Source organism: Bos taurus, chromosome 3 (assembly GCF_002263795.3).
Source record: "Bos taurus isolate L1 Dominette 01449 registration number 42190680 breed Hereford chromosome 3, ARS-UCD2.0, whole genome shotgun sequence".
Taxonomy (NCBI): domain Eukaryota; kingdom Metazoa; phylum Chordata; class Mammalia; order Artiodactyla; family Bovidae; genus Bos; species Bos taurus.
In genome coordinates, this window is record NC_037330.1 from 59,760,733 (window position 1) to 59,820,852 (window position 60,120).

At 40.7% G+C, this 60,120-nt stretch overlaps 2 protein-coding genes across 2 annotated transcripts; both read right to left on the reverse strand.

Moving 5' to 3' along the window:
• Positions 1–6,317: 6,317 nt before the first annotated feature.
• SAMD13 (sterile alpha motif domain containing 13) lies at positions 6,318–59,045 on the reverse strand. The gene is made up of 4 exons (NM_001434819.1): positions 58,971–59,045; positions 54,229–54,313; positions 26,256–26,367; positions 6,318–7,479 (listed from the first exon to the last, which is right to left on the reverse strand). The coding sequence occupies exons 2-4, from the start codon at positions 54,279–54,281 to the stop codon at positions 7,336–7,338; spliced, it is 309 nt and encodes a 102-aa protein (NP_001421748.1). The 5' UTR covers positions 54,282–54,313; positions 58,971–59,045; the 3' UTR covers positions 6,318–7,335.
• Positions 7,293–12,326, reverse strand: LOC780805 (sterile alpha motif domain containing 13). Its single transcript, NM_001079644.2, is given in 2 exon segments — positions 7,293–7,479; positions 11,503–12,326. A coding segment is annotated over 1 exon segment (588 nt). The 5' UTR covers positions 12,144–12,326; the 3' UTR covers positions 7,293–7,479; positions 11,503–11,555.
• Positions 59,046–60,120: the final 1,075 nt, after the last annotated feature.

Below are 60,120 nucleotides of genomic sequence, written 5' to 3' on the forward strand. Positions count from 1 at the left end.
ATTTTTTAATTCTGGGGCTGGGCTAAGCTTGAAAGGGAGTGAGATCATAGTAATAAAACAATATTTTAATGCACTTGTCATGTAATACTAATGATTGTACAAGTAATAAAACAATATTTTAATGCACTTGTCATGTAATACTAATGATTGTACAACATACTCTCATTCAATCCTCCGTCAATCTTATGAGATTGGTATTATGGAAGGATTGCTAGCTTTCTCCCATTATCCATCCTCTTGTCCTTGTTCAGCTGAATACTTGGCTGCTGGAAAGAAGACTAGAGTTCCCAGCTTTCTTTGCATCTCAGTTCAGTTCAGTCGCTCAGTCATGTCTGATTCTTTGTGACCCTACGGACTGCAGCACACCAGGCTTCCCTGTCCATCACCAACTCCCAGAGCTTGCTCAAACTCATGTCCATCAAGTCTAGATGCCTAGATTCCTTGCATCTAGGTATGGCCTAATGACTAAGTTTCAGATAAAGAGATGTAAGTGGAAATGCTATATGTAACTTCTCATAACAGGTACCCTTCTCTCCTCTTCTCCTTGGCTAGAATACAAATGTGATACTGAAGCTTAAGCAGCTACCTTGGACTGTACAGGAAGCTGTGTGTTAAGGATGGTGCAGCAAAATGCTAGGAGAAGACTGGGACCCAGTGATTATGCAGTGACCATACCAACTCTGATTTTACTCTGAGACTTTAGATATGTGTTAGTCACTCAGTCATGTCTGACTCTTTTCAACCCCATGGACTGTAGCCTACCAGTCTCCTCTGTCCATGGAATTCTCCAGGCAAAAACCTGGAGCAGGTTGTCATGCTCTTCTCCAGGGGATCTTCCCAACCCAGAGATTGAACCTGAGTCTCTTGTATTGCAGGGGCTAAGCCACCAGGGAAACCCCCACATATACTGTAGAGAAATTCTGTCTTGTCTAAGTCATTGTTATTTTGATTTTCAACTGAGGCTAATTCTAACTGATACACTTGAACTGTCTGTCCTGAGATGGGTGCTGTGGATTTTGAAGACATGAATAAAAGATTGTACAGTGCATAATTAATCATTTTATACTGATTACATATGGAAAATGGTAATATTTTGTATGTCGTGCTGTGCTAAGTCACTTCAGTCATGTCTGACTCTGTGAGAACTTCTGGACTGTGGCCTACCAGGCTCCTCTGTCCATGGGCTTCTCAAGGCAAGGATACAGGACTGGGTTGCTATGCCATTCTCCAGGGGATCTTCCTAACTGAGGGATCGAACCTGAGTCTTTTATGTCTCTTGTATTAGTAGGTGGGATCTTTACCACTAGTGCCACCTGGGAAGCCCAGTATTTTGGATATACTAAATCACTGCAGATGGTGATTGCAGCCATGAAATTAAAAGACGCTTACTCCTTGGAAGGAAAGTTATGACCAACCTAGATAGCATATTCAAAAGCAGAGACATTACTTTGCCAACAAAGGTCCGTCTAGTCAAGGCTATGGTTTTTCCAGTGGTCATGTATGGATGTGAGAGTTGGACTGTGAAGAAAGCTGAGTGCCGAAGAATTGATGCTTTTGAACTGTGGTGTTGGAGAAGACTCTTGAGAGTCCTTTGGATTGTAAGGAGATCCTACCAGTCCATTCTGAAGGAGATCAGTCCTGGGTGTTCTTTGGAAGGACTGATGCTGAGGCTGAAACTCCAGTACTTTGGCCACCTCATGCGAAGAGTTGACTCATTGGAAGAGGCTCTGATGCTGGGAGGGATTGGGGGCAGGAGGGGACGACAGAGGATGAGATGGCTGGATGGCATCACCGACTCGATAGACGTGAGTTTGAGTGAACTCTGGGAGTTGGTGATGGACAGGGAGGCCTGGCATGCTGCAGTCCATGGGGTCGCAAAGAGTTGGACATGACTGAGTGACTGAACTGAACTGAACTGAAATATATTCTTCTGTTTCCTTCCACTTTCAAAAATGTGACTACTAGAAAACTTTAAACTACATATGTGGCTCACATTATTGTACTGCTTTGTCTGTCTCTGTATTTGCATTGAAGAAAAGATGAGACATCTGAGGCTAAGAGGAGTCATTCAACTTGCCCAAGTTCCCAGGTCAAGTCAATGGCAGGGCTGGATCAAGCTCGTAAACACCTGGAGCAGCTCCAGGGCTTCCACCACGACACCACAGTACTTCTCAACCGGTGTCACTGGGTTCTGGCACAGGAGACAGGGTACTGTCCCAGACATTCACTTTTAAAGGCAGGAACTGCTGGCTTCTTGAAGAGTTTTACTGAGTTTTTCTCAAAGTGTATTTATAATCTAATAAATTTCAGTCTAATTTCAATTTTTTTTTATTTTCCAGTATATAAAAAGAGTAAAATTCACTGAAAAAGTGACTGAGACACAATTTACTGAATCATTCTGCTATCTTTAATTCAGAAAGAAGACAGTTAACTTGAAAACTTGGCCATAAATATGCTCCACGCATGACAGAGCTGGAGACCCCCATGGCAGATCTTTCCTTGACATTTCTGGAAGCTTAAGGCCTCTAAGTTCTGTGACCCAAGGTGCCCTGTGGGTTGATGCCTAGGTGATAGCATGTGCTGAATGTGGCACATGCGCTCTTATCTTGGCTGTCTGCAGATCTGGCTGCCCAGGCCATGGCCCAGCAAGTTCAGTATTATTTACAAATTTTCTCACTGACCTCTTGCCCACCTCTACTATGATAAAAGTGGTAGGCCTTCCCATGTACTTATTCTATGGAGGAGGGACATATTTTTTATTTGGAGATTGCCAGGCATTCCCAGCTTTTGTGATTTCTCCCTAAAGACAACTGTAAATGGGAACACCCAGCCCAACTACAGTAAAGAGACATCAACCTAGCTACCTACTGTGGGGACCCAAAGACTGTCCTTGCTTTGCTCAGAGGGCCTCCATTATTCTGCCTCCGTTTTAGAATAGACACAACTATTTTTTTTGAGGTTCACAAAGACACGGCAGCCACAGACGCCAAATGAGCCTGGATGTGATCATTTTAGTCTCTTTCCCTCTTTATAGCACTGCCACTACTAGCCAGGAATGATACACAAAATACTTAATTGCCTACAGAGCTACAGCATGAAGCTAACAAGCTGCTCATTAATGCACCCATTGAGTTCTCTCTCCTTCCTGTAGATTCTGTTCCTGGTTTAGAAACAGAATTAACAAGTTTTTTTCTAAAAGGCATATCAGTCCTATAGCAGTCAGCTGTTTGAACATTTAACTTCATCTTCCAAATCATTACAGAAAACACTTAATGGCTCTGCGCCCAGACCTGACCCCTGCAGATCCCATTTGTAATGACCGTCAAAGACAGATGGATCACCATCAGCAAGTACTTTTTTCATTCAGCTTCTAAATATGAGAGTGGTTGGGCAACTCTGGGTCATTAGACTTTTCCAAATTAAATTCCTTCAAAGATACATTTCACTAATGCAGTGGAAGAGCAGTATGCCCCTGACGGTATATGCTAAGCTCAGAGGGACAAAATTCATGCTCACATGGGATATTTGTCAAGGACTAAATGAAGAGACAGCTGCCAATTGGTTTCGTTTTCATTGTCATCCTGTCCACTATGCATCAAAAAATGATGCTTAAACTTGCTTCACATTCCAATGTAATATGCTGGCTTGTTTTCTTTTAAACTAAATCTACATGCAGTTTCTAGTTCCTGAGTTAACTTACTCTAAGCAGGCTCTCTCTATATGTTCTTTGCTTTAGATCAGGTTCTAAACAGTTAATGTAAAAGTGTGCAGCTGCTGGTTGCAAGATATTAGGGAATCAAAGAATCTGTAATAAATTGGAGTTTTCAGCATCACCTATAAGAACATAAATGTGGTTGTAAAAATATACACATACTGCAATGGCCAAAGGAAAACATGTCGGCTTAGACTCTACTGAAAAGCAACCAGTTTGTGACCTTGTCTTTAAATCAATTCATTAAATTTCCTTCATAGAGTCTGAATTCAAGGTTCAAACGTGGGGAGGGGAGGTGGAGTGGCAATTACTTTTTAAAATCTCCCATGATTCTGATATCTTGTCTGTCCCACTGATTGAGAATAGTCAAATTCAACATTAAACAGTTTTCACACAAAATGTATTGACATCAAGGCAAACTCATTCCCACTTATACTCATGAAGTGCTTCCTTATACTGCATGTGTATTTGCTGCTAGTTGCAGACCCAGATCACATTAATAGAAATCCAGTGTGATCTGAGAAGACATCAGACATCTCTGGTTTTACAGCTGTCTGGACACAAAGGCTGTCTACCTGCTGAATTTCTAGTACTTCCAGACTGTGTCTATGGCCTATTTAGGTCACACTGTTTTTTCCCTAGATGGGGTCGGGGAAGGAGTAGGGATGAAAGCACCTAACGATATTGCTAAGGCACTCAGGCCTGCCTGTCATAGGCCTTTATTCCGGGTATAAGAAAGGCAGACTACCTTTAATTTGCTAATTTTGTCTGAAAGCTATCAACAGAGACTGAGAAATAATTTTATTTTTTTCAGTTTGCTTTTCAATTAAGATATTTTCCTTATTTATTTATTTTTTTCCCTGACAAGCATTTATAGAGTAGTTAGGTCTAAAGCTTAGTTGAGTTAGGTTGGGGGTAGTGAACAAGGTTTCTAATAGCTGCGAAAGGAGACTGTGATAAAAATATCCAGAGACTGAAGGAAGTGTGAGTCCAAGTTAAAATCTAGAGAAAATATAATATATAGAAAATACATAGAGAAAAACACACACTTTCAGTGTCATTTATTCCCAGTGTTCAATGGCTTGCTGACAGTGGTAAAGGAAGTTGTCCCCTAATATCCCTTTCCCCTTGTCTACAGAATAATGGGACTTTTAGTTGGGCTCATTGGCTCTAAGAAAAAGAGATATTTCAAGCCCTGGTTGTAGCTTAGGTATGACTGAATTTTGGACAGAAAAATATGAGGAAGTAACACTACTAAATTTCTTAGAAGTGTTCTTAAAGGAAGGATGTATGTTCCTTTTTTCTTCTCCCCACTAGTTGGAATTCAAGTGGTGATGGTGACAGCTGAAGCAGCCGTCTTGGGCTGTAAAATGATTATGGGAATGAATAGCTGTGTGATAGAGCAAAAAGAGAAACTTAAGTCCCTAACAATCATGGAGGACCTTACCACTTAGTCCTTCTATCTGGACATTCCCATAAAGAGAAGCAAGCTTCTGTTTTGTTTACATGAATTAGAAGAAGGGTAGGATTGAGGGAGACAATATTTTTTATCATTCACAGTCAAATCTGTGAATCTATCAATTAGATAGATGCACAGAAGAGGGCTTGGATATCCTCATGCTATCCTTTTGAAGTAGAGAGAGTTTAAGCACCATCACTACTTCACTTGTGGAAAGCTCCTTCAGAGAGGTTAAGTTCTTCCTTCCATCTTCCTTCTATTTGATTTCCTGTCACTTCTTTCCAATGCAGGTTTCCAGCAGGTACAGTCCTCGTCTTTGAACACTATGGCACTTCACAGTACCTAACTATATTTTGCCTTTTGGTCTTATATGCTCTGTAGACTGTGAAAACTTCAGGATGGAGAATGTCTCTTTCTTAAACACTTCTCCCACTTACGCAAGACAAAGCATTACATTTCATGGAATTCCCTAGATGTCCAGTGGTTAGGACTCTGAACTTTCATTTCCAAGGGCCCAGGTTTAAGCCCTGGTTGGGGAACAAAGATTTTACAAGCCAAGCCACATGGTGAAGCGATGAAAAAAACAAAAACAACACGCCATAAACTCCATAATTGAATTAATCTGGAATACAGTTTTGAACCCCACTCATTTGGACATTCACTTCTTTAGAGAAAACATCTCCATAGGAGATTGAATTGTAACAGTCCTGAAATAAGGACTATTTAACTTGAGGAGGGAAAAGGGAATTTTGCAGAGTCCATCAACTCTGCAATGTTTTGTATGTGGGAATGTGAGCTTTCATCTGGAGGGAAGGTCCAAAGTTTTCATTGGAATTTAAAAAAATTCGTGACACCCCTTCCCCCACTGGCTTATAGCAAAAAATAGAAAAACACAGACAAACATTGGCTAAAATGATACCCTAAATGATAATAAAATTAGTTGTAGGATACAGGTAAGGAATAAGGCTAACTTAGACAATTCAGTTTATAAAGAAGATAAATCTACATATAGATCTATACGTTTTCTATATATATAATTAATTTCTTAAAGCAGGATTAACGTTCTCTCCATGGTTTCAAGGAGTGACCTTGAAGCCCAACCAAAGAAGCACGAAACTGAAAAGATAAAAAATACACGGAGAATAAACTTAAGCAATGCTTTATTGTGACCACAAAGCACCAGTTCAATATGGCGTTGACACACAGAGACTGAACAAATGTCTCTTTGAACAGAGATGTAGCAAGCCCACTTTTTCAAGTTCTTAAAAACAAGTACTCAAATAAGAAATCAAACAAAGCATTGGAGCAATTAAAAAAATATTACACCATCATGAAGGAATATATATATAGAAAAATATTCTGTACTGGTAACAAGGCTTTTTGATCTATAACTCTTGGCAAATTTCTTCAGAAACAAATTATTATAAATACAAACCATAATGTGAAAAAAAAAGTCTTCTTCAGAAACCAAGAATCAATTTAAAAGCAGATCTATGCAGAAAATACCATTAACCCCCATGAAAGCTAACTGAAGATAGATGGATATCCCCCAAACACAACAGAGTTTCTCTTTCCAGAGCCACAGTTCTGCTCCTCAAGGGGCCATGATGTACGTCCATCTCCAACACGGCAGCATATCCCAGTGAAACCTTAATAAGGTCAAGTGGAGGACCCTCTATAAAAAAGGGTGTTGGCAATTCCATCCAAATAACACAAGGTCTAAGGAGCAGAGGACTTCAAGGGAGGTGCAATCCCTTTCTCTTTTATCCCCCTCCCCAAGTTTTCTTGCTTTTGATCTTCCCTGTTACAGTCAGTTACACCTGTAACTGGAAGATGTTCATTCCATTCAGTTCTTTTTTCAAGGAATTTGGGAACGTAATCTATGAAGAAAACCCTCCTTGTGGGGAAGGGTACCTAATCTCATCAAAGACCACTCTATTTGACTAGGTCAACAAGGTAAACCATCCTGTTCGCATGTCCTCACTCCTCCTGGCTGAGTTCAGGTTAGCCGATGGATTGCCTAGTCTATCCCATAGGATAACGTTTCATTTGATTGAAATTCTTTACATATACACATGTATGTATTCTGTTTACAAAGTTTCATCACATGAAACCAAATTCTTTCATTATGTATTTTTTGAGGTCCAAGACCCCAATTTGACTACTAGGAAGAGTTGTGCTTTAAATGCTTTGTCTGAAGAGGTTTTACATGATACTCGTAGATTTTCAGAGCAGGCCCCAGTTTTAACTGAAGTCCTGTCAACACATCATTTCTTGTCATCAGTAGCAGGGATTTTCCATCAATTTCCTATAATGGAAGCAGAAGGTAAAGCCAACATGTAAGTCCAAAAGTTCAAGGATAATGAAGAAAAACGGAAGGTCAAAGGAAGAAGTTTTTGTCTCCACACTAAAAACATTACTATTTTTTAAAAACTAGTGCCCCAAATGTAATCTTCTATTTTTATCTTCCATCTTCACCATTTATTTTGGAGTTAAATACAATCTATAGCTGATCTTGTTTTCAGATCACATCATAAATGTCACATCTTAAAAAACTGACAGCAAGCCTGGAGTATGTACCCTGAAGGATCAAAGACGAAGCTTCTGAAAGGAAGAATGACACTTTGCATTTATAAAATATTATTGAAGTTTAAGAAGAATTTTTGTCTATTTAATTCCCAAAATCACTCCATAAATTAGGACAGGTGGGAATTATCAACTTAATTTTATAGGCAAACCAAGGATAAAGGCAAAAACTTAGCTTGCCCAGAAGTTACGAAAGAATGGTACAGAATTTGAATTCCCATCTGCCTACAGCCAAAGCCCATGTTCTCATAACTCACTTCTGTTTCTCTTGACACTTAGAAGCAAATATGTGTTGTCTCGATGGACCAATGGGGGCCAGAGTCAGGTTTTCTGAAACCTTTTCAATCAGAACAATGAGCACTGGAAAAATGACTCACTCTCTGAGAACTTCTTTCCTGCCCTTTAAAAGGAGAACCATCCTGCTTCAATCCGAAAATCAACTGTCATGCTACCTGCGTCGTCTTAGTGGAGCCTCAAGAATCCAGATAAAGCAGCGAGGGGCAGGGCTGTGCCCACCGGAAATTCCCTTCCAGATTCTCCTTACAGTCCATGGCCCCCCTCCTCTCAGGTACCCAACCCCTCGGACTTCTACCGTGGAGACTACAAAACTTTGAAATGACATAAAAGCAAGCTTCTTGTGAAAGAGATGAGGACCCGAAATATAGAAAGTAGTTTGAAACCTTTGGAAAAGAAGCACTGAGAAGAGCGCTGAATACAACCTTATCTTCGTTATTGTGAGGCCTCGCTAAGCTACTTCCAAGGAAACCTGGGTTCATGAGATGGACCAGCTGCGCATGCTCAGTAAACTCCACACAGCTGTACATGATTCTACCCGCTCCCGCCCGCCCTCCCCCCACCCCCCACTACTGGGCAGACACGGAGACACCTTGTGCCCCTGCGGCTACGTAAAGCTGTGACTCCCTCCCACACTGTCCCCAAGGATGCCATTCCTCCAAAGCCTCTCATGTATATCGCCAGCTGTGAGGAAGATGTGCTCTGAATGTGTGGGAGAAACAGCATTAAAGAAACACCCACTTTGTGACCTTAGGCAAGTCCATTGCTCTATCTCCTCAGCTGATAGTATGGAATATTGAGTTTTGAGAGGATTCATTTACAATTATTTAAGGACATAGGAACTGACTTTCCAGTCTTAATTATTTTCTATTTAGGCAGCTAGCAATCCCAAAGACTGTCCCTTCAGCAAAACCTACAAGCCTGAGAGTTGGCAGATGACCCCTGACTCCTGGACACCGCAGTAGCAGCTCTGGGCATTGTGAGGTCACAGGAATCTGAATCACAGGTTACAGCAAAACTCATGCTCTACCTCATGCCCTGAGATGAGTAGGGATTCACTGGGGATGCTTCACACAACAGCAAAGCCTTCCCTGCTCTCCATTTTTCCTTTGCTGCTGCTTGCCTGTACTTAACTTACCACATATTTGAAACAGGCACCAGGAAGAGATGACAGTGCTTTCATTTCTATACAAGAAAACTTCCTTGACTAACTGAAAATGAAAAATTTTATATCTTTGTTGGCAAAAAGTCCTACAACTCAGCATTTCTGTCAAAAGCCAAGTTCGTCTGTGAAAAATGCTGAAATTTGGATTTTATTTAAGACAAAATGGAAAATTATGTTTCACGCTCCAATTTGATTTTCCTTTGTCTGGTAGCCACACTGCAGTTCACCTCGGATGAGGGTTTGTAAAAGAAAACTCCATCTGGAATTCCTCATTTAAAAATTTTTGAAATGAACAGAATTCATATGTATAACAAAACTTAAACCATAACTATTACAGCTCAACTGAAAGGGAGTGAAGATGGCATAATGGAAATGGGATCTTTCAGGTCAAACAAACTGCAGACTGAACTCTGTCTCCACAACTTATTGTGTGGCTCTGGGTAAGGGACTTAAACTTCCCTGAGCCTCAGTTTCCAAGCTTGTAAAATGGAAATAAACCCCTGAAGGATTTGGGAGGTTAAAAAATGATTCATATAAGGCACCTAGCACAGTGTCTGACATACAGGATGTTCTCAATGATTACTAAGTGGAAAAGTATAAGCTTTGATAGAAATGGGATGTGTTCCCATTCCAAACCCATCTTCTGCTTCCTTCCTGGACGTGTTCTCCCTGCCTGAAAGCTACCCTTTGCCAATGGGATGCAGGCATATTCTTGTTCAAGTTCAGAAAATCCACTGAGATTTAAAAAGTTCAAAGACTACATAAAAATGTGTCTTATAAAAATCACAAACATAGGAAAGTTCCCTATTTTAGATTAGATTAAGAAAGTTAATCATTTGTTATATAACTTCTATAAAAGCTTGCAAGGCAAATGAAGCCCAAATTTTGCCAGTCAGCACAGTATACTAGAATGGCATGAGACTGGAAATCAGAAGACAGAGGTGTCTAATGCAGACTCCATCAGTAACTTTCCACAAGGAAATGATCCTCTGGAGTGTAGTTGTATTATATAAATAAAGGAGCTGCAGTCTGACCAGATCCAGTTAGACAAACAAAAACATCCCATGATTTTGTCTTAATCCAAAACAAAAATATAATTCACACCTTGGGATTTTGTTTATATTTCTGTGTTAAGTGGTAATCATTTGTTAGTTTCAGTGAAACTTTTTAAATTGCTTCTGTTTTCATGTTAGAATAACCAAGTGCCTGCTGGGCAATAAGACTCAAAATGCTTGCCTACTTAAGTTCCTGAAATATCCATGCATGGAAGTAAGATTTAGAGATGACAGGTGTAAATTTCCAATGAGGGCAAGAACCTAGATCTAAAAATAAATGAGTAGAATCAATAGATGTTACAGCTCAGTAGATAAGCCTGTATTTTAGAGTGAGACACTATCTTATTGCTTATTAGGTGGGGCCTGGGGCAAGTTACTTAATCTCTCTAAGCCTCATTTCCTTATTTGTATGATGGGGGAAAGCAGTACTTCACTGCTGAAAAGATTATTGAGATAACACATGTGAAGTGGAATTCCCGACTTCTACTGAGCATTTGATAAAATGCTGGCGAGTTTTTAAAGTATATTTAAGCAATCTTCACCCATTTACTTTTCACTCTAACAACATTATATATAGGTGACTCTTTCAACTAAGCCTAATTGATATAGTCCATTGGAAATGTATGGAGAGAAAGATGATGAGGTTGGAAGAGAATAGGGCCATCAAGACAGAGACAATGGCTAATAGCAAGGTAGGGTAGAAAAAAGAAGTCAGGAAGAGAAGTCAGGGGGATTTGTGATGGTAGGACTCTGTACACCAATCAGAAGGCCATATGTGTGGTGGTCTCTACTGTCCCAGATAGAGTACAGGGGGAAAGAGGTTCAGTTTAGAATCAGAAGACTTAGGCTGTAAGCCAGACTCTGTGGCTTCCTAGTTCCTCCTTGTGGAGCATTTGGCCCATCAGTCCCTTCTTCTGTGAAATGAAAAATTTGGACTAAGCAGACCCTGCCCTGCAATGCAGGAGACCCTAGTTTGAGTCCTGGGTCAGGAAGATCTGCTGGAGAAGGGAAAGGCTATTCACTCCAGTATTCTGGCCTGGAGAATTCCATGGAATATAGTCTATGGGGTCTCAAAAAGTCAGACACAACTGAGTGACTTTCACTCACTCACTCAGACCCTGTCCATTCCAATTCAGCACATTCTCAGATTCCAATTCTGTCTGGGATCAGCACCAGACACACCAGCCTCACAGCAGTCTCCCTATGAAAGAACACAGCAGCAACTCCTTACCCATGGCGTGGAGGAATCTGATGAAACAGATGTTCTTTTCCCATTTTGGTCTTTTAGCTCACATTTTCTAGAACTTTCTTTATAACCACTTTCTTGCCATTCACTGTCTGGCTGTAAGTGGTGACCAGTTTGAAGTTTCCCATTCCACTGCTTATGAAGGGTACAAATGTCCTGGAGGAAGGGGAATTTGGCCCAGAGCCCACGGATACAAAAGTGGAAAATCCTGTGTCCGGGATGGGGGTCACATCAAAGAAGGAGGGGCGGAATCTCCTGGCCCCTCCCACACTGTCAGTGGGAAAACAGCCTCCTGAGAAGAAGTCTTGATCTTCAAAGATGCTTTGAAAGTCACAGCGTGGCCTTGCAAAGCGCAGTTCCTCCTTCAAATAATCCTTGTCCCTGCCATCTCCTCTGTTTTCCCTTTTGATGCAGTGCCTCCTGGTGTTGTCATAGTTGTCTCGTTTCTTGGCATCTGACAAGACTGCATAGGCCTCTGCTATTTGTTTGAACTTCTCCTCAGCTGCCTCCCGGTTTTCTGAGTTCTTGTCTGGGTGGACCTGAAGCGCTAACTGGTGATAGGCCTTCTTAATATCAGAGGAGGAAGCATTTTGAGGCACCCCTAGGACTTTGTAGTAATTCACCATATTTCTTTAAAGGACTCTTCCTCACCAAGACAGAGTGTATTATCTGAAGAATTTCCATAAAACTTCAGAAAGGAAGATGGTGAGCTACAGAAGTCTACACTAAGGCCTTTTGAGTCTTATTACATGGTTCTTGGGACAAAACCTCTTGAGGAGGAATTCCTCTTTGGGGCTGATATCCTCTACACTGTCCCCACAGCTGCCCCGCTGTCTGCAGCTCAGCATGGGTGGAGTGATTATGAGCTCAACACTATCAACCAGTGACTATCAGCTGATGCTGTGCTTGTCTTGCAATCCTACTGGTGGAAAATTTGGGGTGGGCAGTATACATATTGGAGGGACTTCATCTAGTTAAAAAACACTGAGCAGCTTGTTAGCAGAGAATGTGTGGCTCAAAAAGAAATCTATCTCATTCATTAAAGTAACAGTCGGAAGCTGTTACTTAAACAAATGAGGTCTTGCATTTATATTATTTATGTGCTGTGCTGTGCTAAGTCACTCAGTCACGTCCAACTATTTGTGACCATGTAGACTGTAGCCTGCCAGACTTCTCTGTCCAAGGGGTTTCTCCAGGCAAGAATATTGGAGTGGTTTGCCATGCCTTTCTCCAGGGAATCTTCCCAACCCAGGGATTGAACCCAGGTCTCCCGCATCACAGGCAGATTCTTTACCAACTGAGCCACCAGGGAAGCCCAAGAATACTGGAGTGGGTAGCCTGTCCCTTCTCTAGGTGATCTTCCTGACCCAGGAATCGAACTGGGGTCTCCTGAATTGAAGGTGGATTCTTTACCAGCTGAGCTACCAGGGGAGCCCTGTATCATTTATATCAAACACAAAATCCATGCTGGCTTCTTCTGCAGGCTAATGCCTTCAGTAATGTAATGGATATCTCCTTGTGGATATCTGCTTCTGGTACAAAGTGGGTGATAAAGGGCTCTATTACACCAAAAAATCATGTACACATTTCTGATGAAGCAAAGGAACAAAACTCATGTCATCAAATGAGGAAACTAGGTTACAGAGATTTCTGCCCAGAGAAGAAAGAACAGATTGAAGGAACAGAATTAGAAGTGAAGACTTCCACGTACAGTCAGATATGGCTTCTTCACTTCAGCTGTTCTCTTAAAGTTAGCCTCTCTGGACTTAAAGACAGCCAATGCTTTAAAGAATGGCTTTAAAGCTCAATTGTAGCAGGGCTGCTCTTTTTCCCAGGGCACACAACTACACATTTTCCAGACTTTCTTGTAATTGGGTGTGGCTGTGTGACCACAGTCTGGCCAATGACAAGTGAAAGGATGACCTCTCTTCAGCATGACCCATAGAACCACCCACGTGTGCTCCTTCTTGCTCTTTATCCTTACACCAACTGGATGTCAGTTCCCAAGTGATCTTGAAAGTGTCCTGCTGAAGATGACAGAGCTCCCATCAGCCTAGGACCTTGAATTACAGTGAAGCAGAACACCCCCCAACCAATCTCCTTAGACTATAGAGTAAAAACCCTCTACCGTAGTTAAGCTATTATACCCATTTTCATGACGTCTGCTCTTAGTACACCAACCATTTCAATCACATCACCTATGTCATCAGCCAGGAGCGCCCCACCTCTGTAACAATGAAGGTCCAATATCTTCATCTCTCTCCCACTCCTGCCTCCCATTAAACCCACTTTTTTCATCTCTTTCTCCTTCTCCAGGGTAATGTGTCACCTGCTGACTCCTCTTTTGTATCAAGTCTGCACGCACTGGGTGGCCCTGGGAACCACTCTTTTTACATGCTCTCTCTCGAATCACCCTCTATGGTTGAGTCCTGCATTGTGCCCATGCCATGAACACTCCACCCAGGAACAATTTAGCAATCAATCCAGGTTCTCTGATTCCTGTACCTGGTGCAGTGGGGATGAGGATGGGGGTGGGAATCAAGAAACCATGAAGATAAGCACTAAACATGTTCAGTATGCCCGTCTTGGCTGGGTCAGGAGAATATATCAACAGTTCTTTTATTTATCCTTGCTCAGCTCCCTTTCCCTTTCCTCTTGGTGGCCATTCTTAACTTCACTACTCTCTCCTCTAGCTCCTTTTTAAACCTCTACCCATCCTATCCACTGTAAGCAGAGACGCTTGCCTCTTGGTTAGCAAAAAAAAAAAAAAAAGCAGAAACTGTCAGGAACTCCCTGAATGTCCCCGAGGGAAAAGAACATCTCAGCTGTTTCTGTGCACATGCTTTCCTTGCTCCCAGAGCACGGGAAGGACAGAGGACGACGTACCAGTCTTGATCAGAATTAACCCTTTCATGTTCTTTTTAAAAATATAATAGTTGAATATTTTATCAACCAAGTTGAATCATGTATATTACCTGACATTACATTTTATTGCAGTAAAATATGAAAGAAAAGTGAAAGTGTTAGTCACTCAGTTGTGTCCGACTTTGTGACCCCCTGGACTGCAGCCCACCAAGCTCCTTTGCCCATGGAATTCTCCAGGCAAGAACACTGCAGTGAGTTGCTATTCCCTTCTTCAGGGGATCTTCCCAACCCAGGGATCAAACCTGAGTTTCCTGCATTCCTGGGAGATTACCTGTCTGAGCCACCAGGGAAGCCCAATAAAATATATATAACACAAAAAAGACAATTTTAACTATTTTTAGGTGTACAATTCAGTGGTGGCATTAGTTATATTCACAATGTTATGCAATTATTGCCACTAATTTTTAAACTTCTCCATCACCAAAGAGAAACCCTAGGAATCAATAACCCCTTCCTCCCCTACTAGCCCTTGATAATCTCTAACCTGGTTGTATGTCTATGAATTTGCCTATTTAAGATATCTCATATAAACGGAATCATATAATATTTGACTGGCCTATTTCACTGAGCATAATATTTTCAAAGTTCATTAATCTTGCAACTTGTATCAGAACTTCATTCTTTCTTATGCGTGAATAACATTCCTTTGTATGTTCCATGAGGGTGGTGGTTTAGTTGCTGAGTCATGTCTGACTCTTTTGCTACCCCATGGACTGTAGCCTGTCAGGTTCCTCTGTTCATGGGATTTCCTAGGCAAGAATACTGGGGGGAGTAGGGATTGCCATTTCCTGTTCCAGGGGAACTTCCCAACCCAGGGATCCAACCCATGTCTCCTGCACTGCTTTACTGCTAAAACCACCAGGGAAGCCCTCTATGTTCTAGACCACATTTTATTTATCCATTCATCTGTGCATGGACACTTGGGTTGTTTCTACCTTTTGGTTATTGTGAGTAATGCTGCAATGAGCATTTCTGTACAATTATCTATTTGAGTCCCTCTTTTCAGTTCTTTTGTGTGGAATTGCTGGGTCATATGGTGATTTCTTTTTTTTTCAAGGCTTTCTTGATAGCTCAGTGGTAAAGTATCCACCTACAATGCAGGAGACACGGGTTCAATACCTGGCTCAGGAAGGTCCCATGGAAGAGGAAATGGCAATCCACTGCAGTATTCTTGCCTGGAAATAATCCCATGGACAGAGGAGCCCAGTGGGCTACAGTTCATGAGGTTGCAAAGAGTTGGACAGGATTAGGTACATGGTGATTATATGCCTAACCTTTTGAAGAACTGTCAGAACTGTTTTCTGTAGCAGCTGCACTATTTTATATTCCCACCAATGATGCACGAGAGTTCAAATTTCTCCATATCCTTGTCCTTCCACCCTCTTTGATCTCATCCCTTTCCTATCCTCAGGGATTTTGCTTCGTTGAACTGTTCTAAATTTCATTCTATTTTAAACTATCCAATTATTTTGGCTACTTCCCTGCATCTAAATAAGTATCCTCTCTTAGAAAAGAGCCCTCATGTCTATACAACCCTCCCACTGCTGGTTCTCCCTCCACTCGCCTCCCATTCACTCCTCTACTTGAAGGAAAGTGTCCTCCACCTCCCAGGCCTCCCCTCAGCTCCAGTGAAACCCTACTGTCATCAGCTGACCTGCTGGGTCAGTCTCTACATCCATCCATTTATTCCTCTTAAAACTCTTAAAACTGACCTCTTGAATGGATAAGGAAGATGTGGTACATGTACACAATGGAATATTACTCAGCCATAAAAAAGAATGAAATAATGCCATTGGCAGCAACATGGATGGATCTAGAGATTGTCCTACTGAATGAAGTCAGACAGAGAAGGAGAAATATCATATGACATTCTTTATATGTGGGATCTAAAAAGAAATAATATAAATGAAGCATACAAAGCAGAAAGAAACTCACAGACTTAGAGATGAACTTATGATTGCCCAGAGGGAAGGCTAGGAGGAAGGGATAGTTAGGGTGTTTGGGATGGATGTATACAGTGCTACATCACCAAGGACCTGCTGTGTAGCACAGAACTCTGCTCCACGTTACGTAGCAGCTTGGATGGGAGGGGAGTTTGGGGAGAATGAGTACACGTATATGTATGGCTGAGCCCCTTTGCTATTCACCAGAAACTATCACAACATTCATCATTAATCGGCTCTACCCCAATACAAAATAAAAAGTTAAAAAAAAAAAAGAAAAGAAAAAGAACTGACCTCTCATAGATGTCCTGGTTAATGGGATAATTTTGCAACTAACCAATCTAGAAATCTAGCAGTCATCAACCAAGCCTCTTCCCTCTCCCATTTTGAGAATTGAGCTCAATCCTGGTGCTAAGGCAGAGAACTGAAACAGGACAAATCTTCACCCTCCATTGCCAATGATCTACTAAATTCTTTGACCATCTTCCCTAGACTTTCTAATCTGTTTCTTCCTTTCCATCCCCAATGGAACAATTACAGATTTCCTGTGCTTTGTCTCCTTGCTTTCCAACATTGACAATAGACTGATCTTTGAAAAACACAAATTTCATCATGGTACTCCCCACTCAATATCCTCCAGTGGTTCCTAGTCCCTCTCAGGCAAACAGACTGTCTGTTATCTGGACCCCTATTTATCTTTCAGTTTTATCCTCAGGGATTCCCTGCTCCACATCTCTTACTTCAAGGTACTAGGAGTTTTCAAGATAAATTATATTTTTTCATGTCCCCATAACTTTGTATCTAATCTTCCTTCTGCCCAGAATCTTCTGTGCTTCCTTCAAATGATTCTTATACCTACAAGGCTTTCGGGTGGCCTTATTAGAGTAAAATAAAATATTTGTAATAATGTCCATTATTTTGTTTTAATAGTTTTATATTTATTTTCATAAGTGTTAGAAAAAGCTATAACTACTATAGAAACAACTGAACAAGTGAATAAGCCAAAGAAGCACCATGTACCTGGCTATCTTATAACTTCTCATTTCAAACAAATGATTTAAAAATCATTTGGGGTTTTGGTTTATAGAAATCTATTCTATTTTATTCAATCAAAAAATTCAGAAGTTTCTTATCAGTTTTGCTTTCCATTCTTTTGGATGTTTTCTTATTGCTAACATTACTCATTTGTTTTTTTAACTCTTTCTTTTCAAAACTTTTGTGGGCTTAAAGGACATATCAGCAGAGTTTGAGTTGCCACTTCCCCTGTTCATTATGCTACAAAATAGTCTAAGCATTTCAGAAGCCTTCAACTGTTAAGAAATATCATGTGTCAAAGCACCTGGAATACTTCTAGTACTTGGTATTGTAATATGCTGACAAGGTAATAAAAGTTATTTCCAATTTGCAGGATTTTAACTGGTCTAATTCAGAGCTGGATTTACCATGAAGCTAAGGAAGCCTAAATTTCGTCTTAGCAAATTTGTATCATAATTTTGTACTTTTATTACAAAAGAAGGCTTTTATAATTGTATAATCTTAACCCCTTTCTCCTCCCACCTCCACAAACCTGGATGTGTCTTGGGTCTGATTAGAAGTGTCTGTCTAGAATCACGACAGTTGAAGTCCATCTGACCACAACTTAGGACACAGAGTAGGGCTCAGAGTTGCTCTGACTGGCCTGTCCACTTTACTGTTCCATCTGAGGAGGTTAGTGTTACTTGGCAATTTGTAGCAATAAATTATTTTATTTATAGTTAGTAAGTCAGTGGCCTCATAAACATTATCAAAAGTTAGTAATCAGATCAGATCAGATCAGATCAGTTGCTCAGTTGTGTCCGACTCTTTGCAACCCCATGAATTGCAGCACGCCAGGCCTCCCTGTCCATCACCAACTCCCGGAGTTCACTCAGACTCACATCCATCGAGTCAGTGATGCCATTCAGCCATCTCATCCTCTGTTGTCCCCTTCTCCTCCTGCCCCCAATCCCTCCCAGCATCAGAGTCTTTTCCAATGAGTCAACTATTCCCATGAGGTGGCCAAAGTATTGGAGCTTCAGCTTAAGCATCATTCTTTCCAAAGAAATCCCAGGGCTGATCTCCTTCAGAATGGACTGGTTGGATCTCCTTGCAGTCCAAGGGACTCTCAAGAGTCTTCTCCAACACCAGAGTTTAAAAGCATCAATTCTTCGGCACTCAGCCTTCTTCACAGTCCAACTCTCACATCCATACATGACCACAGGAAAAACCATAGCCTTGACTAGATGGACCTTTGTTGGCAAAGTAATGTCTCTGCTTTTGAATATGTTATCTAGGTTGGTCATAACTTTCCTTCCAAGGAGTAAGCGTCTTTTAATTTCATGGCTGCAGTCACCATCTGTAGTGATTTTGGAGCCCAGAAAAATAAAGTCTGACACTCTTTCCACTGTTTCCCCATCGATTTCCCATGAAGTGATGGGACCGGATGCCATGATCTTCGTTTTCTGAATGAACAAAGCTAGTGGAGGTGATGGAATTCCGGTTGAGCTATTCCAAATCCTGAAAGATGATGCTGTGAAAGTGCTGCACTCAATATGCCAGCAAATTTGGAAAACTCAGCAGTGGCCACAGGACTGGAAAAGGTCAGTTTTCATTCCAATCCCAAAGAAAGGCAATGCCAAAAAATGCTCAAACTACTGCACAATTGCACTCATCTCACATGCTAGTAAAGTAATGTTCAAAATTCTCCAAGCCAGGCTTCAGCAATATGTGAACCGTGAACTTCCTGATGTTCAAGCTAGTTTTAGAAAAGGCAGAGGAACCAGAGATCAAATTGCCAACATCCGCTAGATCATGGAAAAAGCAAGAGAGTTCCAGAAAAGCATCTATTTATGCTTTATTGACTATGCCAAAGCCTTTGACTGTGTGGATCACAAGAAACTGTGGAAAATTCTGAAAGAGATGGGAATACCAGACCACCTGATCTGCCTCTTGAGAAATTTGTATGCAGGTCAGGAAGCAACAGTTAGAACTGGACATGGAACAACAGACTGGTTCCAAATAGGAAAAGGAGTTCGTCAAAGCTGTATATTGTCACCCTGTTTATTTAACTTATATGCAGAGTACATCATGAGAAACGCTGGACTGGAAGAAGCACAAGCTGGAATCAAGATTGCTGGGAGAAATATCAGATATGCAGATGACACCACCCTTATGGCAGAAAGTGAAGAGGAACTTAAAAGCCTCTTGATGCAAGTGAAAGTGGAGAGTGAAAAAGTTGGCTTAAAGCTCAACCTTCAGAAAACGAAGTTAGTAATAAGCCATCTTAAAAGAATGATCAGTCTTGGCATTTCAGATGAACAGCTTTAACAATCAGTTGGACATTTCACAGTAAAATACTGTTCCAGTCACATGGTTTGGGGAATGTGAGGAGATAATGGATTAAAATTAGTCACCATGAGTTGCATATTATTTTGTCATGATACTCTGAAAAAAAAATGATTTTAGTGATACATATTATTCTAGAAACAGAGTCAGTGATGTCGCTCACTTGTGAGTCTGAGGATCTGAACGATATGAGTTATGTGACAGTGACTGAATGGCAGCTCTCCATTTCCATCTTCTTCACATACATTCTGAGTGTGTGAGTCAGATAAAGAAGATATGAAGTGACTACCCTGCAACAGGCAGGTAGGGTCCAGTTGGAGTGATGCATTTGCTGTGATGGACTTAATTGGCAACTGAAAGCACCGTCAGAAGCTTCTCAGCCTTCAGAGTTTAACAAAATAAACTCTATCCTAAATGTTCTATGTAAGGAAGGTAGAGGTGCCTCTGAATGAGTTAGTCAAAAAGTTCTTTCTTAAAAACTAAACCCTTAGGAAAGTAAAATTCCTAAGTTACCTTTGACTCTTGAAAAGCAGGTGACGCACATCCCTGGGCCACTGCCAATTTTTTATCATCTAGTTCTGCCCTGTGTTGTGCATTGAAAGCTTACTTCGTGAGGGCCAGTTGCAAGGTAACAATTGGCTCTTAAAGCAGGAACTTGAGCAATATTCGGCTTGTTTAACTCAACATTCATCATAGAAATCTGAGTCCCAGAAAGGCCAACCCTGCAGGGTCTTCTAATGACCATGAGTTGATCAGAAGGAAAGAAACCAGGAGTCATGACTCTCACTCATATCCTTCACACCACAGCCTAAGAGGTCTGAATGCTGGAAGACACTTGGGAAAAGAGCCACCACACCACCGTGTTGGTGGGGATGAGAGACAGTGTTGGCAATAGCCGTAATCACTGCCTTGTCTAGGAAGGGATCCCAGTGCCGCCTCCTCTTATGCGCCAGTGAGTCATCTGGGGAGCAATGTTAATGAGGCCAGTGGGCCGACAGAGAGCCATGTCACTGGTCATGACAGAATGGCCAGAGCAGGAAAGGACCCCAAACATGCACACTGTTGACAGTGGCTCCTTGGTGCAGGGGTGTGGAGGGGACTGGGCAGGTTCTTAGGCCTTCCCTCTTGATAATTCTTTTGGTCTGTACTTGTGGCTCACACAGAAGCTCAAAAGAAGTTGATCAGAGGAAAACCTGATGGTGATAACTGCATCAGTGGGAAACTTAGGGAGATAATTATTAGGTATCACTGTGCTTGCATAGAGAAAAGGAGGTTACACAAAGATCCCTCGGCTAATCCAGCTGCCCCTCCATACCACAGGAACATGGGACATCCCTGCACTTTGGACAAATCAATGGCCTGACCTCTTCCAAAGGAACACGCTGCTAGAAATAAACCTCTTAGTCTGGTTGGTACAACAACAGGATATCCAGTAATATATTGTGAGACCATACCAAGAAGATAGACATTCTCCTGAAAGTCAGCACATGTCATGGTGGACATGTCTGGCGTCAATGTCAGTGTCTTAGTCAGCTTAGGCTGCTGTAACAAGACACCAAGGGTCAGGTGGCCTAAACAACAGAGATTTATTACTCACAGTCTGGAGGCAGGAAGTCCAAGATCACAGTGCCAACATGTGGCTCTTGGTGAGGGCCCTCTTCCCACCTTGCAGATGGCTGCCCTCGTGCTATATCCTTACATATAATATGGAGAGAAAGAGCAAGCTCCCTTTCCAGGGCATTTACCCCACCACGAGGGTTCCAGCCTCAAAACTTCATCTAAATCTATCTCCTGAAGGCCCTACTTCCAAACACCATCACATTGCGAGTTAGGGTTTTAAAATGAATTTGAGGGGGACAAACATTCCATCCATAACAGCCAAGAAACTAAGCTCTCACACCAAGACGTGCTGCGTTTGGCAACTGTACTACCCTTTCTGAACCTGCCACTTTCTAAGGTGGTTTAGAGGATGCTCACTTTCCTGGCCTGCTTCTGTCACATGGAAGGGCAGAGCCTACCCTATGGAGATTTAAGGATGTGGCCATTCTTTTTCTCTCTCAGCTGCTGTGACCTAGAAGTGCCTAAAAGGGTCCTGTGTTTGGGCTGGGGGTAGCCTGTAGTCTTCCCATCAGGGATGAATGTGGTGAGTGACTGCTGACTGCTTGGGGTTCGTTTCCAGGAAGATCACTGGAGGTGAAGCACTGAAGGCCTCTGAAGCATGGTGATGGAAGAGGATAACATAGCAGAGGATCCTGATCCTCAGTCCTCATGAAAAGCACAGCAGCTGCTGGTCTTGTCAGCCTGAGTCTGGCCAGTGGTTGCTTCCTTGCAAAGTTTACCTCCTTTAATGAGAAGAGGAAAGATATGAGATTCAAAGTAGGAGGAAGATTCAAGTCACTTCCAGAGAATAATTCAAGGCAGATTCTTTTCCTTTCCAATCACCTTTCCATAAGAATGAAGTAACTTGAGCATCTAGACCATGCTTGCAAAATTCCACTCCCTCAGGAATTCATTTCTCAGGCTCCAGAGTTGAAGAAACAAGACGGTGTTCCTTTTCTCCCTTGAAGGACTTCTGAATGAGATGCTTTGGGGAACTGTGTCCCCTTTTGACTCCCATGTCACTGGTGCTAGACTGATGTCATTCCTGGGAGAAAGGGCCTGCTCCTGGGCAGAGCTCAGAGCTTGCCAGTTCCATTTCAGAGTCTGAAAGGCCCAAAGAATACCCTCCACCCCCAGTCTGGGCCATCTGTATCAGGAGTCTGAGCAAAAGCTCCTTCTGAAAAATGCTTTTGGGCAGCTGGGAATCTGGCCAAGAGACCTTTTAGCTCAGTTCTTTTTTTTGTTAACCTTTCATAATACTATTTAAATTTAATTTTAGAAGTGAGTTATTCAACTGCAATGACACAAAGGGACATTATAACATTAGACCAAAACAAAATAGGTTTCAGCTGATCAGCCTTCCACTCTCCAACCGCAGTTATTTCCCCCCACAATTTTATTATAAAAAATTTCAAACATGAAGTTGTAAGAATATTATAGGGAGCACCTGTATTGCCACCACCTAGATTCTACAATGATTATATTCCATGCTTATTGTATCATATGTCTATCCATCTACTCATCCCTCTATGCAACTGTGAGTCTGTATTCTGATGCATTTCAAAGTAAGTTGCATCATCAGTATACTTCTCCCCTAAATACTTCAGTTTGTATACCATTAATTATTTTTTATAGGTCTTTACTTTTGAGGAAACATTTACTGGCTGTGTAATACACAAATCTGAATCATCTGCATATGTTTGTGCATAAGCAGTGACCAATGCATATACCCATAACCCAAAGCTTTATCAAGATGCAAAATGCTACCATCCCTCAGAAAGTTCCCTCATGCTCCTTCCTAGTCATTCCCCTTTCCTACCTACCCAGACGCGAGCACTGTCTGATTTTTTTTCTATCATTAGTGTATTTTCCTGTTTTCATCCTTTATCTAAACAGAACTGCTGTGGTCTAAATGTGTTCTCCCCCAAATTTGTATGTTGAAACCAACCCCACAATGGATCTTGAGGGTATTAGTAATGATATTAAGAGGCGGGCCCTTTGGGAGGCAATTATTAATAGATGATGAGAACAGAGCCCCCATGTATATCTGTGCCTTTATAAAAGCGGGCCCAGAGAGCTTGCTCATCCCTTCCTCTGGGTGAGGACACAGCAAAATGATGGCTGCCTAGGAAGTGGGCCCTCACCAGACACCCAGTCTGCTAATGCTTTCATCTTAGACTTCCTACCTGTAAAATATGAGAAATAAGTATTGTTTATAAGTTACACAGTTCATGGTATTTTTGTTATAGCAACCCACATGGAATAAGACAAAAACCATTCAGAACAAGCTCTTTTATGCAGAGCTTCTCTCATTCAGCATAATGTTTTAAGACTCATCCAAACTGTTGTGTGTATCAGTATAGTTCATTTTTCTTTATTCCACTGTAAATTCTGAAAGAGATGGGAATACCAGACCACCTGATCTGCCTCTTGAGAAATCTGTATGCAGGTCAGGAAGCAACAGTTAGAACTGGACATGGGACAACAGACTGGTTCCAAATAGGAAAAGGAGTACGTCAAGGCTGTATACTGTCACCCTGCTTAGTTAACTTATATGCAGAGTACATCCTGAGAAATGCTGGACTGGAAGAAACACAAGCTGGAATCAAGATTGCTGGGAGAAATATCAATAACCTCAGATATGCAGATGACACCACCCTTATGGCAGAAAGTGAAGAGGAACTAAAAAGCCTCTTGATGAAAGTGAAAGAGGAGAGTGAAAAAGTGGACTTAAATCTCAACATTCAGAAAACGAAGATCATGGCATCCGGTCCCACCACTTCATGGGAAATAGATGCAGAAACAGTGGAAACAATGTCAGACTTTATTTTTTTGGCTCCAAAATCACTGCAGATGGTGACTGCAGCCATGAAATTAAAAGATGCTTCCTCCTTGGAAGGAAAGTTATGACCAACCTAGATAGCATATTCAAAAGCAGAGATATTACTTTGCCAACAAAGGTTCGTCTAGTCAAGGCTATGGTTTTTCCTGTGGTCATGTATGGATGTGAGAGTTGGACTGTGAAGAAGGCTGAGTGCCGAAGAATTGATGCTTTTGAACTGTGGTGTTGGAGAAGACTCTTGAGAGTCCCTAGGACTGCAAGGAGATCCATCCAGTCCATTCTGAAGGAGATCAGCCCTGGGATTTCTTTGGAAGGAATGATGCTAAAGCTGAAACTCCAGTACTTTGGACACCTCATATGAAGAGTTGACTCATTGGAAAAGACTCTGATGCTGGGAGGGATTGGGGGCAGGAGGAGAAGCGGACGACAGAGGATGAGATGGCTGGATGGCATCACTGACTCGATGGATGTGAGTCTGAGTGAACTCCGGGAGTTGGTGATGGACAGGGAGGCCTGGCGTGCTGCGATTCAAGGGGGTTGTAAAGAGTCGGACACGACTGAGTGACTGATCTGATCTGATGGCTAGACCACAGTTTGTATATTCACTCTATTGATGGACACTTGGGCTTCTGGTTTTGTACTATTAGGAATAAAGCTACTTGAACAGTGTTGTGCAAATCTTTGGTGGACATATGCTTTCATTTCCCTTGGGTAAACACTCTGGAATGAAGCTGCTAGATCATGGGGTAGATATATGAGTGTTTTTTTACACTCCCACTAACGATGTAGGAGAGTGTGGTTGCTCTATATCCTCATGAACATTTGCTATCAGTTTTTCTAATTTTAGCTGTCCTGGTGGGTGTGAAGTGATTTAAGCTGTTATTCTGGCAAATTTTCCAAATTAACAAAAAACACATATGCAGGGATAAAGTTGAAGAAAAAAACTGGCTGAAGGAAATCTAGAGATTAGATTTATTTATGATATTAGAGAAGTGTACTTGTCTATATATGATATTAGATATTTATTAGAAAACAAGATATATATCTCATTAGAAAACATGATATTAGAAAACTGCACTTATCCAAACCTATCTTGAGAGAGAAAGAAATGGCTAAGGGGATGTGCAAGAAGCAGCGAAATGTATTGCTCAGTTTATAATTCTCTCAATTACATTATAAAATTAGAAAAGTGAACTGAATGCTTAGAAGACTGCAGACTTCATTGACAGGGAAATGGGAACTCTGTGTTTTCCTACAGAGCTGGTCTGGTGGTGATCACATGTACCCTGATTTGCTTCCTCATGGTCAAAGCCCTTTGAGAACCATCCCTTGCAGTGCTGGCCCAGCCTGGAAAATGGAACCAGGAATCACCCAGACAATTGGGAGGGATCCCCTGCTCTTCTCTCCATCTCTCCAGTACCAACACTGGATCTGAGTGAGGGAATTCACATTTGGGGGGCATCAAAGTTGGGCCAGCACCTACCCTAGGCACCGTGCCTTCACCCTTTAACTCTCAAAATACCACCCTAGGCACTGACAGCCTGGTATTACAGATGTGAAAACATGACTCAGAGAGTCATAACAACTTGCCTGGGATCACAAAGAATTATAAGAAGCAGGATTGAAATCCAAACCCTGTGTTCTTTCCATTCGACTTTGCTCAGCACCCAGCAAGCAAATTGGAGGAGGCTTAATTAACAGCTCAGGTGGTGCAGAGGCCAGCAGCAGACAGAAGTGTGTCTCTCTGCCAGATTCACCCCTCATTTTCCTCTTTTTTCTGTGTTCTGCTTTCTGAGATGCAGATGGAGATGAGACTTGGACCTCCTCTCTATAGCTGCGCCCATGTCTCTGTCTCAGAGCTTGGGTTTTCCTCTTGCAGGAGGGAATCATTAGCTTGTCACTTCCATACTTCCCTTCCCCACCCTCTCAGTTTCCCGGGGGCTGGGGTGACCTGGAGCATCACTGATCCCTCACTGCTCTCTATGCCTTTCCTTCTCAGTCCCTTCTGCTTGTTGTGGGGAAGGGAGGCAATCATGTTCATTGTGTATTTCTCTAGATTGAGTTACCTGTTCCTGAAATGCACTAGCTTGCTCCTCAAATCCTGCCATTCGGAAGTAATTGACAACATCCATTACGGCCCAGTCTGCAGGATCCGGTGGCCTCCCGTTCTCCATGGAACTGCAAAATAAAATACCAATCAGGATGGCTATCAGGGCAGAGCATGCTCACGACCGTGTGTGGCCAGGTCCCCACTCGGTCTCCCGGGGGCAGGCCTGGGTCAGCTCACTGCAACCAGGGGCCCAGACCCCATGGTACATGCTTCAGGACCAGAATCATTCTTGTGTTTCTTGGGTTCAGAAGATCATTGCTCTCACTGGCCCAGTCACTGCTTTTTCTATAAACCTTTAATATAAAGTATTCCCTCATGTATTGTTTTTTAATTTAGAGATATTCGGAGTGGTCCAGTGACTTCTGGCAGCCCAGAATATCATATTCACACTCCTGAACTAAGAATACCAGACCTTCTACAATAAGGCCCCAGCACATCACCACTTTCCCCACCCCCATCCCCATCTAGAGCTAAAGCCATTCCCCAACAGCCATGTCCTTCACGTGCTGTTCCAGCCACTGAGGGCCCCCTCAGCTGTCTCTGAAAAAATCCTATCCTTCCTACTGGATCAAATGCCACAGTCCCTGTGAGGCATTTTCTGCTCCACCTGAAAGTGTATTAGTTATAACCGCCTCTGAGTTCCAGACCTCCATTCTAACTCCTATCAGAGCACTTTCCACATTGTATTATACTCTGCTATTAGACAGTCTCTAGACTTTCTACTAAAGTGGGAGATGTGGGCTGAAGATGTACATTTGGGTCTGGACCAGTTCTCACTTTATAATTCCTTGCATCAACCAAGTTGTTAGGAAGTCACTCAATGTTCAGGCAACTAGATATTGATCAAGCATTTGTTTGAGAGGGTATCTGGGTAACCTCACTGGATTTGGAGAGGAGAGGAGGAAAGGTGGAATAGAGAAAGAGTGGACCTGCAGTTACTGTGTCTCTGCTTATTTCCGTGTTTCAAGAGTACTTGTTTGGATTTCTCTACGCCTTGTCCACGGTGATTCTTCTAGAGTATACATCCTATCACATTGTCCCCTGCTTCCAAACTTTCAAAGGCTTCCCATTGCCCTTTGGATAAATTCCAAATAGCTTCACCTGGCTTAGGAGGTCCTTCAGGACCAAGCCCTCTCCTAGTCCTCCAACTGGGAATACATTTGGTGAGTAAAACAGAACAGTCCTTACTTTGTGAGCACACAGCACAGGGGGAGTAGACACTGACTCACAATCATACAACCAAATGCATAGCCATGCAATGCAGCTAAGGATGGGTACTCTGTCCTATGGCAGTGGGAGGGCCTATGAGAAGCTTTCTTGTGGAAGTTTCTTTTCAGGTAAGGTCTAGAGAGCAGCCAGAAAGTTAATCATATGAAGAAGTCAGGTAAAGATGATTTCAGGCTCTCTGACAGGAATACATACAGAGAGCCATGTTGGTCTTGGATGTCGCATTGAGGATTCTGAAAGCAATGGGATTTGTTAAATGGTCTGAAGTAATGGGCGTGACCTGATCTGACTCACATTTCTGGAAAAAAGAGTATTGGAGAGGAGCCAGAGAAGACAGGACCAAGTAAGAGCTCATGGTGACTGAGACTATTGTAGAAAAGGAGAGAAACATATGGATTTAAAAAGTATTTAACCAACAGAATCAGCAACAGCTAGTGGTGGACTAGTGCATGCATAGATTCAAGGGATTAGATCTGATAGACAGAGTGCCTCAAGAACTACGGACAGAGGTTCATAACACTGTACAGGAAGTAGTGATCAAAACCATCCCCAAGAAAAAGAAATGCAGAGAGGCACAATGGTTGTCTGAGGAGGCCTTACAAATAGCTGAGAAAAGAAGAGAAGCAAAAAGCAAGGGAGGAAGGGAAAGATATACACAATGAATGCAGAGTTCCAGAGAAAGGCAAGGAGAGATAAGAAGGCCTTCTTCAATTAACAATGCAAAGAAACAGAGGAAAATAATTGAATGGGAAAGACTAGAGATTTCTTCAAGAAAATTAGAAATAGCAAGGGAACATTTCATGCAAAGATGGGCACAATAAAGGACAGAAACGGTATGGACCTAACAGAAGCAGAAGAGATTAAGAAGAAGTGGCAAGAATACACAGAAGAACTACACAAAAAAGAATTTTTCATGACCTAGATAGCCACAATGGTGTGATTACTCACCTAGAGCCAGACATCCTGTAGTGCAAAGTCAAGTGGGCTTTAGGAAGCATCACTATGAACAAAGTTAGAAGAGGTGATGGAATTCCAGCTGTGCTATTTCAAATCCTAAAAGGTGATGCTGTTAAGGTACTACACTCAAAATCCCAGCAAATTTGGAAAACTCAGCAGTGGCCACAGGAATGGAAAAGGTCAGTTTACATTCCAATACCAAAGAAAGGCAAGGCAAAGAATGTTCAAACTACTGCACAATTGCACTCATTTCACATGCTAGCAAGGGCATGCTCAAAATCCTCCAAGGTAGGCTTCAACAGTACATGAGCCAAGAACTTCCAGATGTCCAAGCTGGATTTAGAAAAGGCAGAGGAACCAGAGATCAAATTGCCAACATCCGTTGGATCATAGAAAAAGCAAGAGAGTTCTAGAAAACATCTACTTTTCCTTCACTGACTATGTTAAAGCCTTTGACTGTGTGTATCACAACAAACTGGAAAACCCTTAAAGAGATGGGAATACCAGACTACCTTACCTGTCTCCTGTGAAACCTGTATGCAGGTCAAGAAGAAATAGCTGGAACTGGATATGGAACAATCAACTGGTTCCAAATTGGGAAAGGAGTACATCAAGGCTGTATATTGTCACCCTGCTTATTTAACTTATATGCAGAGTACATCACGTGAAATCCTGGGCTGGATGAAGCACAAGCTGGAATCAAGATTGCTGGGAGAACTATTAATAACCTCAGATATGTAGATGATATAACTGTTATGGCAGAAAGCGAAGAGGAACTAAAGAACCTCTAGATGAAGGTAAAAGAGGAGAGTGAAAAAGCTGGCTTAAAATTCAACATTCAAAAAACTAAGATCATGGTATCTGGTCCTGTTACTTCATGGCAAAAGATGGGCAAATGATGGAAACAGTGACAAACTTTATTTTCATGGGCTCCAAAATTTCTGCAGATGGTGACTACAGCCATGAAATTAAAAGATGCTCGCTCTTTGGAAGAAAAACTATGACAAACCTAGAAAACATGTTAAAAAGCAGACATATTACTTTGCCTACAAAGGTGTGTCTAGTCAAGGCTATGGTTTTTCCAGTAGTCAAATATGGATGTGAGTGTTGGACCATAAAGAAGGCCGAGAGCTGAAGAATTGATGCCTTCAAACTGTGGTGTTGGAGAAGCCTCTTGAGAGTCCCTTGGACAGCAAGCAGATCCAACCAGTCCATCCTATAGGAGATCAGTCCTGGGTGTTCACTGGAAGGACTGATGTTGAAGCTGAAGTTCCAATACTTTGACCACCTGGTCTGAAAAGCTGACTCACTGGAAAAGACCCCGTTGCTGGGAAAGAGAGAAGGCAGGAGGAGAAGGGGATGACAGAGGACAAGATGGTTGGATGCATCATCGACTCAACGGACATGAGTTGGGCAGACTCCGGGAGATGGTGAAGCACAGGGAAGCCTGGCATCCTGCAGTCCATGAGATCGCAAAGAGTCAGACACGACTGAGCAAGTGAACAACAAAGTACCTGCACGCTCAGTTGCTTCAGTCGTGTCCAACTCTTTGCAACCATGTGAATAGTAGCCTGCCGGGCTCCTGTGTCCATGGGATTCTCCAGGCAAGAATACTGGAGTGAGTTGCCATGTGCTCCTCCAGGGGATCTTCCCAACCTAAGGACTGAAGCCATGTCTGCTATGTCTACCTGCATTGGCAGGCGAGTTCTTTACCAGGAGCACTACCTGAGGAGCCCAGTGGTGGACTAGACATGAGAACTAAGGAGATGAAAGTGTCCTGTAACTGGCTGGATGGTGGTAACTTCACTTAGACCACACCCCCAGGTTTAGCTGGACACACTGAGTGTGGGGTACCATCTACATCCAAGTTGAGATTTAATGCGGAATATGGGTCTGGAGCTCAAAGCAGACAAGTGGGAGTCAGAGTGTTCAGATGGCATTTGAAACCTTGGGAGGGGACAAGGAGAGAACTGAGTCCAAGAACTAAGCTTGGAAACATTCAACATTCAGTGCAAATTGAAAAGATTCATGTTACTTTCAATAGAAATAAAATTGCCCAGAGTCTGTGCATTTCTGAAAGTCTTCAAATATCTAGAAGTCAAGGGCTGAGCTGTACCTCTGCCTCACCCTCAGAATAATGTCTTGCTCATAGTAGAAACTTAAAATATTTGATTAAAAAAATCTAGATACATGGTGTAGATGATCTTATTTGCAAAACAGAAATAGAGACACGTGTATAAAACAAAGGTGTGGACACCAAGGCTGTAAGTGGGGCGTGGGATGATTTGGGAGATAAAGACTGACATGTATACACTACTGATATTATGTATAAAGTAGATAACTAATGGGAACCTACTGTGTAGCTCATCAAATGCTACTTAGTGCTCTGTGGTGATCTAAATGGGAAGGGAATCCAAAAAAGGGGATACATGTATATGTATGGCTGTTTCACTTTGCTGTACAGTAGAAATTAATACATTGTAAAGCAATTATACTCCAGTAAAAAGTAATTAAAACAAGAATAACAACAACAAAATTCTCTCCTAAAGAAAAAGGAGTCACTAGTCAATGGCTCCTGCTACTGCTGCTAAGTCGTTTCAGTCGTGGCCGACTCCGTGTGACCCCATAGATGGCAGCCCACCAGGCTCCCCCGTCCCTGGGATTCTCCAGGCAAGAACACTGGAGTGGGTTGCCATTTCCTTCTCCCATGCATGAAAGTGAAAAGTGAAAGTGAAGTCACTCAATCGTGTCCGACTCTTAGCAACCCCATGGACTGAAGCCCACCAGGCTCCTCTGTCCATGGGATTTGCCTGGCAAGACTGCTGGAGTGGGGAGCCATTGCCTTCTCCATAATCAATGGCACGTGTAATCAATTACTTATTAACACAACACTTAATTTAAAAACAGAGTCAATGCTTACTAATTAGAGGTACGGTCCCTTTTGGGCATAGAGATCGTAAATCTGTCAGTACTGCCCTTGTGTGCACACACTCATGTACTTGCTCACTCACACATGCCACATGTCCCTCACCTCACCCTGATTCCCCACCCCCACCCCCACAACACTTTCCTACCATTTAGGCAAAACACATGGGGAAAAACTATTTTTCATCCTAACATTCTTAACATGTTAGGGTGTTAACATGTATTTTCAAATTAAAGCTGCTGCTGCTGCTGCTGAGTCGCTTCAGTCGTGTCTGACTCTGTGAGACCCCATAGACGGCAGCCCAACAGGCGCCGCCATCCCTGGGATTCTCCAGGCAAGAACACTGGAGTGGGTTGCCATTTCCCTCTCCAATGCGTGAAAGAGAAAAGTGAAAGTGAAGTCGCTCAGTCGTGTCCGACTCTTAGCGACCCCATGGACTGCAGCCTACCAGGCTCCTCCATCCATGGGATTTTCCAGGCAAGAGTACTAGAGTGGGGTATTATCATGCTGGGATTTTCCATCATCCTATCAGCATAAGCAGTCATGAGCTGACATTGAGGACTCTTTTCTAGGTACCATTTACCTTCCCTCTCTTGCTTAAGATAGGCTTGAAAAAATGTTTGGAAAGGAGTTCATTGTTCTAAAACATTTTTTAGGCTTTTTAATCAGCTCACTTCTAGCAGTAAGCACAGTGACCCATCCAATACACTCTTAAGTGCCCCCAGAAAACATCTGAATTCACCATCCCTGTGGCTATCTTCAATTAGCTGCCTTTATTCATTAAGAAGAGCTATCAAATTGTGATAACAAAATATCAGTTCAGTTCTGTCACTGAGTCGTGTCCCATTCTTTGCGACCCCATGGACTACAGCACGACAGACTTCCTTGTCCATCACCAACTCCCGGAGCCTACTCAAACTTATGTCCATCGCTTTGGTGATGCCATTCAACTATCTAATCCTCTGGCATCCCCTTCTCCTCCTGCCCTCAATCTTTTGCAGCATCAGGGTCTTTTCCAATGAGTCAGTTCTTCACATCAGGTGGCCAAAGTACTAGAGTTTCAGCTTCAGCATCAGTCCTTCCAAAGAATATTCAGGGTTGATTTCCTTTAAGACTGACTGGTGCATCTCCTTGAAGTCCAAGGGAGTCTCAAGAATCTTCTCCAACACCACAGTTCAAAAGCATCAATCCTTCGGAGCTCAGCTTTCTTTATGGTCCAATTCTCATAACTATACATGACTACTGGAAAAACCACAGCTTTGACTAGATGGACCTTTGTTGGTAAAGTAATGTCTCTGCTATTTAATATGCTGTCTAGGTTGGTCATAGTTTTTCTTCCAAGAAGTAAATGTCTTTTAATTTCATGGCTGCAGTCACCATCTGCAGTGATTTTGGAGCCCAAGAAAATAGTCAGTTACTGTTTCCATTGTTTCCCCATCTATTTGGCATGAAGTGTTGGGGCCAGATGTCATGATCTTAGTTTTCTGAATGTTGAGCTTTAAGTTTTTCACTCTCCTCTTTCACTTTCATCAAGAGGCCCTTTAGTTCTTCTTCACTTTCTGCCAGAAGGGTGGTATCATCTGCATATCTGAGGTTATTGATATTTCTCCCAGCAATCTTGATTCCAGCTTGTGCTTCATCCAGCCCAGCATTTCACATGATGTACTCTGCATATAAGTTAAATAAGCAGGGTGACAATATACAACCTTGAAGTACTCCTTTCCCAATTTGGAACCAGTCTGCTGTTCTATGTCCCATTCTAACTGTTGCTTCTTGACCTGCATACAGATTTCTCAATAGGCAGGTCAGGTGGTATGATATTCCCATTTCTTAAAGAATTATCCACAGTTTTTTGTGATCCACACAATCAAAGGCTTTGGCATAGTCAATAAAAGCAGAAGTAGATGGTTTTCTGGAACTCTCTTGCTTTTGCGATGATCCAATAGATGTTGCCAATTTGATCTCTGGTTCCTCGCCTTTTCTAAGTCTAGCTTGAATATCTGCAAGTTCACGGTTCACTGGCTGTTGAAGCCTGGCTTGGAGATTTTTGAGCATTACTTTCCTAGTGTGTGAGATGAGTTCAATTGTGAGGTAGTTTGAGTGTTCCTTGGCATTGCCTTTCTTTGGGATTGGAATGAAAACTGACCTTTTCCAGTCCTGTGGCTACTGCTGAGTTTTCCAGATTTGCTGGCATATTGAGTGCAGCACTTTCACAGAATCATCTTTTAGGATTTGAAAGAGCTCAACTGGAATTCCATCACCTCCACTAGTTTTGTTTGTAGTGACGCTTCCTAAGGCCCACTTGACTTCACATTCCAGGATGTTGGCTCTAGGTGAGTGATCACACCATCGTAGTTATCTGGGTCATGAAGACTTTGTTTTGCATAGTTCTTCTGTGTATTCTTGCCACCTCTTCTTAATATCTTCTGCTTCTGTTAGGTCCATACCATTTTTGTCATTTAGTGTGCTCACCTTTGCATGAAATATTCCCTTAGTGTCTCTAATTTTCTTGAAGAGATCTCTAGTCTTTCCCATTCTATTGTTTTCCTCTATTTCTTTGCATTGATCACTGAGGAAGGCTTTCTTCTCTCTCCTTGCTATTCTTTGGAACTCTGTGTTCAAATGGGTATATCTTTCCTTTTCTCCTTTGCCTTTACCTTCTCTTCTTTTCTCAGCTGTTTGTAAGGCCTCCGCAGACAACCATTTTGCCTTTTTGCATTTCTTTTTCTTAGGGATGGTCTTGATCACTGCCTCCTGCACAATGTCATGAACCTCCGTCCATAGTTCTTCAGATATAATGCCTTGAATCTATTTCTCACTGCCACTGAATAATCGTAAGGGATTTGATTTAGGTCATATCTGAATGGTCTAGTGGTTTTCCCTACTTTCTTCAATTTAAGTCTAAATTTGTCACTAAGGAGTTCATGATCAGAGCCACAGTCAGTTCCTGGTCTTGTTTTTGCTGACTGTACAGAGCTTCTACATCTATACATACAAATATTATATATATATATACATATTATATATTTATATATATATAATATATATACATACAAAGTATGCTACATTGTAATTTTAGGATGGGAGCCTTTCCTGATTCTTATTCTGCTGGGATATGACATCATCACTTCCTCAGTTCTGAAATATTCTTGAGTACTAGCATCATAGCAGAGAACAAAGGCTTTGCAAAAGTGCTGGCAGCCTACCATGAAGAGCAAGAGTAATGAGGAAAGTCTCCTACTTAGGGCGAGGGGATCCTTACAAAAGAATCTAGGGGAACGTCTGATCCACTTAAGTTACAGCTGATTAGCTCAAAAGACAAAGTAACATAAAAATCACAATGTTAGACCACACACATCTTGAAAGGAGAAACTGTCTCCATCTCTGCATCTCTCCAGCACCCAGCACTGGTTGGACTGGAATATACAGTTGATACACAGCAAAGATCTGTTACATTAATGGACTAACATCCAGAGGATACTTACAGTCTACAATAGGCTTTTCACTTATAACCTATTGTCAGTCTTCTAGCTCCTAGTAAACTGGCTACTGTGACCTGATTTTCAGGAAACTAAGGCTCAGAAAGGTTAAGAACTCACTGCATATCACATAGTATATAAAACCAGGATTGAATTCCATACCTGTTTGTCTCCATATCAATTCTTTTTCCAGCCCATACTTACTGATACAATAAATGTTTACTAAAAGCCTACTGTCTTCTCAGTGCTGTGCTTAGAGACAGGTTATGAGGATAGGCACGCATATCCTTCACGGAACCGGCACTCTGGTGAGGGGAAGCAGACATGTAAACAGCGTACTCTAAGTGTTAGAACTGGGGGAATGAACTGGTGCTTCTGAGGATGCATGCACCGGAGGGCCTGGAGAATGCTGCTTGACTAGGATACTTGAAAATTTTTAATGCAATTCTGAAAGGCATCACTTGCTTCAAACACACACTCAGGTCCTCCCTGAGAGGAGAATTGTCTGCAGAATTGTCCAGTGGTTTCAGCAACAGTATTAAGAAGAAACCTAGAGGTGGTCCAAGGCCCATGATGGTGGGGGTTCAGGAGGCCAGAGTGCCAAGGCCAGAAAAAATGATGAGAACATTTCAGAGGATGGATTTAAGCGTCACCTTTCCCCACTGGGAAAGCCATATGTTTCCTCAAGGACTGTTATTTGTGGCCAAACTCAGATGCTCTGTTCCCTTTTAAATGGGCCATTCTCTTCAAATCTTTTCTTATAACAAACATGTCCATGTCAAACTCCAGGAGGAATTTAAATGGTGCTGTTTGAAACAGCTCCCAGATGGTGGTTCCCTTTGTGGCTGCTAATTTTGCTAATGAAATGAGATGGCAGATATAACAGTTCCATTATCATTTGGTATTTATTATTATTGTCACAGCAAAATATTTCCTAGAATACAATGTAAATATAAAGATGATAAATTCATGAATATTTTTCCAGGCATGGAGACTTTGAAAATATATATATGCATTTTTCCCTTATTATAAAAAAGACTAGCAAGAAATGAACAGCAGAATTTGTCTCCAGTCCCATCACTTATTCGAATCAATGTTCCCATTTAACACTGTCTCCTTTCAGTCCCTATGCATATGATTGGGAACATCATGTATGGATAAGAATTATATCATGCATGAATACTTCACACTGGGAACTGATTATCCCTTAATTAAACAATCACCTCACTTTTAGAGAGAGCTAAAGAGACACAACTGTGAGGACAGAAATGCAATAAATAACAAATTTGGCAGATACATGCAGATTATGACCTTATGGTGAATGTTTTCATGTTGGCACATGATAATTTGAAGTGCTAGCAGCAGAAGTGCCCATTCCCCTTTAATTTTATTCGTGGAAACAGGTGAAAAATATTCGAAACTCTTTCTTGGAATTTAGTGTGTATATTTTACGATAGTTATGCTTTTATAGATTCTGAAGGTTGATAAGACCAGAAGGAAACTCTGGATAAATACAGCCCATATGGGATTTCAAAACCCTGTTATACCTATTAATTGCATTTCAACTTTAAAGTTCAGAGCGAAACTTACTTTCTATTAGTTAATATATTACGGTGACATTTATTTATCATGCTACTCCTTTTATAAAGCTATTTCTCAATGTTACTTGCGTTTCCACTCAGAAATACACTTGAACTTTGTACTATTTTGATCTTGATAACTTACTTTTCAAATTATATTAACCTACTCTTTGGTCATATCTTAAAACAGCCTTTGGCTAAAAGCAATATAAATTTGATCACAATAAATCAACACTGATCTCTTGGCCTATGGACATAGCTAAGGATGAAGCAACCAAATGAGCTTTCAGTTTATCTCCATTTTTTTTTTCTCCCTCTCCCTTCATCCTAACAAGTAGGTATCTGGCTTAAAGACAGCCAGACAAAGAGACAGGATGATTTAAAGTTTCCTGACAGGACATTTTTCATTTTTTAATATCCAGCTACATAAGAGTTGACTGCATTTCACTGCATACCCAAGCAACAAAAGTACTGAAAGAGCAAATAGCTCTTCTGTATATTTGGCACTCAGGGATTTAATTCAAACATAACTTTCCAGGCTTCTTTCCCATTCCAAGTTTGTACTGAAATCCAACCAGTCAACATCCTGGACCTTCCCATATCCACAGCTTTGGTTATGCTACTCAAAACCCTGTTTGTTCAGCTTTTAAGGGTTAGAACTCTACTTATTTAAAATAGATACTGGTTAAACATCTCCTTTCTAATAAACTCAATCAATCTTTTATTCCCATCATCAATTAAGTTTCACTTGCTCACGATGAGTCTGGCACTTAAGGCTTGGGAACTTGCAGTCTAGTGAAAAGGAAAATCTCAAGTCAGCTGCATGATGAAGAACGGTTTTAACATGTTCCCTGCCTTATTACAAAGAACAGTTAAGGAAGAAGAGGAATGGAGGGAGGGAGGGAGGGCAGTGTGAGTCAGGCTGTGTTAGGTGTGTGGAGCCCTGAATCCAGAGCAACACCAGGATCAGGTCCCAGGAACAGGGAGGTCAGTCTTCCTGCATCATTTCTTTCCTAAGAGACATCTTCCCTCAGGCTCATGCGTTTCCTCTGAAATCACAGGGCACTCTGTCCTTGGCATTCCTCTGCTAGGAATGTCTCCCAAACACCCCACTTCATTTTTCTGAAAACAAATCTGCCTTTTCCCCCACCTGTTCTCAACTTCCTAGTACAAATAAAGACCTCTGACCTGGAGGAAATAAAGACATTCCTCTCAAGAGGATTCCATGCATTTTTGTATTTTATTTGCTATCAGATACAATTCACACCCACATTCACACTACACATAAACATAGGAATGTTTCATACTCCCGTAATAATATTAAAGACAACTGCATACAGACGGCCTGCAGAGCTCCCCATCCCTGCTCTGAGCCAGGCACAGTGGTCACTATTCCAAAGGACTGACTGTGGCTTTAATGCTTTAACAAACTCGGTTTTCCTTTGTAGGAATATCAGTAGCACACCAGAATCTATGTAGAAAACAGCAACCCTTCAAGCTACTAATGTATAGAAGATATATAATGCATGTTTGTGAATTCTGCTGACTTTGATAGGAACTCCTTGTTGTTATCACATTTAAAATATGATGATATGATTAGCTGACTCTAAGTTTTGCTCATCTTACTCTTTTGAAATGTATACTTCCTTAAGGTAGCTATTTACAATGCACAAATGGTAAATTGAACAGATTCAATCCTTAACCCAAGTTGTCATTTATTTAAGGGAATAACCAAACATAACCAAACTTTTATCATAAGAAAATATGTTAAGACTGAATTGTGTCCACCTGACCCCCAAAATTCCTATGCTGAAGTCCTAACCCTCAGTGTGGGCAGGGGCTTTTCGTAGATAGAGCAATTAAGGTTAAATGTGGTCATGAGGGTGGGCTAACAGAAGCAGAAGAAATTAAGAAGAGGTGGCAAGAATACACAGAAGAACTGTACAAAAAAGATCTTTATGACCAAGATAATTATGATGGTATGATCACTCACCTAGAGCCAGACATCCTATAATGTGAAGTCAAGTGGGCCTTAGAAAGCATCACTATGAACAAAGCTAGTGGAGGTGATGGAATTCCAGTTGAGCTCTTTCAAATCCTGAAAGATGATGCTGTGAAAGTGCTGCACTCAATGTGCCAGCACATTTGGAAAACTCAGCAGTGGCCACAGGACTGGAAAAGGTCAGTTTTCATTCCAATCCCAAAGAAAGGCAATGCCAAAGAATGCTCAAACTACTGCACAATTGCATTCATCTCACACACTAGTAAAGTAATGCTCAAAATTCTCCAATCCAGGCTTCAGCAATACGTGAACCGTGAAATTCCTGAAGTTCAAGCTGGTTTTAGAAAAGGCAGAGGAAGCAAAGCTCAAATTGCCAACATCCGCTGGATCATCAAAAAAGCAAGAGAGTTCCAGAAAAACATCTATTTCTGCTTTATTGACTATGCCAAAGCCTTTGACTGTGTGGATCACAAGAAACTGTGGAAAATTCTGAAAGAGATGGGAAAACCAGAACACCTGACCTGCCTCTTGAGAAACCTATATGCAGGTAAGGAAGCAACAGTTAGAACTGGACATGGAACAACAGACTGGTTCCAAATAGGAAAAGGAGTACGTCAAGGCTGTATATTGTCACCCTGCTTATTTAACTTATATGCAGAGTACATCATGAGAAACGCTGGGCTGGAAGAAGCATAAGCTGGAATCAAGATTGCTGGGAGAAATATCAATAACCTCAGATATGCAGATGACACCACCCTTATGGCAGAAAGTGAAGAGGAACTGAAAAGCCTCTTGATGAAAGTGAAAGAGGAGAGTGAAAAAGTTGGCTTAAAGCTCAACATTCAGAAAACGAAGATCATGGCATCTGGTCCCATCACTTCATGGGAAATAGATGGGGAAACAGTGGAAACAGTGTCAGAGTTTATTTTTTTTGGCTCCAAAATCACTGCAGATGGTGACTGCAGCCATGAAATTAAAAGACGCTTACTCCTCGGAAGAAAAGTTATGATCAACCTAGATAGCATATTGAAAAGCAGAGACATTACTTTGCCAACAAAGGTCCGTCTAGTCAAGGCTATGGTTTTTCCAGTGGTCATGTATGGATGTGAGATTTGGACTGTGAAGAAAGCTGAGCACTGAAGAATTGATGCTTTTGAACTGTGGTGTTGGAGAAGACTCTTGAGAGTCCCTTGGGCTGCAAGGAGATCCAACCAGTCCATTCTGAAGGAGATCAGCCCTGGGTGTTCTTTGGAAGGAATGATGCTAAAGCTGAAACTCCAGTACTTTGGCCACCTCATGCGAAGAGTTGACTCATTGGAAGAGACTCTGATGCTGGGAGGGATTGGGGCAGAAGGAAAAGGGGACGGCAGAGGATGAGATGGCTGGATGGCATCACCGACTTGATGGACATGAGTCTGAGTGAACTCCGGGAGTTGGTGATGGACAGGGAGGCCTGCCATGCTCTGATTCATGTGGTCACAAAGAATCAGACACGACTGAGCGACTGAACTGAACTGAAGAAAAATAAAACTACCAATTACAAGTATCACTATCAACTACCATATATTCTCTGATTCAAGAATCCATACATATAGCACTCTGACTTATCCTACCAAATATATCCACAGAAGGGTTACGACATCAGATTCTGATTAGAAAGGTCATGTTGCATGTCTGAATTAGTGGCTCACTTTCCCCCTCTCCTCTCCACTCCCCCCTTCTCCTTTCTGTTTCTCTTTTCTTCTTCCTTCTTTTTTCCTCCTTCTCTCTCTCCCTCCCTCCCTTTCTTCCTTTCTTTCTAACAAACTATCTGTTAAGAAGTATTTGATATTTAGCCACTTAAATGTCTTGGGAGCTTTATTTTATTCTCCCATGTGTTTAGTAGAGTGGAATCTTACATTGAGATCACTCTCTGTTCCAGACTGCTATTCCCTGGAAAGAACAGTGTGCCGGGAACCCTCACTCAAGCAGGTAGACTCAAGCAGTATGGTTGTGGAGTCTGGTTGCAGCAAGCTGGTTGCAATCTCCTCCTTGCTTTTAAAAAACACACATCTAAGGACTGCTGATTATTTACTTGACAACACAAAAGGACAGGAATACGAGTAAATGAACAAAAGCTGAAGCCAGTGATCAGATGCACAATTACTTCTAACAGCTTCCTCTTCCTCCTTCCCTAAGGAACCTTGCAGGACTTCCAGGCAAATAAATAAATATCCTGTGAAGTTATTTATTTAACCCTGGATGTGACTGATTCCCTTAGAATTAGATGCCTGACTGATATGTGGGTTGCTATACACATAAACATTGCTGGATTTTTTTTTAATGAGGTAAGTAATGGTAGCTATTGTTATTTTTGTTATATGAAAGGTCTCTTTAATAATTCTACAATGAAGTCAGAGTTTTGAAATTTGGCATGTTAGTCACTCAGTTGTGTCTACCTCTTTGCAACCACATGGACTGTAGCCCACCTGAATTCTGATGTCTGTGGAATTCTTCAGGCAAGAATACTGGAGTGGGTTGCCATGCCCTTCTCCATGGGATCTTCCCAAGCCAGGGATCGAACCCAGGTCTCATGTATTGTAGACAGATTCTTTACCATATGAGCCACCAGGGAAGCCCTACCTAAAAATTCTAGCAATACCAATAGAAATTCTAGTAATACCAATAATAATTTCTAACGTTATCCTAATATCTTACTTCTATCATTCACTTCCTAATCTTGAATTCACATTAAGAATGACAACTTCTTTAAATTTAATAATTAGCTTAATATTTAATAGTTAACAGTCCTCAGAGAGGGCTATTTCAAAAGTTAGTATTAATGCACATATGGCCAATTAATTAATGACAAATGAGCCAAGAATATACAAAGGGGAAAAGATAGTCTCTTCAATAAATGGTGCTGGAAAAACAAGAGGATGATGTGCAAAAGAATGAAACTGGAACACTACCTTATACCACATAGAAAAATTAATTCAAAGTGGGTCAAAGATTTGAATGTAAGGCCTGAAACCATAAAGCCTGTAGAAGAAAACATAAGTGGTAAGCTCTTTGACATCAGTCTTCGCGATGATTTTTTTTTTTTTTTTGGATCTGACTCCAAAAACAGAGGCAATAAAAGCAAAAATAAACAAGTGGGACTATATTAGACTAAAAATCTTCTGCAGAGCAAACAGAACCAACAAAGTGCGAAGGCAACCTACTGAACAGGAGAAAATACTTGCAAATCCAAAATACATAAAGAATACATATAACTCCACAGTAAAAATAAATATTAATAAACAATCAAATTTAAAAACGGGCAGAGGATTTGAATAGACATTTTTTCCAAAGAAGATACGCAGATGGCCAACAGGTATATGAAAAGATGTACTGAACCATTAATTATCAGGGAAATGCAAACCAAAACAATAAGGAAGTATCTTATGCCCTTTAGAAAGGCATAAGAAAAAAACAAGAGATAACAAATGCTGGCAAAGATGTGGAAAGGGAACCCTTATGCATTATTGGTAGAATTGTAGTATGGAAAATAGTAGGTAGGTTCCTGAAAAAAATTAAAAACAGAACTACCATACAATTCAGCAATTTTGCTTCTGGGCATCTAACTAAAAGAAAGAAAAACACTAAATCCAAAAGATATAGCTCCCTCACATTCATTACATCACTATTTACAATAGCCTAGACATGAAAGCCATCTGAGTGTCCATCACCAGAAAATAAAGAAAATGTGGTGTGTGTGTGTGTGTGTATGTGTATGTATATATATATATATATATAGAATATAATAGTATTCAGCCATAAAAAGGAAGTCTTGTCATTTTTGACAATATAAATTGAATGTGAGGGCATTTTAAATGCCCTCTGCAAGTCAAATAAGTCAGCCAAAGACAAATACATAATCTCACTTATATGTGGAATCTAAAAATAAAATATTCAAAAAAAGTAAATCCAAAACCAAAGATACAGAGAACAGATTGGTGGTTGCCAGAGGTGAGGGGAGGGGTTGCAGAGCACTAAATGGGTGAAAGTGGTCAAAATGTACAAACTTCCAGTTATAAAATAAGTAATTCATGGGGATGTAACATTCAGCATGGTGACTATAACTAATAATACTGTACTGTATATTCAAAAGTTGTTAAAGACAGTAGATCTTAAAAATTCTTATCAGAAGAAAAAACTTTAACTGTGTATGTGATTCATGTTAACTACAGTCATCGTGGTGAACATTTGAATTATCGTGGTGAATAATGAATTATTATGTGGTATATTTGAAACTGATACATTATATGAAAATTATATCTCAATGTTTAAAAGCTAGTATTTCAATATTAAAGTGAGTTGAAAACTTTCCAATATTCATTACTAAGAAAAGTATCACTTTACTAATTATAAAAGAAATGTTAGTTACAAAATTTAGTCTTTGCTTCATAATAAAACAACCAACTGAACACAAAGGCAGAAGAAGACGGTGAGATACATGAGCAAGAAAAGGCATGATTTTAATAAGAAATAGCTTCTTTTGAAGGTTGCTAAGCTTTGTTGCTGTGAGCATTCTATTGCAGTAGAGCTTCTCCACCGTGGGGTGAGGGGTTGGTGGTGGTGGGGAGATAAACCACTTGAAAAGCTGCTAACTTACTAAAAGCATCTATTGTGTGTGGGAATATTAGTTCCTCCTCCCTCCTAGAAGAAAAGGAAAAAAGGGATAAAAGACCAACTGATGAAAAATGGAGTAATAAGACTAAATGAATGGGGAAAAATATTCACATGTATACTTGTAAGTTGTATAGATACGCACATACATGTGAAACACCTAGAATTTTTTATAATTTATTGAAAATTCTACATGATTAAACATAGATCAATAGCAAGAGTGTCATGTACCAAAGTTTTGATTAATTCAAAATCTGTGATTCTGAAATCCATAAAAAAGAGAACATTATGATCCCATTTGTTCAATAAAAGTTTATGTCTCCATATTCATTGGGCTTCCCTGGTGGCTCAGACAGTAAAGAATCTGCCTGCAATGCAAAAGACCTGAGTTTGATCCCTGGGTCAGGAGGATCCCCTGGAGAAGCGAATGGCTACCCACTCCAGTATTCTTGGAGTGGTATCCTGGAGAGTCCTTGGCGGGCTTGGAGCTTGGCGGGCTGCAGTCCATAGGGTCACAAAGCGTCGGATATGACAGAGTGACTAAGCACAGCACACATATATATGGATACAGAGAGCTCTATATAGAAACTGTCTAGAAGAACATACCCCAAACTATTAAGATGGCTCCCTCTTAATTATTTAATTATTTTAAAACTTAATAATCACCATGAATCCATCATGCAAAATAGAAGCTATAATATTTTTTTAAAAAACTATAATCTTGACAATGCTTATATCCATCCCACCCCTGCATCCCTGACCTGAGGGAATCATCCTCCCCAACCCCATATTCATTTAACCTTTCTCCCCATGCATGTGTGCAAGAGCTTGTTTTGGCTATAACCTGTGCAATATTGTAGCCTCTAAACACAGGTGGCTGTTGAGCATTAAAAATCCAACTAAGAAATTGGGTTTTTCATTTTAACTAGTTTAAATTTAAAAACCCGAATTAAAGTAAATTGTGTTTCTGATCAACACAACTTTATTGTTTTGGTGTGATAACATTTCCCTTTAACCATTGCAGTGCCTAGAAACTACTTTGAAGTTCAATCAGATGCAGCTCTCTTTCTCTAGTTTTACACATAAACACATGGCAATCCAGTTGGCATCTATACATTGATTCAGGATAAATGATCTTTTCTATGCACCCATGTGATATTGTAATGTGTTTGATGCCGACAGCACAGGTTATAAGACTCTCTTTGTATGTTGTAATTGGTAATTAATAATCTTACAATTTTAATTGCAATAAAATATTTTAGTTAAAAGTAAGTATGGATACATTTTAAAATGTAAAAAGGAGGCATACCACTGATGCAGAATCAAAAGGAGATGCAGAAACTAGCACCAGAGTCAGAACAGTAAAGAAAAAAGGAGCCCGACTCAAAGTATATTGGAAATTTCATGATGAACAGCAATTGCAATTCGTTGGAGCAGAGCAAAAGGAAAAAAGCTGTTTATGGTAACAATAACCCTGTGTACGAGACAGCAAAAGAGACACTGATGTATAGATCAGTCTTATGGACTCTGTGGGAGAGGGAGAGGGTGGGGAGATTTGGGAGAATAGCATTGAAACATGTATAATATCATGTAGGAAACGAGTCACCAGTCCTGGTTCGATGCACGATACTGGATGCTTGGGGCTGGTGCACTGGGACGACCCAGAGGGAGGGTATGGGGAGGGAGGAGGGAGGAGGGTTCAGGATGGGGAACACAGGTATACCTGTGGCGGATTCATTTCGATATTTGGCAAAACTAATACAATATTGTAAAAATAAAATTTAAAAAAAAAAAAACACCCAACCTAAGGGAAAATACCAAGACAAAAAAAAAAAAAAAAGAAAAATGGATAAACATTAAGTGACATTTTTAGCAAAGACATAGTGAATTTGGTAACTTGCTTCTCAACAGTCAAAAAGAGCTAATAACATTAGACACCTGTAATCAAAATTCAACATCCAACAAAACATTTTGAAGTGATTTTAAACAGAATCTGAGCTCATAAATTTGCCCAGCTATAAACAACTTGGATTCTAGCACAAAAAAAGAACACAGTTTTTTCAATAGCTATGTTGTTATATTCAGTTTTTAGAATATTATGATAAAATACTAAAAAGGCAGTTCATCAAAAGTGAGACATTTTTCAATCATGCCATCAAACAATTGCCCGAAGAATGTAAGATCTTTTTAACAGTATCTAAGATCGATTGGTTCAAATTTGGAAAAACACAACTACTTTTCTTTAGCTGTAGATGAGTAGTGCAACATCAAAAGTGAAAAGTGTTAGTCACTCAGTCATGTCTGACTATTTGTGACCCCACCGACTGTAACATGCCAGGCTCCTCTGTCCATAGACTTCTCCAGGCAAGAATACTGGAGTGGGTAGCCATTCGCTTCTCCAGGGGATTTTCCTGACCCAGGGATCAAACCCGGGTTTCCTGCATTGCAGGCAGACTCTACCATCTGAGTCACAAGGGAAGCCCATAACATCAAAGACACTGCCAAGTTCATACTTGGAGTCTGCTTTATCTCAGAAGACTTCCAAATTTAAGAAGAAATGTTATCAATTTATGGCCTGAAAAACTGAATTCCTATTTAAATATTTTAAATGTTTTATATTTGTTGAAGAATAACTTCAGCTAGATTTGAAAAAATTAAATCCTATCCTGGTAGATGGTACTTCAGCCACACTAAGTTTAAAAAAATCTGGTTTTAATATACTTTTAAAACAGGAGACGTATTTCATTGCTTCATTCTACTGTATGATACATGTGTTCGGTTTTTTGAAGCGGACTCCTGAAATGTGTCAAGAATGCCATTGTTAAATCATTCCATAAATATTTGTAAATGCCACAGATCAATGCCGAACAATGGAACTCTTAAAAGAAACAGAGCACATTTAAAGATCTGTGTTCTTTGCCAATACTCGTTAAGTTATAGAAGAAATATACAAAGACTTATTGTATTGTTAAGTACAATTCAAGATTTCATTAAAACAAAAAATGCTTTCCAAATATTCAATAATTAAAGACAAAAAATGGCAGAGAAATTCGTATTTTCTCATTGATATATCAGACTACATGTAAATGAGATTAATTTGAAGCTCCTAAAAAAGGAAATGCTGATTTGTAACCTAGGTAAAGAGGCACAAAATTTTGTGTTGAAATTGTAACTTTTCAGAGTATAATAAAAATAATTTTACACATCTTTCTAACATAAATCAATTTGAAGAGAAATTTGAAGAATGATTTATTGGATAAATTTATATGTCTTATAAATTTATGTAATACACTTTTGAATTTAATGCTAACAATATGATTTTTTTGAGTATCAGCAAATTTAACTTAGTTTTGAAAGGATACGCTATTGCTTCCAAGTCAAGTCAAATCTAAAATAGAAGAACCAGGAACTTCCCTGGTGGTCCAGTGGCTAAGACTCCCGGCTCCTAATGCAGGGGGCCCAGGTTCGATCCTTGGTCAGGGAACTAGATCCCACATGCCACAGCTAAGACCTGGTGCAGACAAATAAATGAACAAAAAGGAAATATACAAAATAGAAGAAGAACAAGTTGTGTCAATGTACACAAATGTATTAAAGGAAAATAATTTTTGGTACTTGATTCATTTATTGAGACTTTTAAGAATTATTTAGGTATGTGATTCTACTTTTTCAATCACAAATTTTATGAAATCTAATAGAGATCAAATATTTATAATAAAATTTTTCCATCCAAACTGAAACATACTCTAACTGTAAAATATATAGTGCACTGATAAAATTTAGCACAGAAATATAAACTATTTCATTAATAATGTGCTATATTGACTACATTTAAAAATGATAACATCCTGGGTATTTTCAGTCAAATATAAACTATATTAAAATTAATTTCATCTGTTTAAATATGACCACCAGAAAATGTTAAATTACATCTATGGTTCAAATGTCATTTCTAGTATATATCTGGCACTAACATATATCCAGAAATGGACTTGAGTTATAAAATATTTCATGGTTCAACACTGGAAAATAATGCCAAATTGTTTTCCAAAGCCACTGGACATCAGCATCAACACTACCAGAGAACATGTTAAAACACAAGTTCCCAGGCCTTTGGGATGTACCGAACAGAAACTCTGGAGGTGTGGCCCAGCTGCCTGTATTTTAACATGCCCTCCAAGTGATACAAATTCACTTTGAGAAACACTGCCTAGCATAACTTAGAACAGACTTATGATATATCTTATACTTAGAAGAAATATGCCATTTTGAAAAGGGAAGTCCTGTCTTTGTTAAGTTATGGTCATAGTATTGAATGTTTCCATCATTTACAAATCTTGGGTACTTAGGCTTCTATAGCCCCCTGGGAGTGAGAGCTGTGCCTCTGGTGAAAGAGACTGAAAGCTACCTTTGAAAACCTAGTCACCCCAGTGCAGAAGAAAGGGCTCAGGCTTCAATGCCAGACTTTAAACCTAAATACCAACATCAGGACTTATAAGCAATGAACTCTTAGAAGGTCTTTTACCTCCTGGAGCTTTCGTTTTCTCCACTATAAAATGGGAATTGTAGCACATACCTCAAAATATGGTTGTGAGGATTAACAAGGCTCACACAAAGTGCTAGACACAGAGAAAGGACTCCATAAACAATAGCCTTGTAAAACTAAAGCTCTGAGCAGTAGCACACGGCCAGTGAATAGGTCATTATCCTAGGCTTCTTTGGAAATGATCCTTTGTGAAGTACATTGTCTAATAAAGCAACTTTATTTTCCATGCCTGGAAAACAAAATGGAAGCAACTGTGACCCCAGTTTGAGCAGATCTCAGAGAGAGCCTTAAGACTCTATGTTTTAGGGATTCAGTATTATAATCTAACTCTATCTTGGCCAACAGGTTAGCCAATAGCCACTTGCTATATCAACTGAGACTGCTATTTCTGATCAAGGTGGAGTCATGGGGCCCAGAACTACACTTCTACCTAAAACAACTAAAAAATTGACAAGATGTATGAAACTGGCACTCAAGGCACTGGACACAGGCAGTAAAGAATAGTGGTCCCTGAAGGGTGGGAATAAGCATGGTAGCCCTGGCCACTTACTGCCTGAAGAGAGATTTTAGGCTGTGCCCGGGTGCAGAGTTCCAGAGAGGAGACAGCTACAGAGAGGGAACTCTGGAGATGTGTAGAAGTTTCCCTTCAAGTGCTCAGTGGAGTACTGATTATCACATACACATGAAGAAATAAGCTGGGGAAAGAATCATGAAAAAGAATTAGAGACAAAAATCCTTAGAGATCACACAGAGTTGGGAACAGTGCTTGTTTCTATCTTCCAGAGAGGAATATCGCATCATTCAGGAGTATTGGTTATAGTAGAAATGTGGGTCTTACTTCAATAAAAGGGGGAAAAAAGGGTAAATACAGCTCTAGTCTTGACTAACAATACTTATTAATAAAATAAGGCTTCAAAGGATCAATTGCTTGTTTCCAACTAATTCAAGCACATCCCAGGACAAAGATCTGGAATATTTACAGGAATACAAAATTATCGAACATTCAACAAGGAAAAATTCAAAACACCTAATTTTCAATAAAGAATTACCAAGCGTACAAAGAAGCAGAAAAATATGACCCATAGTGAAAAGAAAAACCAATCAACTGAAACCGACTGAGAAGTGATAGAATTAGTAGACAAGGACATTGAAACAATTTTATGACTATATTTCATACGTTCAGAAGCTAGAGGGAAGGATATGTAAAGTGAAGACATGAAAGATTTAAAAAGACCAAGCTGAACTTCTAGAGATGAAAACTTGTTTGAAATGAAAAATGCATTGGGTGGGATTAACAAGAGATTATACATTTCAGAAGAAAAGATTAGTGAACTTAAGGAAAAGCAATAGAAACTATCCAAAAATGAAACACAGAAAAAAGACTGGGAAAAAAATTAGCAGGGTATCAGTGAATTGTGGGGCAATATCAAGTGATCAAATAAACCTATAACTGGAGTCCCCAAAGGAGAAGTGGAGAAAGACCAAAGAAAATTTAAAAAATAACAGTTGAAAATTTCCCCCAGCAATCCCACTGCTGAGCATACACACTGAGGAAACCAGAATTGAAAGAAACATGTGTACCCCAATGTTCATCGCAGCACTGTTTACAATAGCCAGGACATGGAAGCAACCTAGATGCCCATCAACAGACGAATGGATAAGAAAGCTGTGGTACATATACACGATGAAATATTACTCAGCTATTAAAAAGAATACATTTGAATCAGTTCTAATGAGGTGGATGAAACTGCAGCCTATTATAGAGAGCGAAGTAAGTCAGAAAGAAAAACACCAACACAGTATACTAATGCCTATATATGGAATTTATAAAGATGCTAACAATGACCCTATATGTGAGACAGCAAAAGAGACACAGATATAAAGAACAGACTGTTGGACTCTGTGGGAGAAGGTGAGAGTGGGATGATTTGGGAGAATAGCATTGAAACATGTATATTATCATATGTGAAATAGATCACCAGACCAGGTTCCATGCATGAGACAGGGTGCTCAGGGCTGGTGCACTGGGATGACCCTGAGAGATGGGATGGGGAGGGTGGTCAGAGGGAGGGTCTGGATGGGGAACACATGTATACCCATGGCTGATTCATGTGAATGTATGGCAAAACCACCACAATATTGTAAAGTAATTAGCCTCCAATTAAAATAAAAATAAAAAAATAAAATAAAAAAAAAAGAAATTTCCAAACTTGATAAAAACTAAGCCCATAGATTCCCCCTCCCAAAAAACAAACTTTAAACACAAGAAAGATGAATAAAACTACACTGAGTCTCATAATCAAATTGCTCAACAATCAATGACCCAGAGAAAATTTTAAAAGCAGGCTGAAAAGAAAGACAAGAAAAAAAGTAAAAGTTTTTCTTGTCTTAAGATTGAGAACAAAATTAGGATGTCTAATCTCACCAGTGCTATTCAACTTTTTACTGGAGATCTTATTCAGCACAATAAAGTAAGAAAAAGAAATGAAAGGTATCCACAGTGGGAAAGAAAAAGTAAAACTGTCTTTATTCACAAGACATAGCTGTCTATGTTAAATATCTGACAGAGTCTATGAAAAAGCCATTAGAAGTAATAAGTGAGTTTAGCAAGGTTGTAGGATACAAGATTAACATTAAAAAAAAACCTGCCATATTTCTTTATACTAGCAATAAACAACTAGAAATTTAAATTTAAAAAGCACTATCAATAATGGGGCTTCTCTGGTGACTCAGTGTTAAAGAATCTGCTGTTAATGCAGGAGATGCAAGTTCAATCCCTGGGTCGGGGAGATCTCATAGAGAAGGAAATGGCAACTTCCTCCAGTATTCTTGCTTGGGAAATCCCATGGACAGGGAAGCCTGGTGGGCCACAGTCCATGGGATCACAGAAGAGTCAGACATGACTTAGCAACTAAACAACAACAACCATTAATTATAGTGTAAAAATATGAAATATGGAGGGATATATCTGATGAAATATGTGCAAGACCTGCACACTGAAAACTATGAAACATTGCTGAGAGAAATTAAAGAGGACCTAAGTAATGGATTGAAATGCTGTGTTAATGAGTTGGAAGACACAATATTGTTAAAATGTCAATTCTCCTTAAATTGATCTATAATTCAATGCAATACCAGTCAAATGACAGCAGGTATTTTTTGGGGGTAGAAATTTAAAAGCTGATTTATATGGAAAAGCAAAGGACCTAAGAGTGCCAAAACAAGTTCCAAAAAAAATCAAAGTTGAGTGGATAATACTACCTGATTTCAAGATTTATCATAAAGGTATAGTTACCCAAACAGTGTTGTATTGGGATGCTGCTGCTGCTGCTGCTAAGTCGCTTCAGTCGTGTCTGACTCTGTGTGACCCTATAGACGGCAGCCCACCAGGCTCCCCTGTCCCTGGGATTCTCCAGGCAAGAATACTGGAGTGGGTTGCCCTTTCCTTCTCCAATGCATGAAAGTGAAAAGTGAAAGGGAAGTCGCTCAGTCGTGTCCAACCCTCAGCCACCCCATGGACTGCAGCCTACCAGGCTCCTCCATCCATGGGACTCTCATAAATACATACAAAATATCAATGGAATAAAATAGAGTCCAGAACTAGAGCTACAGATATTTGATCAGTTATTTTTTTCAACAAAGTTGCAGAGATAGTTCAACAAATGGTGCTGGAACAATTGGGTATCCAAAGGCAAAAAAACCGACAACCGAAACCACTATCAACAGTAAGACTTTAATCCTTATTCCACACCATATACAAAAACTAACTCAAAAATTATAGTCCCAAATCTAAGAAAACATAAGAGAAAATCTTTGTGACCTTGAGCGAGGCAAATATTTCTTAGATAAGTGACACTAAAAGCACTATCCATAAAATAAAAAATTTATAAACTGGACTTCATCAAAATTTAAAACTTCTGCACTTTGAAAAGCACTGTAGAGAGAATGAAAAAACAAATTATATACAACAAGAAAATATTTTCAAATCATGTATATAACAAAGGACTTGTAACCTGAATATGTAAAAATTCTACATAATAATATACTAAAAAACCAGCCCAATAAAAAGATGGGCAAAAGATCTGAACAATACTTAAGAAGATCTGTAGATAAAACAAGCACATTAAAAAAAAAAAACTCAACATCCTCAGTCATTACAGAAATGAAAATTAAAACCATACCTAATAACCAAGGAGAGAACTATCTAAAACACTGATAAAGGAAACTGAAAATGATTCAAAGTAATGGAAAGATATACCATGCTCTTGGATTGGAAGAATTGATGTTGTTAAAATGGTCATACTACACAAAGCATCTTCAGATTAAAAAACAAAACAAAACACACCTAATGAAATGAAGAAGCCCGATCACACCAAGTTCCTGAGGACACAGAACAACTGGAATGCTCACACACTGCTGGTGGGAATGTAACATGGCACAACTAGTTCGGAAAATAGTTTGGCAATTTCTTACAAAGTTTGGCATACACCTACCACGTGGCCTTCCCTGGTGGCTCAGATGGTAAAGCGTCTGTCTACAATGTGGGAGACCCAGGTTCGATCCGTGGGTCGGGAAGATCCACTGGAGAAGGAAATGGCAATCCACTCCAGTACTATTGCCTGGAAAATCCCATGGACAGAGGAGCCTGGTAGGCTACAGTCCATGGGGTCGCAAAGAGCAGAAGCGACTTCACTTACTTACTTACCACGTGGCCCAGTTACTTCCCTCCTAGATACTTATCCAAGAAAAATGTATATGTTCACACACACACTTGTACACAAGTGACCAAGGCAGTTTAGTTGTAATCCCTAATAAATGCGAACAACCCAAAAGTCTATGAACAAGTGGGTGGACAAACAATGAACAAAGTGTTGTATATCCATACAATAAAACATTACTTAGTAATAAAAATCAATGAACTATTGATACATATTATAACATAAACAAATCCTAAATTAATTATTCTGGGAGAAAGAAACCAGACCCCTTCCCTCCCCCTAAAAAAAGTACATTCTGAATAATTCCATTTATATAAAAATCTAGGAAAAATAAACTAATCTTCAGTGAGAGACTACCAGTGTTGCCTGGGGAATATAAGGGCAGAGAAGGGCAGGAAGAAGAGATTATAAAGGTTTATGAGGAACCTGTGGGGATGATGGATATGTTTGTTATCTTAATTTTGGTAATAGTTTCATGGGTGTATACAAATGTCAGAGCTTATCATCTTTTATACTTTAAACACAGGCAGTTTATTATATGGCAATCATATTTCAATGAAGCTGTTAACTTTTAAAATGGATTCAAATTGAATAAAATTAAAAGTTCAGTTCATCAGACATTAGTCATATTTCACGTTTATAATTGCCACACGCAGCTCATGGCTACCACGGTGGACAATATCTGTGTAGGTCATTTCATCACTGCCCAGGGTACTACTGGAAGCAGTTGGTCTAACCGACACATTACAAAAAGCATCTGTTTCTTTCATTCCTCCTCCACCTACCTTCCCCAAACTTCAAACATGGGAACAAGCATGGAAGCATGGCATTGATATATAAATTACAGGAGAAAATTTTAAAGCAGATTTTATTAAGTTTAATGTAACTTTAATATAAAAGATACCTTCTATTCATAAACATATATAGCATACTATTTTTTCATTCAGTTATAACAACTTCTACAGATTACATTAGCTTCTTCCAAAGCTCAAGTTGAAGGAGATTTTAAACTAAAATGACAGGGAAAAAATGAAACAGACAACACTGTCTTGGAGCATACTTCTTCCTTGTAAGCAATATGGTTAGAGCCAAAATATAACTCCTAGAATAAATATTTTTTCATATACTTACAGATATTTTATGTCTAAAATACATAGCATGTTTCAGAATACACCACATAATGCAACTGAATTTTCCTATTTAAAAGTATCAAGCATATAACTCACAATAGATATAATCAGAAGTTTCAATTGTAAGAGCAGATATAAAAAAGAGACTTTGGTATATGCAGAAATATTTCACATTCAAGGAACAGTTCATAAAATGAGGACAGAGAAGTTGTTAAACTTAGTATTCTGACACTTTTTTCCTTCCCTTCCTATAGCTTTCATTTTTGAGATGGGTGGTTTTATTCTAAAAAGACGCAATCTCTCTTTTCTGTTCCCCCTCACACACACACACACACACACACACACACACACACACACCGCCCCCCCCCCCCCCATACTCCATGTAGCCTATGGACTTGGGAGGCAGAGTCTGTGTTTGCTCTGTGTTTTTGTTTCAATATACAGAATTCAGGACTGGAATCTTCAACCTTCCCTGTTTTAAAGCCTGATACACTAACCCTTTATGCACTTTGATGTCTGAGTCATCTCTTAGAAATGGAATACAGAAAAAGGCAATTGGGGCTGGAGGGAGAGGGGAAGCTGGTCGCCAGTGTAGACCAATGAACCAAGACAGCCCCCACAGTGTATTGTAGTAGGTAAGCAAGAAGTATAAAAATAGAACCCAAGTCCCTCTGTTGTTTGCAGAAGCAGAACTCACAAGCCAGTTTCACTTACTTTTTTACACCGACAGAGCCATTTTCCTTGTTTTCCATGTCAACAGATAGCATGGGGAGGCTGCAGGGTTCCTTTACTTCAGCAACTAATCAATAAGGGAGAAAAGCTCGTGTTTAATTCTTTGAAAGTGAGAGAAGAATATATACTCTGAATCGGAAACATAATGGTCCCTTTTACAGCCTCACACCAATTCACGTATATGTTTGCTTAAATCTCCAGTTCCCTCAGCGATTGGAGAGATGTGATTAAACCTAAAGAATTGGAGGAGACAGATTGGGGTGCTTTCATCTGTGCTGGCACTCCCTGCCTCGACAATAAGCATTTGCAAATGAAATTGAATCCTTGTTCAAAACAAGTGCTGTGTGAACTGGCACAGCTTCTCCCAGTGCCAAGCTCTCACTTAAGACACTGCAACTCATAAATGAGTCAAAGTCGACAAAAACAATCCCCCTTTTCCTCCCCTTTCCACCTCGGGCTGTGATTTCTTTTTTTCTTACTGTATTTTTTTTTTTTTCTGTCCACTCCCACTTCTCCTCTATTTTTTCACTGCGATGCAAAAGAGCACTTAAAGCTTTTGTCAGCAAGTATTCCCCTACCTCATATATTCTCAATGAAAACCTTAAAAACCTGTCTGTGAGATGGCCATGCTCTGGTAAAGCTGGAAGCTCACGAAAATGTCAGATAGCCCTTAACACAGAAAGGTGCTGCTGGTGTGTGTGTATGTGTGTAAGAGAGGGTAGGCAGCTCATTAGATTTATGTAAAAATCATCAAAACATTCAAGGAGATATAGTAGCATCCATCACTTTGTCTTTTTGTTTAGTAGGAAGAACACAGAAAAAATAAAATCCCTCTACAATTAATATGCAATTAGCAAGACGAAAAAGCTACAAACAAAACTGCTGAAAAAAAAAAAACTAGTTCTGAAACGTGCTTGTTCTTCTACAGCTGAAGCCATAAATTAAATACATTTCCTCTCAAATCACTTTATACTTCGGCACTTCTTCCCTAGGGATTACTCTGACATGACAAGTGCATCATTTAGTATATTCACAAGATTTTATCACTGTTACTGAAGTAGATGATTAACAAATAATACTGTTAAGTGTGGGATAATCTTCACTGCTGATATACACACACACACACATACCACACACACACAAACTTCCAGTCACTACACCACTTAGATCATTCATAGAGAAATCCAACATTTAATATACATCTAGATATTAACATACATCCACACACCGTTACAGAGTAGACAGAAGATAGTGCTGCTTGCTCCATGCCAAAAGAATGATTTCACTTCAGTTGGAAACTGTTACACATTCACCATTTTCTAAGCATCTCAGAAACAAAACAAAACAAAACACTCACAATGATACTCTGCAACACCACACTACATTGTCTTATTATTATTATTTTCTTTTCTTGTGGAAGAGTAAAAAGAAAACCTACCTAGAAGCAACTAAAACATGTCATTTTTTTATGGCTTATCAAGAACAGCCAAAGAAACCCCAATGTTTTCTTTCACAAAGTAGGCTGGCAAAGGAATTCAATAAGGAGGTACAATTTGACACAGTGAAATAAAACCAGGCTGGCTCTCAGCCAACATGACGTTAGGAATCACACACAAGCTGCACCAACTGCCTTCTGGTTCATGGCTGACTTTTTAAAGCTACAGTGTGCCTGTTCACTTTTGCTAACTACCTTCAGCACAATTAGTGGAAGTGAATGAATCACAAGTCCCCAAGCTGCAGAATTCTCTCTGCACCTGTCTTGATCAAAGGAAAACAAACTGTATCAAGAGGCTATTATTTTCTCCCTCCCCCTCCTTGTTTCTGTATCATATGTCTCTGCTGTTTTGAGCATGAATGTCATGTGTCAAACTATTTTTTTTCTTCCCTGTGGGAGAAAAAATAAGAGAAAGTCCAGTGCCTATGGGCTATATTCAGTGAACACCCAGAAGCTGCAGTCCTGTGTTACTCTTTTGCTGACAAAATTCCCAGGGCTGGCTTTCAAGCTCTTTGTGAGAATAAGGAAAGTACTGCCCAGCAGAAAATCCTTTTACTTCATTATGCAGGAAGTAACATATTTCAGAGAGGATGCAAAGGAGATGACCAGATCGCTTGAGGACGCCCACATTCTTTAATTTTGGCATTCATCCTACCAGATGAAGTCAGCCAAAAACTCAAAATAAAACAAACTTTATTCTATGAAACAAAAACAATTAGTCTGGGAGGTTTCATTTTACCAGATTTCCCCAGTTGCGTAAAAAGCATAATTCAACAAATTCAACATTTCTTTTCTATAAGCACCTGCTACTTTATTAATTACATATGAAAAAAAGGATTTGTGCCAACCCCCAAATTCATAGTATCTTCCACCATCCTAAGTCCCAGTTCAGGAAAGGGGAAGGTAGAATAAAGGCCAGGCATGATCTTTTGATTAAGTTACCCTGATCAATCTTACAGTTCCCTTGCTTGACTAGGAACTACTGCTCAAGGGAAACATTCCCATTCCACAAGCATACTGTATATAACTAGGAACATAAATGGTTGTCACTGAAATAAACAATCAATATTTGCACACTTTTAGGTCAAGATGTCAACAAAATCTCTCAAGGTAGGGCAGAGGGATCCTAGAAAAAGTCATCTCCTGCTGAAATACTGTATAGAGTGGGCAGAACTGAGGAAAAAGCTGCTGGTCTCTCTTTTCTTTAGCAATTTTTAAGGGTACTAGAAAATCAGCAACTATGATCTAAATTTGCAGTCTGAATTTCAAAGTCAATTTTCTTCCCCTTACTTCTTGCAGGAATGGTATTAGAAATTTTCAACTTCTTGGAAGATCATCACTGAGAAAAATTTCAAATGCTCTCTCTGCACATCTTTGCCATGGCCCCCCTTGAAAGAGTAAATAATAATAATTTAGGGAAGACTTCTAAATATTCTTTTATTTTTGAGTACTATTTTTTGAGCACAGCTCAAACAAGTGGGTTTTTTTCTTGGTTTGTTTTGTCACCAATGATCAAAATGATGAACTATTCTGGAGACAGAGGACTCTTTCACCAACAGATTCCATAATGCTTTTGAAGTTGATCTGAGGTGTCTAAACTGTTTTCCAACTAAATTCAAATGGAAGGGGGCTGGGCTGTGAGTCCTGGGGGCAAGGGATAGAGAAGAGAGTACCCTGACAGCACTGTCATGGCAGTGCTTAGAACAATACTAGGTTCAGCCCACCACTCTTGAAAGGAGAGAGGCAAAGCATGTGTAGTTATACTGACTCTCAGACACCCTCACAGGAGAAAGGATTCTGTTCCTCCAAGAATTTCTTCCTACGTATAGAAGAGGACATCCCTTACTGTCTTGCCTGTTGTGATCAAAATTTGCCTGTTAGACAAGGGTGTGGGTTTCAGAAGGTGTTGTGAAAAATCAATCCCATTTTATAAAAAATGAGCCACATATCCTGACAACAGGAGGTTTCATTCATCAGCTAATTTCTAATTTTGGAGTAAACTGACATTTGTGGGTATAAGCATCTATATTAGTACTCAACCACTTCCTCCTCACTCCCTCCACAAAGTGATATTAACCCTCTGCTAATAAAAATTAAGTCTATTTGTGTGTAGTGTGGTGTCTGGTGTGTGTGTAGGGCATAGCTTAAATGCAGTATGTGTGATAAGCGTATGCTGTGTAATATGTGTGGGTGTTGTACCTGTGGTATATGTGTGTGTTTGTGGTGTGCATAGTGTCGTGGTATTCGTGTGTTTGCAGAATGTGCAGTATGCATTGTGTTTGTGTCTGTGTGTGTAAGAGGAGTGAGAGATAGAGATGCAAACCAACAAGACCCTCTAATCCAGGATATCATGGGATGTGCTAAAGTAACTTCAGAAGTCCTCGTGCTGAAATTTCGGAGCAGTACTTTCGGGGACACTTGGAAATGGGCTCAGATAGGAAGGGAGATGGGTCAGGAAGGATGGGAAACTGGTGCCTCAATCGGCTTCTTTTATTGATCTCTCATCCCCTAGTGAGCAAGCACCCTCCCGGGGGAACCATCCTCCCTGCCTTGCCTCCAGGTATCCGCCCGCAGGCGTCTCCAGTCCGAATCGCCGAGCGCAGACCTGGGTACACAGCGCTGCAGAAGTCATCTCAAGAAGTCGCCGAAGGGAGGGCCGAGCTCAGCAGGGCCCTAGAGGGTCTCTAGGGGAAACTGAGGAGGGCCTGGAGAGGGGGCGGTGGGGGCAGAACATAGGGCAGGAGAGGGGATGCCGGAGAGACTCTTGAATCAGTGGTCACGTCCGACAGCCAAACGACTCGCTTGTGGCACTGGTGACAGAGGGGAAAGTTTCTGGCTAAGATTTTCAAGAAGAAATCGTTTGTCTTTGGGACTGGGGGCTCCCCAGGCGAACTCATCTTTGGAAAGGGAGTAGGGAGGTGTGGCGCTCGGTAAGCGCCCAGCCGAGCCTTGCCATCTCCTGGTCCCCTCCTGCTAGCTCCGCCCTGCAGCCCCCAGGGAGCCGCAGCGCTCCACGGGGCCGGGCACGCTTCTGCCCCCACTTCCACTCCGGGGTGACAGATAACACACTCGGGGGGTACAACAAGCTGCAGGAGCACCGGACACACAGCAGAGACGAGGGAGGGCAGGGCAGTTTTTCTCGTGGCTTTCTTCGTTTCCTTCCATCCTGGACAGGGTGGGGTAGGACGGGCGCGTTCCCAGTGCCCTCGTAGCACGAGCGATTACTTACCTCCCCGTATGGCCAGCGCCGGGAGGCTTTCCCCGGTGCAGAGCTCGCCGGTCGCCACGCGCCCAGCCCCAGTGCACCCGGCCGGGCGCGCGGGGCACGCCGGGACTTGTAGTCTCCGCCCTCGGGGCGAGGGTCCGAGGGCTGGGTCGGCGAGGAAGCTGAGAGGCCCGGGAGGGAAGGCATGGGGCCGGGGCGCTAAGAAGGTAAAGGGAGGACATTTGCAAGAACTTAAAACTTCCTGGGAGCTGGAGGTGTGAAACACTCCGAAAGAGATTTTTAAACAGGGAGATTTCAGGCTAATACCCTTTTCTTCCTGTCTTATTCGCACGTGGCAATTCTGATGAAGTTTTGAGCTGGGGTTTGGCAGTTATGACAAGCAGAGATTTCCTCGGGCCAAGTCCACATTAGAGCGTTACTCCTTTTACCCAAACAGACGAGTGGCATCCTCTGCTTGGAACACCTATTGTGTGGCTCACTCAGTTGAAGCCTTGGGCATGCAAACGGAGAGTGAGTAATTGCCCATTACATTTGGAGAGCACTTTACAGTTTACAAAGCACTTTTTACTGACTTAGTTCATTTTATTAGAACCAGAAAGCAACACAGATACGCGGAGGAAAACTCAAAAATGCAAGGAGTCTTTTGTATTCGCACTTCCGGAGGTTGGGGGTCCCCCCACCCTTCGTCCTCCCCCTCCCACCCTTCGCCCTCCCCGCCCCCACCTCGACCCCCCAGCACAATTCTTTTTTTCCTCCACCCCTTTTCTTAGCAGCTGGGAAGAGAGCGTAGGGAGGAGGCTGTGTCAGATGTGGTGGGCGCAATGAAAGAGGGGAGCCTGCTGTGAAGGACTTCCTTGAAAGAGCTGATAATAAATCTTTACTAAATATGGAAATAAGTGAAACCAAAAGAAGAACCTATGGACTGGAAGAATGGAGGGAGAAGGAAAAGGCAGGTGGCACAGATGCAGAGACTGAATAGGAGGTAGTGATTAGGCTAGAGACAATATGAGAAAGTTGTATCCAAAAAATTAAAATGAAAAGAAAAAAAAAGCAAAATGAGGGATTTTTTAGAAGCCAGATAGACCTAGAATCTTGCTTTGGAGCTAGTTCTGTGACCTTAGGTAAGTTGTTTAACCTCCTCAAGCCTCTTTTT

What these genes read in the sequence shown, in the direction of transcription:
- SAMD13 (NM_001434819.1), bottom strand. Translation starts at nt 54,281, where the DNA reads ATGCTATCTGTTGACATGGAAAACAAGGAAAATGGCTCTGTCGGTGTA. An exon ending in GGCTCTGTCGGTGTAAAAAA is followed by an intron (nt 26,368 to 54,228) that starts GTAAGTGAAACT and finishes TTTATTTTGCAG; the next exon opens with TTCCATGGAGAACGGGAGGC. An exon ending in CTAGTGCATTTCAGGAACAG is followed by an intron (nt 7,480 to 26,255) that starts GTAACTCAATCT and finishes CTTCCATTATAG; the next exon opens with GAAATTGATGGAAAATCCCT.